We start from the raw sequence: 59,410 nt of genomic DNA, 5'->3' as shown, positions 1-59,410 counted from the left end.
CGCTTGTGTTTTTGCTGTCTTCTTACGCTTACCACAGCCCTTTGCCCTCAAGGACAGACCGTCATCAGAATGGGCTATAACCCAGACTTCGAACGTAGCACTGTGTCGTGGTCCAACCTCCAAAGCCTGTTCATACTCCACAATATATCCTGTGGCGTCAGCGTACCGTTTCAACTCTCCACACCAGTCCATGGTGATTCTGTGTACAAATGTGCAAGGCTACGTTTATTGAAGTCTTTGCAGATACTTATTTTCCGTACATATATATATATAGGAAAGACAAGGCGCAACTTGAAAAGAAAAAAAAGAAAAAAAAGAAAGTAGGCTGCGGCTATTCGGTTTGTGTATTGTGTTTTATTCATCATTACCCATATGTTATACATTCAGTATTTTACATATTTACCATGAGAAAAAAAAGGCAGGTTACAAATCTGAAACAAAACAATGGGTCCTTGAAGCTTGGGTCCAGCAATGAAAAATGTCTGGTACCAAGAAAAAAAAAAACTCAACGCTACAAGGCCATGGTCAAGGCAAGGAAAAAGCGCCCTGCACCAAGAAAAAAACAACACTCCGAGTCTCCAAGAGTCAGCGCAAGAACAAGAAACCCTCTGCCAACAAAATACGAACAGCCCTTTCGGCCCCGAGCCAGAGCAAGGAGAAGAAGAAGAAACCCTCTGCCAAGAAAATACGAACAGCCCTTTCGGCCCCGAGCCAGAGCAAGAAGACAAAGAATAAACAATCATGTCCTCTGAGTAAGAGGTCCAAGAAATGAACAGGTCTCCCAGGCCACGGTCTGATCAAGAAGACACAGAAGAGGGAGAGGAATCTGACAGGTCTCCCAGGTCACGGTCTGATCAAGAAGACACAGAAGAAGGAGAGGAATATGCTAAGCACGAACAAGCCTTGTATCACTGAGATACAAACAGTTCTTTACAGGACCAAGTTTGAGCAAGACGCACGTACCTTCGATCGATGGGAAGTCACAAGTTTTGCCAGGCCAGAGTCTGAGAGAGCAGATCGGTGTTGCGTACATGAGAGAGCAGATCGGTGTTGCGTACATGAGAGAGCAAATCGGTGTTGCGTACATGAGATGCAAGGAAGTATGCCATTGCAGCATCTGAGCAAAACTCAAATTCCAAGGACCCCTGAGAACAGAGCAGATCTGTCACATCAGAGTCTGTATTCCGTTGCAGAATCTGAGCACAACTCAAATTCCAAGGACCTGTGAGAACAGAGCAGATCTTTCACATCACAGTCTGAGCAAGGGTGGGGGGGGGGGAATGTGTGTACCGGATGACAAGCGATCGTGTTTTCTCTTTATGACCACAGTGTGAGCGAAGAGACGGATACACCTATGAGGCCCTACTTGGGATCGTGTGTGTTTCCCTTATGTTAAGCTCTCTTGTATCAGTGCTTGGATCCACCTGGCTCTGCCATACCATCTAGCGCTGTGAGCTATGTGAGGTCTTCCTGTATTCATCAACCCTCGGTACATATTTGAAAAATGTGTATACCAATAAAGAACGTAAAACCATACTTCCAAACGTGGTGTTTAGGTGTTTTCTTTTTTGTTTTATGTGTGTCTATACGGTTCAGATACCGTTCATTGAAACAAGATATTAGACTGGGTCATGTGCCAAAACAAATAGAAATATTGCAACAAAGTTCCTTTTTCCAAAGTTATTTGTACTAAAAGCTGACAGAGAGAAAAATGAAATGACCAGTACTCGAGTGTTCAACACGGTTCTCTACGTGTATACATCTAGCTCTGTGTACAGCACAGGCCAACGGAGGTTTTTTTTTTCTTTTTTTTTTTAATTGTTTTCGTGTGTTGCAAACTCAGATTATGATTTTCGTGTGTCTTGCAGACGCAGATTACGAGCTCGCACCACGCGGGTAAGCAGCGTGGTGTTTTCCTACGTTTTGTGATACTTTTTCGGGCAGGTCTTACTCCACTTGTCCAGCAGATGTAGCTGTTGCTCCATTATCCCTTGCGCTCTCTTGACTCGCAACTGGGTCAAAACGCCCCTCGTTTCTCTTCTCCGCCTGGGTCAAAAACGTCCCACACACCACCAACCAAGCACCGGTCAAAACGTCCCCACCACCACCACCACCACCACCACCCACCAAGCACTACCATCATTCTCTTTCCCCCACCACCGGGGTCCACACACGTCCACGCCACTACTACCCGGGTCAAAACATCCCCACCACCAACCACCAACCAAGCACAACCGGGTCAAAACGTCCCCACCAAGCACTACCGGGTCAAAACGTCCCCACCACCACCACCACCACCACCAACAACCACTGGGTCAAAACGTCCCAGCCACCACCAAGAACCACCGGGTCAAAACGTCCCCATGGGTCAAAACGTCCCCACCAAGCACCACCAACCACCAAGCACTACCGGGTCAAAACGTCCCCACCGCCACCAACACCTATTTCATTTCAAAGTGTAATGTTATAATAATAATAATAATAATAATAATAATAATAATAATAATAATAATAATAATAATAATGCATGTCATTATAGAATGAGGACAAGTGAAAAATGTTACTTTTACAGTTTTCAAGGTAGATTTTTATTCGTCCCCACCACCACCAACAACTACCGGGTCAAAACGTCCCCACCACCACCACCAACCACCGGGTCAAAACGTCCCCACCACCACCAACAACCACCGGGTCAAAACGTCCCCATGGGTCAAAACGTCCCCACCACCAACCAACCAACCAACCAAGCACTGGGTCAAAACGTCCCCACCACCAACCACCAAGCACTGGGTCAAAACGTCCCCACCACCAACCACCAAGCAAGCACTACCGGGTCAAAACGTCCCCACCACCAACCAACCAACCAACCACTGGGTCAAAACGTCCCCACCACCAACCACCAAGCACTGGGTCAAAACGTCCCCATGGGTCAAAACGTCCCCACCACCAACCACTGGGTCAAAACGTCCCCACCAAACAACCACCAAGCAAGCACTACCGGGTCAAAACGTCCCCACCACCAACCAACCAAGCACTGGGTCAAAACGTCCCCATGGGTCAAAACGTCCCCACCACCAACCACTGGGTCAAAACGTCCCCACCACCAACCACCAAGCAAGCACTACCGGATCAAAACGTCCCCACCACCAACCAACCAACCACTGGGTCAAAACGTCCCCCACCACCAAACAACCACTACCGGGTCAAAACGTCCCCACCACCACCACCACCACCACCACCACCACCAACAACCACCTATTTCATTTCAAAGTGTAATGTTATTATAGAATGAGGACAAGTGAAAAAAATGCTACTTTTACAGTTTTCAAGGAAGGTAGATTTTTATTAATCTTTCCAGCACATACCTTCAATTTGGTGAGTACAGAGATCATTGTGCAGGACAGTTAGCTGAATAAGAAAAATGCATTGTACTATAAATTTAACCATCAAGCACTGGGTCAAAACGTCCCCACCACCAACCAACCAACCACCGGGTCAAAACGTCCCCACCACCACCACCAACAACAACCACCGGGTCAAAACGTCCCCACGGGTCAAAACATCCCCACCACCACCACCACCACCAACAACCACCGCGTCAAAACGTCCCCATGGGTCAAAACGTCCCCACCACCACCACCACCAACAACTACCGGGTCAAAACGTCCCCACCACCAACAACCAACCACTGGGTCAAAACGTCCCCACCAACAACCAACCACCGGGTCAAAACGTCCCCATGGGTCAAAACGTCCCCACCACCAAACAACCACCAAGCACTACCGGGTCAAAACGTCCCCACCACCAACCACCAAGCACTGGGTCAAAACGTCCCCATGGGTCCAAACGTCCCCACCACCAACCACTGGGTCAAAACGTCCCACCACCACCAACCAACCACTGGGTCAAAACGTCCCACCACCAACAACCAACCACTGGGTCAAAACGTCCCCACCACCAACAACAACAACCACCGGGTCATAACGTCCCCATGGGTCAAAACGTCCCCACCACCAAACAACCACCAAGCACTACCGGGTCAAAACGTCCCCACCACCAACCACCAAGCACTGGGTCAAAACGTCCCCATGGGTCAAAACGTCCCCACCACCAACCACTGGGTCAAAACGTCCCCACCACCAACCAACCAACCACCGTGTCAAAACGTCCCCACCACCAAACAACAAGCACTACCGGGTCAAAACGTCCCCACCACCACCACCACCAACCACCTATTTCATTTCACAGTGTAATGTTATTATAGAATGAGGACAAGTGAAAAAAATGCTACTTTTACAGTTTTCAAGGAAGGTAGATTTTTATTAATCTTTCCAGCACATACCTTCAATTTGGGAGTACAGAGATCATTGTGCAGGACAGTTAGCTGAATAAGAAAAAATGCATTGTACTATAAATTTAAATGCACATTTATACATACATACATACATACATACATACATACATACATACAAACATACATACATACATACAAACACACACACACACACACACACACACACACACACACACACACACACACATATATATATATATATATTCTTTTTACATTCACTTCAACCTATCACCCGCCCACCTGCGGTGGGTCGCGTGATTGCTATGAAAGAGGCAACGGGCCTGTTGGTAAAAGCACATAATCAAGTTTTCCACGGTACTCTGCCTACCCTCCCTTAGGAGGTCGTACTGCAACATGGGACGCGGAACGTAACGCTTAAACCTCTTCCCGTATTTGTAACCGACCACGACCATACAGTTCTCGCCCATCATATATTCGGTAGCCTGTTCCAGCATCTCACGTCCCAAAGAATCCACGATTCCGTTGCTGAGCTTACACAGCCTCTTTACTTTGGTGTCCTGGACGAGAACAAACGTCAGCAAGCCTTCGGGGGAGATCCACTCCTTGGGCGGCCTGTAAAACGTAATGTCCATGTCCACGTACATCAGAGCGTTGCCGGTCAGAACCGAAGCACGCTCGGGGGTACACATGCCTCTCACGACCTCTTTGAATCGGGCAGCCTCGTACATAGCCATTTGCCTCAGGTAGTCCATGAAGTATACCTCGTTGTATTCGGCAGGTATCCGCTCGTACGTCTCCGGAGGATAAAGTTCAGGTAGGTCTTCCAGGCATACGGCGACCAGATTTTCTCCTCGGACCTGCCGGAGCATTTCACGCTCGTTGGTCATGCGCCATCGGGAGTAGAACAACACGTGTACGTAGTCGAGCATCGTCTTGGATTGGTGCGTTATTTTAGAAACATAGTTATGTTTCTCTCCCGCTCTGCCCGCTGGCAGAGGACGTCCAAACACACTGGCCCACGTGTACATTATTATGTCGGGTGTTAGAGTTACGTAGTCATCGGGAATGGTATACTGAAAGTTTTCCAGCATATACCTTTTTACGCTCTCCTGGCCTCCGACAATGCATGATGAGGAAGACGAAGAAGAAGAAGAAGAAGAAGAACAAGAAGCCATTATGTGTACTACTGGGACAAAAACTCAACTGTGGGGGCCTTCTATGTAAGCTGTGTCCTTTAAGTATCTACATGTAAGCCCGCCCTCCCCCTTCTGTTATGTGGGCAGGTTTTTTGTGGTAAGATGACAGCAGGTTGATGTTCATGGTGCTGAAAGGAAACAACGGATCTGAAAGACAGAAAAAAAATAAATAAATAAAAAATAAAACTTGAAATGTTGTTGTTGTTGTTGTTGTTGTGAAAGATTTTTGTTTTTGGGGTATTTCAAATAAAGTTAACGTGCCCACAACCACCACCACCACCACCACCAATAACAACACCACCACCAAGTCTTTGTTGTTTTCGTGCTCGTACTAATTGCACCTGGATTCCCAAACTACTACTACTACTACTACTACTACTAGAGCTATGAGCAGAACTAGAGGACCAAAGACGGTCCTGGACCCTAACAAAGAGGATAAGGTTGAGCATCAAAGCAAGGAAGAAGAAGAAGAAGAAGAAGAAGAAGAAGAAGAAGAGGATGAGGAGGATGAAGAGGATGATGAGGATGAGGAGGATGAGGAGGAGGAAGAGGAGGAACAACAACAACAACAACAACAACAACAACAACAACAACAAACGCTCGTCTCGAGAAATGGACAAATAACATGGTACACGTCTCCGTTGCAGGCCGACCGGTACAGTGGCTGCGAGGAGAGTCACGGTGGTCTCCGTGACGATAGTGATGATGATGATGCTGCTGCTGCTGCTGCTGCTGCTGCTGCTGATGGTGATGGTGATGGTGATGACCACCAAAGACAAAGGAAAAAACAGCACCACCAACAACAAGAACAACAGGGACCCACAGAGTACGCAAGAGCTCGCATTCGGGACAGGGTTTCGGCCTTTCGCCTCTTTCTAACGTATGACATGGAACAGCTTATACTAGACAGCACAAACGCCGCGGGTCTGCGAAAATACGGCATACAAAGACAAAACGGGAGGACCGTGAAGAGACCGAGACTCCTCGCGGGCGCAGCGGCAGTAGACCAGGACAAAGAACAAGACAAACGACACGAACAACATCAAGAAGAAGAAGAAGAAGAAGAAGAAGAAGAAGAAGAAGTTGATGATGAAGAAGAAGTTGAACAAGACAAACAAGAACAAGAAGATGATGATGATGATGATGATGATGATGATGATGATGATGATGGAAACCAAGAAGAACATGAAAAAGAAAAGCGAGGTCCGCGTGGTGGTGGCGGCGGAGGTGGCAGTAGCAGCGGCAGAAGCAGCAGCAGCGGCAGAAGCAGCAGCAGCAGCAGCTGGAGAGAGATGGACGCGGTGGATCTGCGAGCGTACGTGGGCCTGCTCATTCTGGCGGGTGTGTATCGCTCTCGAGGAGAGGCCACGGCCAGCCTGTGGCACGCAAAGAGCGGACGCCCTGTCTTTCGCGCAACCATGCCGCTCAAAGTGTTCTACTCATACTCGGCGGCGCTGCGTTTTGACGATCAAAGTACCAGAGCGGAGAGACGCGCCACGGACAAGCTCGCGCCCGTCAGGGAACTGTGGGACATGTGGACGGAGCGACTCTCTCTCCTCTACGAGCCCGGCTCCGAAGTAACGGTGGACGAGCAGCTGGTTCCGTTCCGAGGTGAGTGAGTGGAGTGGAGTGGAGTGGAGTGGAGTGGAGTGAGTGAATGAATGAATGAATGAATGAATGAGTGTTATGATGATGATGATGATGATGATGATGATGATAATAACTATTTTTTTTTATCGTCTGTGTCCTTTTCTTTTTTTTTTCTTTCTTTTTTTTTGTTGTTGTTCTTGGACATCGTTTTTTTCCCCCTTTTTCTCTTCAATGACCACCATCACCATCACCACCACCACCATCACCACCACCATCACCACCATCATCACCATCACCATCACCACCATCACCACCATCACCACCAACGCCACCTCTCACAACACCAGGTCGTTGTCCATTCCGCCAGTACATGCCCAACAAACCAGCCAAATATGGAATCAAATCGTGGGTAGCGTGCGACGCCAGGTCCAGCTACGCGTGGAAGATGCAATCTACACAGGGAAAAGACAAAAACAAAAACAAACAACGGAGGCAACAACAACAACAACAACAACAACTGTGGCTGCTGCTCCTGTGACTGTTGCCGCTGCCGCTGCTGCTGCTGCTGAGAAAAACCTGGGCACCAGAGTCGTGCTCGAAGTGACCGAGGGACTCAGGGACCGCAACATCACGTGTGATAATTTCTTCACGTCCTACGATCTCGCTATGAAACTCCTCTCTCCGGCGGACCGCAACAACACCTTGGTCGGTACGCTTCGAAAGAACAGACCGGAGATCCCGGCCGCCTTGCTCGCGGTCAAGGGCAGGCAAATCTTTTCTTCCCTGCACGCGTTCACGAGCCGAGCCGCGCTCGTTTCTCACGTAGCTAAAAAGAACAGAGCGGTGGTGCTGCTCAGCACGCGCCCCGAACACCGCCGCAGCAGCAGCAGCAGCAGCAGCAGCAGCCGCCGCTGGAGCGCAGGTGGTGGGCGTGATTCTTCTTCTGAGGAGGAGGAGGAGGAGGAGGATGAGGAGGATGCAGCAGCAGCAGCAGCAGCATCATCATCATCAGCAGCAGCAGCAGCAGCAGCAGCAGCAGCAAGAGGCAAAGAGGGAAGCGCAAGAAGAAAAAGAAGAGGAGGAAAGCAACAACAACAACAACAACAACAACAACAACAACAACAACGAGTCCAAAAGCCCGAGATCATCCTTAGCTACAATCGCAACAAGGGCGGCGTAGACAACCTTGACAAATGTGTAGCCACGTACAGCTGCCGGAGGATGACCTCTCGCTGGCCCGTGGCCGTTTTCCACAACATCATCGACGTGTCTTGCTACAACGCCTTCGTGCTGTGGCGAGAAATCAATCCGGATTGGTTACCTCGCAAGCGCAACAAGAGAAGGCTGTTTCTGGAGCAGCTGGGACTAGCGCTCGTGGACCCTTTGATCCGACGCAGGACCCACATGCCCCGCGGGGCTCCAGCTTCAGCTTCCATCGTCGTCGTTGCCTCTGCCTCCGACAACAACAAAAACAACAACTCTGCCTCCGCCTCAACCAAGAAAACCAGAACGCTTGTCGAGCCTAGGAGGGCATCGGCAGCAGCGTCGGCAGCCACAGGAGCAGCCACAGGAGCAGCCACAGGAGCAGCCACAGGAGCAGCAGCATCAGCATCGGCATCATCAGCAGCAGCAGCAGCAGCAGCAGCATCACAACAAGAACAAGAACAAGAACAAGAACGAGAACGAGAACGAGAACGAGAACGAGAACAAGAAAGAGGACAAGGACGAGGAGGACGAATACCAGGACGAGGACGAGGAGGAATACGAGGACGAGGACGAGCGTCTTGTGTGGGGGAGACTACGAGAGACCCGGAAGAGTATCCGAACAACATCGCACCTACTACAACATCCTCATCCTTGTGCTCAGATGCCAACGTTGTTCACGTCGAGGAGGAGCAGGAGGAGCAGGAGGAGCAGGAGCAGGAGGAGGAGGAGGACGCCGCTGTCTCCGCCGATGATGATGCAAACACGTCCCCCGCCACAGCGTTGCCAGCGGCAAAAAAACAAAAAAGCAAAAGGAAACGAAGTCAGATATGTCCCTGGAAAAAAGATTGTAAAACGGTAAATGTGTGCTACGCGTGTAAGAGATATGTGTGCAGAACCCGAGCGGTCATGTACTGTCCGTCTTGCTGTAACGCAGATGCGGAAACTTCAGCGGGAGCGGTCGTAGCGGGAGACCAGAGAAAAAAAAAATAAATGTAAAAAAAAATAAAAAGAAAAGAGAAACACAATAAATCATTGCAACAAAATCATGGTCCTTGTGTTCTTTTGGGTTTCCTGACTGACAGCAAAAAAAAAATAAATAAATAAATAAATAAAAGTACAGAAAAAAAATAAAACAGGGAAGAACTCCAAAAAAAAAAAAAAAAAAAAAAAAAAAAAAAAAAAAGAGGTCAGAGAGCTAACACGATCCCAAAGGCAAGAAAAAGAAAAAGAAAAAAGAAACAAAATCAAACCAAATAAAGTATGAGATAAACCAAAAGCCTGTGGTATACACAGGTAGCGAAGAGAGCACAAGGGTTAAAGATCCTGAGTTTATCAGCTACTTTAAAAGAGAATGGTCCTTATATCTAGAAAATAACGACTTGCCAGAAACTTCAGCGTGTGTTCTTTGGGAAGCAGGAAAAGCAGTAATGAGAGGGAAAATAATTTCCTTCTCTACTCAGAAGAAAAAGAAGGAAACTTTGAGAATCTCAGAGTTAGAACTCGGAATTAAATCCTTAGAGGAGCTTACCATGCTTCCCCAGAAGAACACACACTAAATGCTATAAGGAAAGCTAAACTTGAACTTAATGAAATAATAGATAAAAAGACACAGTTCTTGGTGCAAAGACTTCGCTTGGAGAATTTTGAGCATGGCAACAAATCTGGAAGGTTCCTGGCTAATTAGTTAAAAACAAATAAGGAGAAAACAACCATCTCCTCTGTCAGAGATCCAGAAGGAAACATCAGCCACGACCCTGACAAGATAAATAACACTTTCAAAGAATTCTATAAAACATTATATACATCACAACTAACTACAACAGATGACAATATTGATAAATTTCTTCAATCTTCCACAATTAAAACAGGAAAATAAAATTGTCTTGGATTCCCCCCTTTCAGTCGGCGAACTCCAAGAAGCTCTCCAGCATATGCCCAACAATAAAGCTCCAGGTCCAGATGGTTACCCAGCAGAATTCTACAAAGAATTCTGGACAATGCTGACACCCACTTTCTACAATATGATATTAGAAATAAGGGAAAAACAAAAAATACCTTCAAATATGAACCTAGCCAATATTACTCTACTATTAAAACCAGGTAAAGACCCGACACTTCCATCCAGTTACCGTCCAATTTCATTAATAAATGTAGATCTCAAAATAATTAGCAAAGCTTTGGCCAGAAGAATAGAAAAAAATAACCCCTCTAATAATACATCCTGACCAAACAGGCTTTATTAAAGGTAGACATTCCTGTACTAACATGCGTAGATTAATAACCATCATAGATTATTCTACTCTACATAATCTGGAATCCACAGTCATTTCTTTAGACGCAGAAAAAACATTTGACCGAGTAAACTGGAAATTTTTATTTGCAACGTTAAACAAATTTGGGTTTGGGTCATCTTTCATAGATTGGATAAAAATATTATATAACAACCCAAATGCATGTGTGAAGACCAATGATCAAACCTCTCCAAGCTTCTGTTTGCAGAGAGGCACCAGACAGGGCTGCCCGCTTTCTCCATCACTCTTTGCTATTTTTATTGAACCCCTAGCTGCTGCCATGACACAAAATAAAGAGATTAAAGGAATCCATGCTAAAAATATAGAACACAAAATAAGTCTTTATGCTGATGAAGTATTACTTTTTCTCCAGAACTCACCGACGTCTCTCCCCCAGACAATCACACTTATTAACACATTCTCATCAATATCTGACTACTCTATTAACTGGTCTAAGACTATTATTATGGCCATCAACTGTGACCTACAAAACACACCCAATACTACAATACAGTCTGGAAACATTAGATATCTAGACATAAACATTTCCCCCAGGTTATCAGAACTAACAAAGCTAAATTATGTCCAGCTACTTAAAGCAAAAGAGGATGATCTCTCACGGTGGAGGTGCTTACCCATATCACTCATGGGGAGGGTTGCCACAGTTAAAATGATGGTTCTATCTAAAGTAAACTACCTGTTTTCAATGATACCCACTAAACCATCCTCCAGCTGGTTTAAGTCACTGGACTTACATATATCGAAATTTTTATGGAAAAAATAAGCCATCACGTATCAGTCTCAAAACTCGCCTCTCAGTTTTAATTGCACCAAGACACCAAAACACAAGAAACACAACACACAAACAACACCTGGGGGGCATGGCATGCGGTGCATGTCGGGCTGGGCCACTTCGGTGGCCCGGCTCCCTGCTCATTGGGGTCACTGCCCCTCAATTTTAATTGCACACAACACACACTACATAAACAGTCAGGAGTGGGGAGGGAGAGGGTATTGGGGACCTCTCACACCCCTGTTCCCCCTGTGTGTGTCTGGTGGCGGGTGGAGGGGGAGGGGGTGGTTGCCCCGGGGCCGGGTCCCAGGGTGGCTGTGCTGGTGGGCTGCTGGTTCTGTGGGTGTAGGGTCAAGGGGGGGTGCTTGGGGCTCGCTGTCCTCTGGTCCGCCTGGGGTGTCCCCCACGGGGCACGGTGGGTGGGTTGTGTGTGGCGTGACTGTGTGGTGGTGAGTGATTGTGGGTGCGGCACGGGGGAGGGTGTGAGTGTGGGGTTATATTGGGTGCAGATTTTAGTAGGTGGGGAGTGGGGGGAGGGGGCCGATAGCACCCTGGTTCCCGGGGTGTGCGGCTGGAACATCGGGGTGTGTGCTGGCCTACGCCGGGTGGTTGTCTGGGGCGGCCTGGTCCTCCTAGGCATGTCTGCCTTTGGGGGGTGGGGCGGCCGCCTCTGGGCTCCTGGGGCCCTGGGCCCTTTGCTTGGGTTGCCCTGGGTGGCCGGTCCCTGCGGGGCCGGCGGCTGCTGATCTTGGCCCACTGGGACCTGTGCCCCGGAACCGTGGGGGGCTCTTGCTGGGGCTCTCCTCTGCCGCTCTTCAGGTGGGGCTGGAGTCATCTTCATGGTGGGGTAGCTTGGGTTGGTGCTCCGGGTCTGCTGCTGAGGGCCCGGGCCTCTGGCCCTGGTCTGCCTCTTGCCTCCGTGGAGGCGTGGTCGCATTTGCATGATCTCACTCACCGCTCTTCATCACTGACCACTCCTCTTCCTCATGCTCTGCATGCTGACACAGTCACTGAGTTGTCCAGTGGGTTTTAATACTAAGCGATAATTATTTTTGTATTTTTCCTGTGAGTTAGTATCTGGTCGCTGTTATGTCTTTTTAATTTGGTTATTATTTAAAAACTCTTAATGACTAGTTTTTTTCTGTGTGTTTTTCTGTTTTTGTAAAAGTTGTAGGAAATTTTCTGGTGTGTTCATGTACAGGTGTAACAGTTTGTTGTCTGGTGATGGTGTGGATTGAAGGGTCATTGCCTTCTGTCTGTGATCTTTCTGTCTCCTTTCTTCTTTCCCTTTTGCTCTTTTTGCTATTTTCCATCTTTTTCTGTCCCCTCCGGTCAGGTCCAGCAAGATTACATAGATTCCGTGATTCAAAGTAAATAAATAAATAAATTAATCACATTATCAAGAGGAGCCTTACCCATAGGCCTCCCCTTGGCAGAGCAAATTTGTTCAGCATGATACAGCAACCAGATTGTCATTTTGCTGCTATGATGCTGGACAGGACAAGTAAAAAAAAAAAAAAAAAAAAAAAAAAAAAAATATATATATATATATATATATACATACATATATATATATATATATATATATATATATATAAAACACATGTAAGACATGTGACACATTTAACACATGTAACACATATAATATAAGAATATAAGTTAATTCAACAAATGACTGCAGGACTTTTACAGTTTATTATGTTTTTATAATTGTTAAACAATCTGCAGCAAGCAGGTCTAAGAGAACACTAAATGCATAATGCAGAAATGTTATCAAGATGATTAAATACAGACAGTCACTGAGTTGTGGGCCTGGTGGATGGAAGGGCATGAGGGAGTTATCTTAATAACTTAACCACTTTTTTCTTACATGAAACATGCTTCTCTCACAGTGGAGGCACTTACCCATATCACTCATGGGGAGGATTGCCACCATTAAAATGATAGTTCTACCTAAAGTCAACTACCTGTTTTCAGTGATTCCCACTAAACCATCCTCCAGCTGGTTTAAGTCACTGGACTCACATATATCTAGATTTCTATGGAAAAACAAGCCATCACGTATCAGTCTAAAAACTTTACAACAGACTAAAGACAGAGGTGGATTGGACCTACCCAACTTTAATCACTATTTCTTAGCTAACAAGCTGCAGTATGTCAAACTTCAATCAATCAAACTTTCTTTATAAAGCCCTTTTCATACCTTCTCCTTGGAGGTTTCCTGTGATGTAGATCTAAGCTGACCCACTGTGAGACACGTGGGGGGTCTGCGGTTGGGGTCGCCTTGTGGTGGTGGGGCGTGGCCACTGGTGGGGCCTGGGTCAGTGGGCATCGGCCCTGGGCTGGGTGGCCAGGCTGTTTTGGGATGGGCTGGGTGGGGGTTCTGGGCTCTGGTGCATAGCGGTGACACCATCCCTTTTGGGTTGAGGGGTTGGTTTGTGCAGGGGGTTCTAGGCTTTCCCGGGTGTGTTGACACGGGGTGGGTTGGTGGAGGCCCTTGTGTCTGGTTGCCACTCCAGGACCCAGGGTATGGCTGGGGTGTAGGGGTTTGAAGGGGGGCTGAGTGGGGGTTGGGGGATGCTTGGGTAGGTTTAGGGGTGAGACTGGGAAGTTTGTGTGTGTGTGTGTGTGTGTGTGTGTGTGTGTGTGTGTGTGTGTGTGTGTGTGTGTGTGTGTGTGTAAATGCGTGAGTAAATGGTATTTATATAGTGCTTTACTATAACTGGAATGATGCCTAATGATATCTAAAGTAAACACACACTGATGGCAGAACCCACCATGCAGCACAAACCATCAAGAGCAATTTGGGGTTAGATATCTTGCTCAGGGACACCTCGACATGAGCTAGACAGGCCGAGGATCGAACCAGCAACCCTCAGGCTACAAGACGTCCGCTCTACTCACTGAGCCACATCACCCCACGAGTAATTATATGTGTCAGGATGAGTGGGAGTAAGCGAAGATATAGGCATTGTTGCAAATATTTTTATAAACATTCTCATTCATTTACTCATTTATTATTCATTTACTCATTTAAACACTCTTATTCATTCATTCATTTACATTTTATCCTTAGATTTTAGTAACATTCATTAGGCTCTGCTTTTAATTAATAGAGCTACATTATTATAACAGCTTAATTATTATCATTCCTTCACAGCTTACAGACAGTGCATTCACAAACAGAACACAAACTCATACAGGGTTACTGAGTTCAATACTGAGAAAAGACCAAAGGACCTTGAAACAGTTCTGGGTGTCCAGCAAGGGAGTTGTTGTGAATATTGTCATATGCCCTTACTTATCTACTCACTCCAAGCAGAGCGGAATTTCCCAGTAACTCAGAAAAATTATTAAAGAACAGCCTTTGTGTAAAAGCTGTGGCAACAGGTAGAAGGAGGTCAGCACAGAGACAGACAGATAACAGGACAGGGAGAAGTGTTTCTTTTCCCCTCAGCTCTGACGCACCCCAGAAGGAGGACCTGGAGGAATCAAATTCCCGCAAGGAGGAGGGACCACCTTTCAAAAATACACATTCACATGAATGCGCACCACATGCACGCACATAGTCACAATGCATTGTTCCAGTATAAATGAGGAGGATAACTTAGTTAGGCGGGTCTTTTGGCTGAACCGAAGGGTCCCGACACTTCATGTATTAGTGGACCAGAAGCTAAGCTAACAGGCCTCCTTCTCGAGAAGATATGTATTGTTTTCTTATTACTGGCTTAACAAAGAATTGTCAATTCTACTCAATCTCTGGTGTTTTTGCCTTCTTTTAAAAATGTGGATTTTTGAACACTCTTCCTTCTGATGATTTATTTACAAGTGGTGAAAAAATATTTTAAAAACATCAGCGTGTATGTGGGCAGGGATCACATTTTTAGGAACTCCTAAAGATTGTCAGCTTAGTTTACTGTAAAAGTTGTAGGAAATTCTCTGTTGTGTTTATGTACAGGAGTAGCAGCTGCTACTCCTGTGATAGGTTGTGATAGGTTGGATTGAAGCTTGTTGCAAGAAGCACTAAATGAGCACTAAAATACAAGGCAGTCAATTTTATGACTTTTCAAAGAATGTCTTTACCTAGCTATGCCGGCCATCTGCTTGCTGTGAACATGAAAAATATGCTCTTACCTTTCAAACAATCTACAAGATCTGTCAGCTGCCACTGGGTCAGTTTGTCTACAACAAAGCTGTCCATTGACCTACAACAATAACAGATAAATAACTTAAAAGACTAAATGTGGCTTAAAAATAACTTATAATTAATTTTTAACAAACGTGGTTATATAATATCAATATTAGCTTCAGTGTGGAGAAAAGTTTTAGCTAGGCTATTATTAGGAATGTTAAGTTATCCAGTGTTTGCAATTAAGGATGAACAAAATGTTGGTCTGAATTGGACGAACATAAAACTATGAAACTATGAGTTTGGTTTTGCAGGGAACCAAATAAACTAAGCTTAGACTGTGATTTAGGTTCGATTAGCTCGAGTTTCACTGACGTTTTGATTTTAATGCATTGTGGCAACATTAATTTTGTTACTATATACTATTATTCTATTTAAATATGCTTGATAACTTTTGCTGTGGGCAGTGATACTTTCAAAATCCAGGTCCAAACGGACACTTCTCATTAGGGTTACTGTGCAGTGCATGGTTTCAATAGCAGTCTAGCAAAGCAACTACCAGTGAACTAGCCTGGGCTGGCAAGAAAATCAGCAGGATAGTTAGCCTGCCAGCGGCCAAGCTAGCAAACCAGCGAGCTAGCTGGCTAACTCAGTAAAAAACATTACCAAAAGCCTGAGGTCTTTGTAGATGTTTCATTATTTATGTGGCATGGCATGCGTGGCAACTGCATCAGCTTGTGCTTTCAATATAAAGATACTACTTTACTAGGTAATGCAAGACAGACAGCGTGGATTAGATATGTAATATTCACAAACCTTTCCACTTCGTTCGTCAAAGATGATTGGTCGGATTGCCACCCAGAGCTTTGTGACAGTTGAGGGGAGAAGTCGATATGATGACATCTGATGTGTTGACAAAAAATAAACAACCCAGGTGCTGGGTTAACTGATGCTTGTTGGGTTGATGGATTTAACCAAAGACTGTATATAACTCAACTGTGTTAAAATGCATGGGCTCACAAAAATAAACCAAAAAGCATATAATAACCCAAAATGGGTAACACATTTCATAACTGTAGTGGAATTTTATTTATCAAAGATCACGCACTAAGTGAGAATCAAACAAAGTATTTAATTAAGAGCTGATCAGCAATGAGAATCCCACAGTCAAAGACGTTTTGGCTGCACGAGTCTGAACAGATGCATTTGGGTTTGGTTTATATAGGCCAGCATGAGCTGATCACATCAAGGTAAATCATTAGTACTCTGTTTCAAAGGAATGTTTAGAAGATTGGAAGGGGAAGTGGAGAGCTCACTCAATTCTTATCTGGGTACAAGTCATCCTCCTTCCTCAGTAAAACACAAGACAAGGTTTCGTAACAATACAAAGTGCAGACATGTGTATAAAATTTTCCATTACATAACCCAACAGCTGGGTTGATGAAGTAACCCAGCAATTTTTAAGGGTGCAGCAGTCAGACCATCATTCTGCCACCACCACCTTGGACAGGACAAGGAAAAAAGAAGAAAAAAAAGAAAAACTAGTTCAGATCCCCTCCAGTTGTAATGTTATTCTTACTGGCATCTGGGCAGATGTTGAATAGAGCTGGTAGCAAAAGAAAAGCATTGTTTAAAAACAGATAAAGAGACTGTCATACCGCAGTAGTGTAATTACTATTATAACTAAACAGAAACAAGCCACATTTGCAGCTCAGGCTGTGTACACATGGCAGCCTCTCATAACAGGTGTGTATAAAACACTTTTGTGCCGGTGCCTTTTAACTGGTTTAATCAAGTAATGGTCTCACCTCAACACAACCAGGAACTAGATGAAGAATGACAGTGGTTCTTCTCTCTTTCATGTCCTTGATTTCTTCCCAGGAACCCAGGATTTCCTTTGGGTATACAAAGGTGATGGACGCCTGCCATCCCGGGGGTAAACATGAAGCCTGGCTGGGCAACATAGAGTGTGTTTGGCTCCTTCATCAGGCAGAACCCGTAGCACTTCTCGGAAAGCAGCGCTGAGCCATGACCCGCTGGTGTAATCCAGGTAGATCAGGACCTTGCTTCCCTTATATTCCATGGACTTTTGCCTGCCGAGGCGAAGAATCCGTTCCTTCTCCTGAAAATGGTGGATGTGCCTAAGATGGTGCACTGTGTGGTGCCGTTGCCCAACTTTGGCTGAAGGGAACGGTGCACCCAATCAACTTTAACTGGATGTGGGAGGTGCTCATCACCAAGCAATTTGGGGATCAATGTAGAGAAAAATTCAGTAGGTCTGTCTTTTTCGTTTCCCTCTTGTATCCCCAGAATTTTAATGTTATGCCTCCGGAAACAGGCCTCCAAGTAAAGGATCTTAGCCTGAAGCTGAGTGTTGTGTCCTGTGAGCTCAGTATATTTAGCCCGCAGCGCTTGCACATGAGTATCAAGGTTGTTAGCATCTTGTTCCTGGTCAGCTACACAGGCCTGTAGCTTGGCCTTTCAGTCGATCAGTGATTGAAATTTAGCCTCAAATGCATAGAAAAATGCATAGTTCATTTATGCAGTGTAAAATGGACTCTGACACCTCTTTACACAGTCTCTTTTTGTAAGTTTTATTTGTATGCATGTCCAACTTGGTGGGAGAATAACTGCTGTAGCTAGTCATAGCGTTAGCTTTAGCTGAGTTAGTTTGGTTATTGGTGATTCTAGCTTTACTAACCCTAACCCTAACCCTAGAATAGTTTAGTAGAGTCCTTAGGGAGATGTATGTACATACAGAGTTGCGGTCTATGAGCAGAAAAGATGTGGTAAAAAGATGATTTTGTAGGCCGCAGAGAGGGGTCAAAGATTAATACATTTTATTGCCTAGTATTGACAAAATTAGGGATCTCCTCGTGAGCTACTGTCCTGCAGGTTTTGATTTTTTCGTAATGCAACACACCTGACTAAAATCACTGGGCCATTAACAGGTTTGTACAGAGGTGTGTTGTAGTAGGAGATATCAAAAACCTGGACAGTAGCTCAAGAGGACCAGAGCTGGAGACCCCTGGCCTAGATGGTACCAGGATTCAATTAATGATTACTGTGTTAGTGGTTATGTTGTGGAGTACTTTCTGACTCTTGATGCCATTGTGTGGTTTATTTTGTGGAAGCAGGTGTTGTGGAGAAATAATCTGTGATTGCATTTTGTAGTTTACTGTCCTTGATAACATTTTATTGTTTTATGAAGCCATCGTCTGGTTGATAACCTCTTCTCTCTTCTCGGTGCCATACTGTTTTTTCCTCTTTGGTGTCCTTGGTGTCTTCATAGCCGCTTCTGTGATAAGACTTCATCATATGAAGATCTTAATATAGTAAATTGCTTTAAGCTTATGATGTGACAAAAAATACTTTCAGGTAAAAGAAGAGCCGCAGACATCAGCTGTGACAGCCTGATTGTCTGCCATCACATGTCATGGTGATCACATCGACGTGTCACAGCAATGGCCGATTGGCATTACCCCTAACCCTAACCCCCCTATGGATGAACCCATAAAAGCTAGCGGTTAGCATCGCAGTTACAAATTAAGTTACTGCAGTTTCACGGACATGGGTATAACAGTAAGTTTGTCTGGGAAGCTAAACTTAAGTAACTCAGTATCTACAACAAAAACAATTTAAAGGCCTAAACAAACAAGTATCAACTTCCACATGATGTCCAATATGAGTGGACGGCAGGCTCTGCTACTGGCTCCAGTTGGCCCCCAAATATGAGAATTAAAGTTTTAATCGTCCGTTATCTCGGTGTCCTCTGAGTCTGAAAAAAGGGAGAGGAAGAGTCGTGTGCTTTGCCTGAAGTATCTTTTACAATTTATTGACGTAAACTGTACTAGAAAACACGACAATAAAGAGAAGCACAGCACAGGACTACAATGGCGCTGATTGATGACGTCACACGATGTGCGACAGTTGAGGAGTAGGACCCCACAGGAGAGTGAGTGGTGGCCTGCTGTTAGCAGTTGCTTAGGGAAATTTCACATTCATAAAAGGAAATGGGCAGACGGCAAGCCGAACTTTACAATGTTTCTACAAGATCTTTTTCAATACAGCTCCAACCTAAGTGGTCTTGAGAACTCAAAAGCCTTAAAAACTAAGTTTACTTTGGAAAAATTCTTATTTCATTGAGATGACCTCTTTCCTCACTATTACTTTAACTGATGGTTAAATGTATAAATGTATATGCACACCTGGATTTTTCATATATGTTTATGTATATCTCCTAAATTTAATTTACTCACTGATCTCATTGAATATCACTTAATACTTGATCCCCTGGCTATACAGTTTATGTTCTGTATGTTTTATGTTCAATTGTTTAAGCAGGAGATTATTATCTTCTAACAAACACAGCTGATTACTTGGTCGTTGACTGGATACTTATTTTTATTCAGCATCTCAGCAAAATAAACAGTTTCAGAATAAGAATGTGTCTTTATTGCCAAACAAGTTTGCACATAAAATGAATTTGTTTTGGTGTGATGGTGTAAAAACAATGAATTAAAAAAAAACATAAACAGAACATAAACAACACTATGGGTTAAGCGCAGAGAAGAAACTTCCCAGCTACGACTAATAACTTAACATACCTCCCACTGAAAAGAATAATTGGCCGTTGTGATACCAAGACTAAGGTTAGGTTTTCAAGAATTAGGGAGAAAGCTGTAAGAATTGTTGTTCCACTGTCATCACTGAGATCCATTAAAGGTCAAGGATATGCTTAGACTAAAACATCATTTACCACTTAAAGATCACCCTTTTTGCCCTTTTTTAATTATTTTGGAATAAGATTAGTTGTTTATCCAAAAATATGTAACAAACCATAATTTCAATATTCATTTTTCCTAAAATTTTTACAAAGAAAAAAGAGCTGCTAGTCATTAAGAGTTCTTAAATAATAACCAAATCAAAAAAAATATATCATGAAAGTAGGACAACAATGACCAGATACTAACTCACAGGGGGGAAAAAAAAATTACCTCTTAGTATAAAAACTCACTGGACAACTCAGTGACTGTGTCAGCATGCATGTTGATGACTGAAGTTGACTGCATGTCTTTTTTTTTTACTCAGCAACTCTGACAATAAACAATTTCAAAATCAGAATAGGTTTTTATTGCCAAGTAAGTTTGCACATACAATGAATTTGTCTTGGGGTTAGCAAAAACAACAAAAGTTAAAAAAGAACGCGCACACACACACACACACACACACAAAACACAAAAAAGAATACAAACAGTATTTACAGGGCATGGAACTTTTGAAAGCCGACATCTCTGTCTGGTGAGGCAGGCACATTTTACATTGCATGATGAACTTACTGCCTTAGTTGCATTTGAACACAAAGAGCTGGCTGAGATATGGCCAAGGATTTCCTTCTCTTTCCGATTCGTCTCTTCCCCAGGCATTCATTGTCTTGGCAATCCTCAGCATCGGTGTCCTCCATCTCCATCTCTTGCTCAGCACAAGCCATCATCAGTGAGAATTCTGCCTGCATGCACACGCATTTACCTTTCAGTGGGCGTGGAACGTGACCGAGGTAGATTAGGAGCAGAGATGGACAATTCTTGACGTTAGGCATAATTGCTGTTCAGGCTGATGTTTTTTTCTCCGGCATTTTTTCCTCAGTGACAGGGGAGGTGTCCAATGTAGTGAGGAAAAATACTTGGGTCAAAATGCACTTGAGTAAAAGTAAAATGACCCATTTCAAAAACTACTTGAAAAAATTACAGATTACTCACAAAAACTACTCAATTACAGTAATTTGAGTAAATATAATTTGTTACTTTCCACCTCTGTTTTAATAGATGCTTCATCTTGACCTTCTCGTGGAGAGTTATATTATGGAGCTTTAAGGCCACATGGGAACACCAAGATTTTTTTTTCTGTATATGTGTGAAACAAGTTTGTAATTAACATCTAAATCAACATGTTGACAATCAGAACTAATACAATAACACAAGCAAAGAAATCAATATTAACACCCCCTGGTGGGTCCATGATGCCATAACATCACTGTGGAAAATACCAGGTTTTCCTACATCTGTCTACAATGTAAAAACAGCTGAATTTGACGTTTACGTCAGACCATTTCTGATATTGGACATCTTGAAGGGCATTATCCCGCTTATACCATGGCCATGGTGTTTTTTATCGTTAAAATCGTAAGTTTTTCACAATAGGCAGCTGAGTGGACTATTTAATATTGCTCGTTGTCACATGTTGCCAAGGTAACCGGCACTGACACGTAACGTGCAGCTCAATCGGCCGCAGTTGCATGACTCAAACATTTCAGAGAGCGGGCGAAGCTCTTACAGCTCGTGTGTGTCCAGAGGATGATGCCACAATCTGTTTCAGTCACAGATAGTTTCCTAAATCGTTTTTATTTCAAGAAATATTATTCACAATTCACTCTGATCATTAAATGTGTATCAAGCTAGTAAGTCTATCCTAAATTGTTTTTTTAATGTTATCCACCATTCACTCTGTATCAAGTATGTAAGTAAGGTAATCAAGACAAAACAGGCGACGACCTATTTAAAATTAAATACAACATTGCCGTTGATCGCGACGTTTCATAAAGATACTGGCATGTTGCGTTGGAAGTACAGAGATTTAACATTTGTGGACCCTGACTGCTGCTGGTTGGGACATTGCGGGATGACAAAATGTTGCTCCATTCTCATCTCTCCTGGACTGACGGAGCCCTGCACCTGCTTTTCACAGCAATGCATCACAGACCAGATCTGGCATGTCTGCAGCCCGGTGTCTGAGTTTCTGTTGCCACGGTTATAGTGAATAATTAAGTAATTCAAACAAACTGTCATTTAAAGGGGTAAAAATGGACGAGGGTCACCAGAGAGGGCAACATTAAGTTGTGTACTGTACGAGTTGGGTTATGGAATTTGTTCCAGACGTATGTATGGATGATATCTCATAGGATCTTTCACAGATAAGAATGCGGAGAATGTGTCGTAGGATCTGCGACAGATGTGTACACAGAGAACATCATACACTAGGATTTCTTAAAGTTGTGTATATGGAGGGTATCCAATGCTAGGACTTATCACAGATGTGTATCCGCGGCATATCCTATACTAGGATTTGCTATAGATGTGTATACGGAGGGTATCTTATAATAGGATATGTTACAGACCAATCTTCCCGTATATCCCCGGAAACAGTCAGGACATGCCGCAGAAACTGAGACTTGTCTCCTCTTGGATCTCTCCGGATCTTAGGTCTTTTTGTCCAGTATAACTCCTCCATTTCCTTGTTTTGGTGCCACATCACGGGAGTGTTCAGAAAACTCGTAGTTGAGTTTTGAGTAGTTAAACTTTTGGATAAAATAAAACCGGAATGAACTAGCCCTTACCCTTACTAAAAGGTGGAGCAGATTTATTCTGGGACCGGACTGAAGTGGTCTTTTTCTTTTTCTTTTCTTTTTTCTGAATGCCTGAATATAACTGAACTGAAGTATTATTTGGAGTTTGTTTCCTTATGAATTAACTAATGAAACATTTTTGAATTAACTAATAAAACTATTTGTGGCAGAGTGATTGACATAACGTTTTTATTTTGCTTGTTATTTTACAGTTATGTATATATGAATAGTTTCCTTATGAAATGGTGTTGGGTTTACCTTTTTCATTTGCTAATTAGTGTGAATAAGCTGTTGCTTGCATCCTTTGTGAGGTATTGAGACTCAGGGAAAATGCTTATGTCAGGAGAAAGACCTGGCTGGCACCCCAGATAAATAAATAAATACATAACATACCTGAGCTAAACCGTCACACAGCTTTATGTAAAAAATTATGATGGTTTATTACAAAAAGTGACACTGTAAACAGATATGCATCTCTGTGAGGTCTCTGAAGCCAATCATAGAAAACCCCCCAGACCAGATGTGTAAGTCTCTCTTATATTGCCTAACATTCCTCAGTCCTGAATTGGCCAATCATAGATCAGACACAAGTTTACATATTGATACATTGCAGCAGAAGTCACAGACTCGTTCCACTGCATTCGAATGCTTGCTGCCGCCATATTGAGTACCTGAACCACACAGGTAGTCGGAGATGCCGTGAAAATGCTGTGCAGTTGGGTGTGACAAAAAGAAAGGAGAGGGAGATATAGCTTTTTATCGATTACCAAAGGAAGAAGAACGTCGTCAGAGATGGCTTTCAGCGATCAGGAGGGTTAACTGGACGCCGACTGCAAGTAGCCGTCTGTGCAGTGTACATTTCATATCAGGTGAGTTTCAATGCAAGCTAGGAGAGCTAGCTTTAGCTAGCGGGGTTTGATGAACAAACTTTTTAGAGAAGTGATTAGATTAAATCCGATTAGACCCTTTGTGCAACAAATGCATTTGATTAGCATTTCATATGAAGATCTTTCAACAGAGATAGTAGTTGTTAGCTTAGCTTACATATCGGTCTACAGCAACAAAAGTTAGCTTACACCACAACAAGCTAAGCTGCCAAAGGACGCTCCTCTGCAGTCTGTGCTGTCTTAATAATAACTGACGATCAGTAAAACAGCAGCTGATATTTTAATCGTTTCCCTGTTGTTTTATTTATGGCCACTTCTGTGCACTAGCAGCATTTACAGTTTTCAGTTTCTGTTAACTTCCGGTGGACCCTTACGAAAGAAAAATATATTGGAATATATGGGAAAATATACTGCATTATATCAAATCATATATTTCTATATATGGGAAATCAGGGCATATATTTTTAAATATATTTCAATATATTTGTGGATCATGTATCATCTATTGATACATATATGATCATATGCATCATCATGCAACAACAACAAAAGTGATGCACATTTTTACATGTTAATTTTTTATTAAAATTTCTGTAAGTCAACTGGTTTAAACAAGCTGATCAAACATTCAGTCATCTCAGTTCATGAACACTTATTTACATTTCATATGACAAGTATGGTGGCATATTTAAATATTTTATACAAGTCAGCGAGCCCCACAATACATCTTCAGAACCAACAACTTTTTTTACATGAGTCATTGTATCCATTTGTCACCAATGGACCACCATTGCTTGTGCTTCAGTTGATCAGAGTTATAGTTCAAAAACTAAGTCCCCCAAAAGTTGATGTTCTCAGAGAAATTTACATACCTCTTCATCATACAATAATACAAATCCATCTTATAAGTAGTGTTTTAGCTCACAAATGTTCTAAGCTTGGATGCATTACAGCCAAAGTTAACACATACTTTGTCCTACACCTTTCAGTCTTCTACACTGGACCTTGGAGGTAGATACGCATAAAGGCTGGAGTATTGTGGCAAATCAATAAGTAAACATTTTTTTTTGAAAGTCATAACATCAAATACCTGTTTCCTGCCCCGCAATTCTCTTTTCAGAGGAACAACATATTCTGCATTGATCACTGTACTGTGTGATCTCTCATACTCCCTTCCAAGTGCAAAGCACTGTCGATGGCTTTGTTGGTCTACTACAATATAATAGTAAACCATGACTACGTGTCCATTCTGTAATAAAACTGTGAAGCTGTTCCTTTTTACTACTCGAGTAAATTCTTGTGAGTAAAACAGATGTCCATTGACCAGAATTCTGCTAAATATTTTTACTACTGTATCTGCAGTAACTGTAAGTTTCTCTCTCACAGGCAACATTTCCTCACTTGTAAGTTTTCGTGACCAATGCAAACCAAGTGACAGAACCTGATCTGTTATTCTTTCATACTGCTTCAGTCGCTTTTGACCAGTTAAGTGGTTGTATAACTGGATACATTCTGGAAGAGCATTTCTTAACAAATCCTTCCTGATAAGAGGCAATACTTGTCTGTATGAAAATTCTTTCATTATCTGTAAAGGAACAAACTGAGTGCCATGGAACATTTTTAGTATTTTCCCATTAAATGATTCAAAAATATATCCTGAATGTGCCCATAGAGGTCCCCAGTTCCTTACAGAATCAGGTAAATGAAGACACAAATGCACATTAAATGACACATTTTGCTTTCCATACAGAATTTCAAACTGTTTGACAAACTCCACAACCAGTTTTTCACATTTTTTTAAATCTTCGGTTGTAATAATGTCCTTGCATAACAAAAACATAAATGTGACAAGGATTAACCAGTGCTGGTAAAAAACCAGAGGGAGGATTCCTTTTAGCACAAACATACTGTAAAACAGCAACCAATTCCTCCACTCACTTGCTTTCCAAAACTTCCTTTGCTGAAGAGATCGAGGAACTCTTGTAATATTACAAGGAGGCTTAATTTCTAAAAGTTGTTGATCAAGTTCAGACACTCTACTTCCAATGTAATATGGTTTTTCATGGTTTTCACTGTCCAGCCACATGCTTGCCATTTGCCTTACAACACCAAGATGTACATTGTGCATATGATCTGGAGGCATGCAAGATATAATGTCAAAATATGGAATGTTCATGAGACATGTGGGTCCTTTAACACCTCTCACAGATTTAGAGGTGTGCAGAGCCTCTCTTGCATCATCAATGGTAGAGGCATGGTTTCTTTTTGGCACATCTTTGTATGGGTATACTCTGACACAGCCATTACCCTTTTGGACTTGTTCACCGGGGTGCAGACAGAGGCTGCATCCATACTGGCCATTAAACTGTGTCATGTTTTGCAGTATTGGCCTGGCAACTGAATCACACATCATAAGAGCTGCAACAACTCTACACTGTTCCAAAGTGCCGTTTCTTTTTGACTTGAAGCCCACAGTTGCCAACTTCTGACACTCCTGGGTGAATGGCTTTAAAAATGTATTAACATTTGGCTTTCTGCTTCCAAACCACAAGCCAAACAGCAAAACATTTTCTTTACGCACGGGGTAAGGGAGCTCATTTACAATCCCTTGCAATGGCCAAATGTTGTATAATGAAGATTTAAATACAGGAACTCCATCACAGTTAAGAGTTAAGGAGTACCCATGAGAGCAACCAAGGGGCCCTCCATTTTTTATCAGCTTATGGTACATTTCACCATTCCATATATCATTATAAATCTCAGAATTACATGTGCCATTTCCTGACTTGACACAAGCAGCAATATCTTCTCTTTGAAGAAGATGTTCAAGTTGTTTTTGGATTGGTAGGTATATAAAAAAGTTTCCATTTTTAAGGGAGTTATTTTTGTCCCATGCTGTGTTACACACAGTACACCGCCCTTCATCAAGCCCGCCACCGATGTAATACTCACATTTTGGACAGTATATATGACATTGAAGGTTATCCTGTATTGGTCTTAGCTCTTTTAAGAACAGATACTTTGAAGCTGATAGTGTGTTTTCTGGACAGTGAATATTGATCAAATCCAGAAGATCAGTAAGGGCAACACCTGTGAGTGCATGCTTTAAGACACATGACAGTATTAGTAAAAAACTCTGACCTTTGGTTAGCCGTGAGCCATTGTATAGTGGCTTTTCATTCATTTGAGTCAAAGTTGCATTACCATCATCTTCCACATCCAAGTCTTCACTTTGGAGCTCATCAGTAGTAGCTTCATAACCAACAGAATTATTTTCTTCACTTACAATAATGGATTCACAATCAGAGTCAATATCTGATTGTCTCCCCTGAAATGCGTCCACACTTTCGTTGTCATCCAAGTCTTCAGGAAGAAAATCAATTGATGAATTTGAATCTTGGATCAAATTTGGCAGATCACAGAAGTGATGATCATCTTCATCCTCAAACAAGAGTGGCGATGTAGGACATTTGGAAAGTACATCTGAATCTGGTAATGGGTTCTGTAAAAGAAGAAAAAAGAAAGAAAAAGAAAAACAATTATGCACATGCTACAAAAGTATAAAAAAGCACTTTATTACTTTCATTGACATATCTTGACTTGTCTTTTACGTACATTGTAAACTGTAAAATTTACATACAACCAATATCTGGGCAGGCTGTGGCTCAGGAGGAAGAGCAGTCATCTACCAACCAGAAAGCCGGTGGATTGATTCCACGCTTCCCCTGACTACACGCCAAAGTGTCCTTGGGCAAGACACTGAACCCCAAGTTGCCTCCTGTCTGTACAGGTATGAATGTGTTAAGCACTTAGCATGTACGCATAGAAGTGGTGTGTGTGTGTGAATGGGTGAATTTGACATGTACTGGTTAAGTGCTTTGAGTACAGGCAACATGTGACTAGAAAGCAGCTATATAAGTGCAGTCCATTTTCACCTCGAAAGATAGGCATAGATATCATGAATAAATGACATGATAGAGTGTATTTATTAATGTGTAATCCCAAGCGAACTCGTATATATAAACCCAACAAAATTCAACAGAAAGCGCACAATTCAATTTTTATCTTTTGTTAGAAATATAATCCCACTTACATCATTTTCTGTAACAACATGGTCATCCTCAGAATCCCAGCCAGCATTGTAAGTATGACAATCCTCATCTGGGTTCTGTTATGTAAACATAAAAGGTATTGATCAAATGTTTTAAAGTAGCTTTGATGATGTTGTAAAATTATCATGCCAAACTTTATACCCATACCCAACTAGCTATTTTCTGTATATATGTATATATATATACATATATACAGTATGTCAAATGATTAAAAGTTTTAATCAGATTAATCACAGCTTACAAATTAATCATGATTAATCACGTCTATACCTGCCCGTTTTTACTGCATCATCGGCAGAACAAGACGATGCTGCTAATATTTACTGTTAACTGACCTTTTCTTGGTAAACATCAGATGTCCAATGGTCAGTAAATGTAGCATGAAATGTACTTCTATATGTTGTTCTAAATCATCTCCACCATGTTCTAGATCATAATTCATACATCATCATCTCACCAAGCGTCTCCATGGTGATGATTTCTGTCCTTAAAGCAGCAGATGTGACGACTGAAGTTAAACAGCCGACACTGATGAAGAAACTCTGATAAAACTGATGATCTGGATAAAAACACGTTTTTTTTTTCCTTTTTATCATTGAAGTGTGAGTGTTTGTGCAGCAGTGATAAAAGTCCTGCAGCAGCATCACACAAAGTAAACACCTGCTGGTAAAATACACCACTGCTGCTTGTTTTACGCCGTTTTCTTCCCTTTTATTTACATCAGATGATCACTTTAGTTGTAATAATCAGTTCAATATTTAATAAAATCTAGACCTAAGTTCATTTCATTTTTCATTTTTTTTATACATTTTTGGAATCCAACCAAATTTCAACATTTTACTTTAATTGTAGAATAGATTCTTGTTCTTCAAGAATACACTCAGTAATTTCAACATATACCATACAGTGTAACTCACCGAACTTTTTTCTTCTGGCACAATTCGTCGTTCACTGAGAGGTGTCCACTCGTTGAAATCTTCATCACTTGTCTGTTCTTCTGTTATTCTCAATTGACTTGATAGGGAAGGCCCACTGAGAGAGCTTCTGACATGTGAACTGCAATGGGCTCTTGGCTGGGGAATTAGTAAAATTAATCACACCAATAATCAATCACTACACCAACAAAATCTTGACAATGACATTTTAAATAAAAAAACATTTTGGTGTAAAAAGCATACTATTTTTTTTCAGACACAAGTGAACCACACTTGGAAGCATGAAAAAAGATATTACTATGATCACCCTCTTCAAAAATGTATGTATTATACACACTAGATACAGATTAAGAAGAAGAAATTATTTATTTTTCTCTTTTCATTTTGAGCATAACATACCTACAATAGATGTTACTTTTCTTTATTGTAAAAGTTCATGACTTACCAGATCCTCATCTGATTTATGTCTCTCACTTTGGCTGGCCTCTGTCAGTGCTTTCCTGTGACAGAAGTGACATGACAACATTTTATTGTATTAATTGTGTAAATAAAGGCAATTTTTTCAGTAAATCCTCTCATGCAGACATTTAAATGATATGGCCAAGGTTTGAACACTTATTTTCTTTTGGGTACACCATCCATTTATCTAATAAAAATAAATCGAAGGCTTCAGAGCAAAATGCACCACATAGATTATTTCCTGTCTTAAAGAGAGAAAAAAAGGACAGAGATAATGTTATCCCTTCACCTGACAAGAAAGACAACACATTACAAAATTACTATACACTAATATGCTTTGAGAAAAGATCTACCATGTTGCTACCTGGAGAATTAGCTGAATTGATCTGTAAACTTTAACTATACTAGCTTTACAAGCTGCCCCCCACCAAAAAAAGGCTATAATGTCATACCTACTGAACTGTAAAGAAACGTAGCTGAACTTCTGATAAACTTACCATTTTTTCCATCGTTTTATTCTTGCTGGAACTTCAGAGTTTTCACAGCCAGAGAAAATGTATTTTCTTTTCAATCGATCCATTTTCTACTCAGCAACAGAGTGTAGTAGCGAGCGCAAGTCTACTCTTGACTGTTGGACTTCGATTGGTTCTCCCCTGAAAAAAATCTTAACAGACCGCATTAGCCAATCATCGAACAATAATGTCAACCAATCAAACCGCAGTAGGGCGGGTCAACGTTCGTCCACGAAACAGACGGTAGAGGAGTAAAAAAAAAAAAAAAGCGGTAAAACATTTTTAGCAGAAGTAGCTAGCTACCAGAAAAAACTTTGCGAAAATGCACAAGTATGCCCTTATTTCTTGGACCCAGGGCCCTGACAGAGATGCGGTTAGTATAGTCCCTTCCAGCTGGATTATTGACTTCGATCCAGAGGATATGTCTAAAACATACTTGGTGGAATGTCGCATAGCTAACACCAAGAAACCGACTAATGGATGGCAAGTGGAGCAGGCAGTCGTGCTTCAGCTAGCAGGTAAGCTAATGCCTTAAAAAAAATCTGGTAGTGATAGTTTTGCTGAAATTGGTTTCAAATATGTAAAAAAAAATACAGCTAATTTTTAAAGCAATATAGGCCCTTGGTGTTTAAAAGTTTAAAAGTTTTGATGGTGCTTGACCCATATGAACAAGAAAAGCTAATTGACAGTTGGATGTATTTTAACTGCTGCAGTTCAGGTGTGATTGGTGCAAGTATCCTCCAGAAGATCAGCAGTAGCATAGAGGCTGAGAGCAACACAGAATTTCCAAAAGATTTACAACGTTATGCAATTAAATAGAAAAAAAAATTGTTTTCAATTTTTTTTTAATGTTATCTTTAATGGTTTGGCATTCTTTCTTTTATTATAAAAGATCTCAGTATGTAATACAGCAGTGCTAATAAGTTTCATCCATTTAAGAAAAGGGTTTTATTTTAATGTTATGATTTTGTCATGGCAAATTTTGATTTCTCTCATTGGTGCAGATAAAGAGTCAACATTAAAGTCTGCTGAACGAGCGCTTTTAAAAGTGGACTCGCCCAAAGGCCAAAAAAGAATCAGGAGACCAAAACGCCTGTTGTTTGAGGATGAGGAGGATTCAACCACCACTGCAGGAGGTGGAAACATCGGGATTTCCAAAAAGGTATTTAAATCAATGAACACATGATGGGGACATTGTTTTTCAGAAAGCAACACCATGATTAACAGCTATAACAAGGATCAGGAACTCTGGATTTCTTGGATTGCTGTTCTGCAGTTATTAGATGTGTCGCTGCTGCAAAATACCTGATTCAAATTAAATGGTTGTCATCTAAAACGTGCTGGACAGTGTCCCAAGACATCAAAAGTTACTGATCCCCGAGCTATAACAGCCTTCTCCAGCCATTAAGGTGCATTCATTTGTACTATTCATGTTTTTGTGTTTCATTTTCTGTCAGATTTATACTGACAGAAAATGAATACTGTACTTGCACCAGAAAAAAAAATCCTTGTAATAATCAAAGGAAAATGATGTGGATTTTGTATTATATTTTAAAAGAATTTTTGATTTCTCTGTTTTATTTAAAAAGAATTATTGATTTGAATAGCAATCCTATGGTATTTATGTTGTAGTTTTTTTGTTTATATATTTTTATGATTTTGTTTTTTTTTTACAAGAATTAGAATTACAAACTCAAATATAACGGAAATTTAACTGTGAAAATTTTACTTTTTGTACAGAAACAAAAGAAAGATAAACTTGCAGCTCAGAAGTGTGCTGAGAGGGAAAGCTTTCACTAGGGCTGCAGAGTCCAGAAGAATCTTCGAGCAATGAGTATTCTTTCCAAATCAGAGACCTTCAGAACAGTGGCGGTTCTAGACCACCTTTACAGGGGGGGCCAGGCTGGGGCCAGTGGGTTTTTCAGAGGGGCACATTCAGCCCAGAGCAAAAAAGAGGCTGATGCAAAATATATGATTCCTTTTTTCATTATTTTCTAAAAACAAGTTACAAGTGAATTGTTACCGTCACGAAACTAGGATTTTTCAACATATCACATTTGCAACACAAGTGTAATTAAAGCCACAAGCGGCATCCATCGGGTCCGAGCTGCTTGGACCCCACCACCCGATGTTGCCATGACAACAGGTGCTGTTATGTGTTAAGGACCCAACCTGTATGAATCCTGTCAAGTTAGGTGCAGATCCGACATATTCCTATGGAGATATAAGCAAACCGTGTTTCATGGCGAGAAGGCATTTTTCCGTCGGTTGCCACGGTTACACGCTTTCTCCTATTAGAAAGATTTGAGGAGCGTTTGGTCCCCAACTTGTCAGGAAGCTTCCCACCAAGTTTGCAATCAGTCGCACGAATCCCCTCAGACTAGTTCGTTCAAATACGATGTGTGTAAAGTGCAAAAAATGGCAAAGAAATGGCCTTACACGCCAAGATGGCGGGCACCCCGTTGCCATGGCAACAGGTGTTAGATTGACTTTTTTGCTCGACTCGGGGTGTTACACGAGTGTGCCGAGTTTCATCTTCCTACGTCGAAGTAGACTTTTGGGACCCCATTCATTTGGGGATTTTTGGTATCTCTAGGTGGCGCTGCTGAGCCAATTTTGCATTGAAGTCAATGCGGACTTTAAAATATCAAATTTTTCACCGGGCTTGATGTGTGTGCCAAGTTTCACAACTTTTCATGGGTGTTTAGGGGGTGATATTTAGGCTCAAAATGCTTAGAAGGAGAAGGAGAAGATTTACTGTATTTAATGTGTATGGTTTGAGCATTCTGACTTCAATGACTCCGAGAAGAATAAAAACATTTTCTTCAAAAACTAAATTTCATACCATTACAACGATTTGAAAAATACTATACTTGCATAAAAAATTCAAACAAGCATAACTGTGAGGACACACACAGCCTTTGACCTCAGTCAGATTTACTCCCTTAATATTACATTTGTAGATCTGAACTACATGTGGAACAAAAATGACAACATACATTTCTGAAAAAAAAATAAGACACAAACCAACAGGATTCATTCAACATCATCAACAGTTTGTAGACTGTACTGACTGGATGAAATAATCTGTGATAATGAACTGATAATGAGAATGACTGAAGTGCAACCTTGGTTCAGTTTCTCAGCCCTAAGTTACACTAATACATTAGCTGTCCCCCACTTCTACAGCAACTGTATTCTGCGGTTTTGGTGATTTCTGGCAAACCGATCAACAAATAAGTCAAGATTCAATGCCTTTGCCCTCCTCGACTCAATGCTCAGGACACCCAGATTGCTTAATCTCTCGTCATTCATGGTGGATCTGAGGTATGTTTTCACCAGCTTTAATGTAGAAAAACTCCTTTCACAAGAAGCAGTGCTTACTGGGATTGCTACTGCTATTTTACATAGTCTGTAGAGCTCAAAAAACACTTCTTTATATGGCTCAATGAACTGTACAAGTTCTACAGTACTGAATGGTTTCTGCATTCCAGACTCTATTTTCCTGTCTAAGATCCTTCTGAACTGATGTAGTTCATGTCCCAAATCATCAATATTTGTTTCATACAATTCAGCAAATGAAAACAGACCTGTCTCTTCCAAGAATGCATCTTTTTGCGGGTTTAAAGCCTGGATGCTATTCATTATGTCACAGTTTCTGCTGGAAAATCGACGTTTAAGCTCACTCAGAGTTACATCAATGACAGGGTAGAAAAAATCTGTACGGAACCTGTCTTTATCTCGTTCCAACTCTCTCTGGCCAACAGTGGTCAGTACATGGTGGTCGTGGAATCTAGAGCTTAGCATTTTTTGACGTTTTCCAGCAGGCAGTGTTTGATCACACTGCTCAAAAATGTCCAACACTTCGTCCCACACATCATTGAAAAATGACTCTTGCCTGAAGTCATTCAGTGTCTGAACCAAAGCTTCAATGAGATCTACAGCTTTTGCAATGTCAAGTGATGAAGACTGTAGCAAATCGGAGAGAAGTTTTGTTTCTCCAAATACTTTGCGGAGTGTAACAAGATGCACCATGAATTCAAGATCTATCTGTGCCAGCAGACCGCGAGCCTCAACAGATCTTTCACCATGACGCTCTTGGGCTATTTCTTGTAAGAGTCGCTTAAGGGCAGGCAGTCTATCCATGATGTTACATATAGCTACAAACCGACAAGCCCAACGAGTGTCGCTTAAGCGCTGGAGTTCTCTTGGTGCACCTTCATACATCTCTCTTTGTATGGCTAGCCATTTCGGATGAACAGCTGATCCAGATGTGAACACATATAGTTTTTCTAGTAAGTAGAAGAACTCCTCTGCCTCTGGGACCGCTTTGACTGCATCTACTAAAACTAAGTTTAGACAGTGGGCAGTGCAGTGGATGTAAAAGGCATATTTTGCCCCCTCTTTGATTCTCGCTTGCACCCCAGAATGTTTTCCGCTCATGACAGAAGCCCCATCATAAGCTTGGCCTACAAGGTTCTTTTTGTATTCTAGACCGTGGTTTTCCAATATGCTGATTATTTTCTCACTAAGCCCTGCTGCATCTAGCTTTTCTGTAGATTCAAAATGGAGAAAGCTTTCCTGGATAGCTCCATTATAGTAATACCTTAGTATGAGAGAGATCTGTTCCTTTTTCTTTACATCTTTTGTTTCATCTGCTATGATACTGAAGACTTCACTGTTTTTCACTTCCTGGGTAATTTCAGTACGAACCATGTCTGCCAAACAATCCAGAACCTCATTCTGAATTATTTTGCTTGTGTACTTTGCATTATGAATGTAAGTCAACCTTTTTTTAACAGCTTTGTCATGATTAGCAACTGTCTCTAAAATTGCCTTAAAGTTTCCTTTATTATCAGAGTTTGCAGACTCATCATGGCCTCTTTGAGCCATGTTTTGAGTGGCAGTAAGTAGCAGCACTTCCCCTATTGTTTTAATATATTCCCTATTTTCTTTGATCTGTCTGTTGTGCTCTTTGTTTAAGACATTGACCAGTGTTGCATTTGCTACTGCAGCTTTCTGATAGTCCTTCCAAGTTACCATGGCTTGTTTGTGCCGCTCAGACCGTGCATGCATTGCAAATCCCCCCTCTCTGTAAGATGCTTTCTTCCAGTTTTTGAATCCGGATGGTGAGTCAAAGACTGTGTCCAAACTATTAGGAGGACTAAAATGTCTGCAAGCATAACAGTATGCAGAGTCCATTTGTTTTGAATATTCAAGCCAGGGGTGGATGTGGTACCATGCTGCCTTAAAGCTCCTCGTCCTGTCCCCCATCGAGGTCCTTGGAAATAACTTCATGTCCGGCTGCATCGGTGGATCCTCTTTACAATGGCTTATATCTGGAGAGAAAGAGAAACCAAATATTTGTAAACATATATGTATAGACACACCATATAAACTGATATTACACTGACACTGCTTGAGCACACACACGCACAACCTAATACAATTTAAATTGCTTCATTGTATTTATTCTAAGTGCTTATAGTTTTTGTATTTATCATTGTATTCAGTATATTATTTCATGGTATTCTAAAGCCTGACCAGGAACATGGACTGCAAATTAGCTGAAAATAGATATTTTAAAAGGGGTGGTTTTATGCACGTTTCTCCCCATCTGAAGCTGTTCTTTGATGTCTTAATGTATTGTAAGAGTCATAGTTTGATCATATCGGGCCTTAGATAAAGTGCTTTGGCTCCATTCAAACCTGCTGGCCCAGTACTTGTGGCTGCAGATATATTCCCTGTCTGTGCCTCTGCTTGGATCACACCCTCAGCCTCCTCACTCTCAGGATCATCTTCGTTGGTCTGTCTTTCCTGTTCAGTGTCCTCAGTCTCTTTCAGATCTTCTGTCTCTCTCTCTGTGACACTCTCACTGTGCTTCTCCTCAGCTCTCTCACCTTCATCATCAACTCGCTCTGTCACAATGTCTGCTTCATTGTCTTTCTTCTTTTGGGCACAGAAATAGGATTTAATGTCTTTTTTTCTCTTCATTTTGAGCTATAAATGAAAAAACAATGGAGAGGCACACACAACATTTCAGCAACCCAGTATATAAATAGCGTTAATTTAAATAAGATACTGCTTGCTTGGTTTTGTGTGGTAATGTAGCTTTAGCTACCAAGAGGGCTATCAACTCAAGCTAAGATTAACGACTGGCTAGCTCCTATTATTAATAAGTCCACGACATTTCTGACAAAAAAAGACTTACCTTGTAATCTTGAAACCTTGTACCTTGTGATAGTTTCCTCCTTCTTACTGCCTCTTGATAGTTTAGACTTATTTTAGGTGGCTTGCGCTTCTTACTGGGGTAAAACAAAACTTACCGCCGTATTCAGGGGTGCAACGCTCTAAAAGATCCTACTAAATGTTTAGATACGCTAAAAGGTCCGCCTGAGTGGTGCTGTTTTCTGATTGGCCCTGGGCTTGGCCCGCCCAGAGAAAGCTGATCGATTGGTCCTGGGGATGGGTGTACTGAAATATTTCCCAGCATGCTTTGGGGCTCCGCTTGTGCTGTCCTTGCTGCACCATGAGTTAAGTGTATATGTGATCTCATGACCGCCAATGGGATGGCACGAGTGCTGCTGATGGGTCTTTTCAACACTGACATTCTGCTGAGGTCCAACTTGACTGGCGGAAAGAACAAAGTTGATCCCACTGCAGACAGACGACAAGCTCTTGATGGGAAAAAGCTGCAAGCTTTACAAGGTAAAGAATAAACAAAGCTTACAGATCTAGTGGTATACTTATCATTTCTGTTTGTGTTGTCATTCACCTATTTAATAGAATAAATAACTGACAAATTTTCTGTAAAAATGACAAATTTAGTCAAGATTTAAGTGAGGTTTACTTTGGTTGGCACACTGAGCCAGTACTTCAGAGTAATTGTCAGCCACTGCTGGTTCTATAAAATATTCTATAAAATAACACCAATTATTGTTATACAGTAATTAGTCTATCATCATATGTCAGTTTAAATGTAATGACCTTGTAATATGACCTTGTAATACCCATTAGTTGCACCACCAACTAAGTTGAACATCCTATTCTAGCACTATTTCAGTCTTACAATTTACACTTATCTAGCTGATTCATTTATTTAGGGATTGTGGTTGAATTCCTCATTTAAAATTTTTATTGTGTTTTTGTGATTATAGATGCTGTCCTAAATCACCATCCTGGGACCAAGATATCAGACATAAGGAAGTCCCTCAACACAAGAATTTGTGAATTAAGACACCAGTCAAAGCAAAGACGCAGTGAACCTGATTAGAGCAAGATCTCGTCATCAACACGCCTCCATTCGTTCACTTGTTCTACACATCACTGTCAAAAACCTTTTTTTCCAGGTGATTCATGTGTGGTTTAATAAACATTTGTTTTTCAGGCTATTCCGTTAAAAGCATAAACATGAGCAGTTCATTGGTCTCATAATTTTGTATGTTAACCTGTTAATAATAAACATATAGCAAATGTTTGCAAGTCTACCATAACTCGTTCATGTCTTTTTATATGGATTTTACAAAAAGATTACTTAGTATTTAATAAATGTATATTATTCTGTATATATATTCTATTTGCTCACTGAAACAATTACTCATATTTACAATAGAATGTATGTGGGGAACCAATAATAATAAGCCACTGGGGGGGCAGGGTTATGTCATGTGTTAATTCATTTATTTAGATATATAACAATATATTTTTACTCAGAAATAATCATATTTTTTATATATATGTAAATATATGTAACAATGTATTGATCATATATTAATCTATATATATATATATATATATATATATATATATATATATATATATATATATATATAGCGTATATATATGTCCTCAGAATAAATCATATATGTTTCAATATATGTGTACATATATGTCACAATGTATTGATCATATATTAATATATATAGTTTATATATATATGTCCTCAGAATAAATCATATATGTTTCCATATATGTGTAAATATATGTCACAATGTATTGCTTAACATTTTGCCTAATACAAGTAAATATATTTTTACATATATTTTCCAATATATGAAAAGCGGCAATTACTTATATATTTTACAATATATTTTCATATATTATCTCAATATATTTTTCAATATATTCCCATATATATTTACCATTACAAAATTTACTAACTTTTGCAGTTAATTATTAATTATTATTAGTTCATAAAGCCAGAAAAAATGAAAATTGTATTAAATTATATCAAATATCCATCAAATCAGAAAACAAAAAAAGTTAATATATTGATTCCACATATATGGAGAAATACATTTTTCTTCCGTAAGGGGAAGGTCAATGTTGATAGTTTATTGTGCTTAGATCAACTTAAGATATTTCATTCATCTGGTTACTTGGTTGTAGCTGCCTGGAAAACAGGTGGAGTAATATTAACTGAAACCTCTGTCTCATCAGGAGCAGAAAGCCAGAACCCACTAAGTCCAGACTATGTCCCAACAATATGTCCTCATCTAAGTTCTCCCAACAAGCAGAAGAGGACCGAGGAGAGGACAGACAGGAGGAGGACAACAGCGACCGGGAGGACCGAGGAGAGGACCGACAGGAGGAGGACAACATCGACCGGTAGGACCGAGGAGAGGACAGACAGGAGGAGGACAACAGCGACCGGGAGGACCGAGGAGAGGACAGACAGGAGGAGGACAACAGCGACCGGGAGGATCGAGGAGAGGACAGACAGGAGGAGGACAACAGCGACCGGGAGGACCGAGGAGAGGACAGACAGGAGGAGGACAACAGCGACCGGGAGGACCGAGGAGAGGACAGACAGGAGGAGGACAACAGCGACCGGGAGGACCGAGGAGAGGACAGACAGGAGGAGGACAACAGCGACCGGGAGGACCGAGGAGAGGACAGACAGGAGGAGGACAACAGCGACCGGGAGGACCGAGGAGAGGACAGACAGGAGGAGGACAACAGCGACCAGCTGGATCGAGGAGAGGACAGACAGGAGGAGGACAACAGCGACCAGCAGGGGGAAGGGGATGCGCAGCAGAGGAATGACAGGAGGAGGCTGGATTGGAAATAGATGGTTCCTGTAGTAATGCAGCTTGTCAACTCACAATTAAAAGATTAAATGAGGAATATATGAGATTAAACACTGAAATCTGTAAGATTAAAGGTCAATTAAATTTATTATCTTTCAATCAAGAAAGTTTCCAAAGCAAAGATGAGAAAGTCCATGAGTTAACCGGTCTGCCTTCTTATTGTAAACTGATTGTTTTCTCTTTTATATCATCTTTCCTTAAAGTTAAGTCACTTCTATCACCTTTTCAGCAGCTGTTACTAACATTAATGCGTTTGATATTTATATTTATACCCACATCACTTTGTTATTCAGCCCCAGATGGACTCAGTCCACTAGACAACATGGTGAAAGTGTGTTTTCTGTAATCTTTGTCCTCCTGTTGTTCCACCAGAGTGACATGCAGAATGAATCATCCCAACCCACAAAGAACGCATATTTAAATAAATCTGAATTTTGTTTAACAATATGCTTGTTTCATTTTTACAATATTTTATCATTTTTAAAGGTTTTACCACAGAAGAGAAACAGAAGAGAAACATGAAGCCATTTGTCAATGATGATTTTAATACCATGACACAGACAAAATCTAAAACAAGAAATCTTCTCCTCTTCCTACCTCATCCTTTCATGTCTTTTCCTCTAGCTCTCCTCTCACCTTCCCTCTCCTTTCATTTCCTCCTCTGCCTCTCTCACCATCCTTCCTCATCCTTTTATCTCCTCCTCTCCCTATCTCTTCTTCCCTCCTCCCCTCACTTATACTGTCCTCTCAGTCTAGATTTCATGTAAAGTAGGTTCAGTAAATCAGAATACAATCATTAGAATGATTTCATTCATTCAGGAAGCTACTGTCGTGAACCGGAGTAACCACCAGAGGATGTCGTTATCTGTAAATCATAACAGTGCAGACGACACTTCCACAGGTCCTGCTTGAATATGACAAAGGTTCCAAAAGTGTGGAGATGTTATGAATGCAGGAAGGTACAGAACAAATGAGACCTTCAGCTGTTATGCATCAGAAATAGTAAAAAAACATTTGAGAATCTTTATTTTTTATTATACAGAGGGTTAGGGTTAGGGTTACGTCTGCTGTGATGTCTGCTGAAATGTATCAATAGGATGTTCGTGTGTTCTTCTCCGAATTTCACGTTTATATCCTGTGCTGGGAACTTCTCTAAGTTCTAGAGTACAGTCCTTTAAGACAGACCGTTATAAGGAAACAATCTACTGTAAGTGTGTCTTACATGAAATGTTAAGAATAAGATACTTCTGTTACTTAAGTTTACTGTGTATGAGTAACCTATACAGGGAGTAGGGAAGCCATTTTGTTGCAGGACTCAAGCTTAAATAAGGCTGGCCTTATGTCTGTGTGGGTGGGGGCAGGTTAGTGTAGCAGGGTGTAGTTGTCCGTATAACTGCAGTGAGAAATGCTGCTCTCTATGAGATGCAGAAGTCAACTTTAGCCCACAAACTCTCGTTAAGAGACAACCTTCATCAGTGGAATTATTTCTGCAGTGGAGCCTGTATGAAAAGGATCCAGATGGAAAGAGATCAGGGATGCAATTGTGTTGCAAACTTCTATGTAAGATATGAAGTCGTTTATATGGTGGAAAAGTTATGACATTATATACTTTATCTTTGCTGGCATTCATCTAGCTGAACAAATACATGTTTGTAATAAGTTTATTTCTGTTTTGTAAAAGAAAACAAAAAATCTATTAAAATTGGAAATCAGATATGGTTATAAATCTGAGATTTTATTTTTAGGCCTTATCGCCCAGCCCTACATTTTAGCTTGACCCCTTCTTTGCTTTTGCACCTTGGTGTCATCTGACCTCTTTTATTTGCACAGTGGAGGGCTTCGATTCTACATAATGGTCCCTGTTCCCATTTTTACGCACTGTAATACTAATGAACTTCCCAACCCTAGCTTACACATTGTTCCTGGTCATAACATACAATTGTTATTATCCCCTTTATCCTGGCTCAGAATCAGGTTCAGGGTGAGACTCGTCCTTTGAGTGTTGATATTCCCCCACTATCGCCACTTCATCTAGCTCATCTTCAGACAGCTCTAGGTCTGAATCTCCCTCCGCAATTCTTTGTGAAATCCTCTCCACCTCACTTAGCCCTCTGCTCCCTAATGTAACAGAAATAGTTAGCAAGTCCTGATGTCCACCACAAAGGACATCACATAAAAGTTGTGTTTTTAAAGAATTAAAATTGCTGTGTCAAAAAATCTTAGTAAAGGATAAATCTTTTGTTGCAACATGCGCCTTGTAAAGTAAATTGTTGTTATATTCGAAGTCCTCTGCTAGCTGCCGTCTTTTAGCTCTCTGGACCCTCCACTCACCACAGGTGGAAGAGGGACTCCCATAGCATGATTTCTCAGATTAATTTCCACTCGCTGTTAACGTCATGTAATAAAATCATATGAAAGTCATTTAAAATCTGGTAATTGCATTTTCATTGTTTCTAAATAAATAAAGACCTTAATAATGGAAGAGTAATACAATTTATCCCATCAGTGCAAACACCCATTTCAGAAAACAAGGCTGGGTGAAGACATTGGCTGAAGAAACACCTGGAAGTAAAGTAGTGGACTCTCTCTTTTCCATATTTCCCAGGGCAGCTGGGGGCATCATACCTGAAACACCCATGTTTCTGGTATGAAACAAACCACCATCCCACCTCGCGGCTTCTGTGTTGGTGGAAAAATGTTTCTGTTCTTTGTCCAGCTCCGTCAGCTGAGTTTGACCTGCTGATGAGACGAACGATGGTCTGATTTTAATTTTAGTCTTGTTCGTTTCACTAAGTAAGACTGTGGAAGTCTGTCTGGAACCAGTCTGGATTAAATCAGGCTGAACTGGTTCCTGCAACAACTGGGGGCTTAATGAGGAGGTGAAGCTGGTTGAGTCAGACTTTGCCAGGTGAGTTTCTCTGTGTTGAGCGATTTTCATGGAAAAACCCCAGAACTTGATTAGCTGAAAATATCAAATGTTAAAGTCTTTTTGTTGAACAAAAATCCTTAGTTTCAGTTTGGGAAGGAAACTTTTTAATGAATTACTGAGAATTTAACTTCTGTTATCCACTGAACAGGAAAAGATTTAAATTAATTTTCACTCCATCATTTTCACCTGTACAAAGTTTCTCTAAAGTTTAGACATAAAACTTAGTCACTGAAAAGTCCAGAAAAATTATCTCAGTCAAGCTTTTGTATCAAAAACTGAATTTGGTTTTTGCACTTCCTGCCACTCTTTCTGTTACCGTGACAACTGCTTTACAAAACAAAAAGAAGAGCAAAATGTTTGCATGTTCACAAAATTTCATCAGCAAATCTGCCAATACTTAAGTTGTGTTGAAAACAGGAAGTCTGACCAGAGACACTTTCTGTTCAATACCTGAGACACCACTCATCTCTTTACAGTTAAAGACCAGATAAATCCAGAAACTAGAACCACCAAACCCAGTCAGAACCTCAGAAATGTAAACCAGAACCAGAGCTCATTCTCTGAACTTACACATCTATCCATTACTTTAATAATTATATCCAGGTCCAGACTAGTTTAAACTGGGAAAATCCAGTGTAGGACCAGTTCCCACCCATTTAAAATCATCCTGAGTGGATTACAACTGCTATGAGACATTTAGAAAATTACCTAAACCTGTCCAAACTAGTTCTAGTAAACAGGAGATTTGTCAGTTATGGTTTTAAATCATGTTTAAACCAGTGGATTAAACTAGTCTAGACTGGACTGGAACAGGTTTGGTCTACTACTGTGACCCAGGCACGGACTGTGGCTAAGACAAACCCAGTGTAGATCTGGTCAAAATACACTATTTGAAGCTAGTTTAGATGGGTCAAAACCAGTTAAACTTAGCACCGTTAACCCGGCGGAACTATTCCAGAAAGGTCCACACCAATCTATATCAGTCTATATCAGTTGAGACCACTCAGAACCAGTTCCACCTAGTTTAGACCAGTAGAATCAAGAGTAGAATGCTGGTGGTGAAAAGGGGCCAATCTAACAGTATTAGTGAAAACCATTCCAAACTGGAGCAGCCCAAGTCTGTAGCAGTCTTACTGCTACCTGAATCAGTTTGCTCCAGTCCTGAACCAGTCTGACCTAGTTCTAAACCAGTGGAGTCCAGCGCAGTGTACCAATGGAGATGAGGGTCTGGCAGGTAGCAGAATCCAGCCAAACAGACTCCACCAAACTGAAGTGCAAGAAGCCCAGAGCGAATCCACAGCCCACGTCCGACAGGTGATGTTTACCCAGCAGCACCCGGGACACGCCCACCAGGAAGGTCCACAGGTAGAGCAGGATCCTGAGTGGCACCTGTGGGACAGATGTTGTGTTATAACCCCATCAGACACACCTGGATCAGGTTTATTCATCCACATCTTTACTAATACGATGTATTCACACCAGTATAGTCTGGGATTCAATAGGGTGGACAGAAATGTTACCTTCCGTTGGTTTGGTTTGCTTTCTGCACCTGTACAATCTCAAGCAATTACAGTAACTGTTCACTAGGGGCTCTATTCCCCAAAATCTACCACTGACCAAAAAGAAAATCCAGCTCATTGATTGGCCACGATGAAAAAACTGCAACTAAACAATGAAGCAACAATGAATGTCTGTAGTGTTGGGCAGGGCTCGGCTTGCATGGGGTTTCTGGGGAGCCTTATTTTAGGACACGCATTGCAGGTTTGAAAGTCATGTACACATCTATTATTGCACGGCAGCATGGTAAAATGCAGTGTTGCTCCCACACCTGCTCTGCTGCAGGAGGCCGGTAAGGCCAGAGACATCTCTGTAGAGACGGAAAGTTCTACCGCCTGGGTGGACGTCACAGTGATGAGACGTTGCCAACATTGATAAAACGCTGTCCACAACGATGAGATGCTGTCCACGTTGATGTAATGCTGTCCACACTGATTGGACGTTGTCCACGCTGATGAGACGCTGTCCATGGTGAGGAGACGCTGTTCATGTTGATGAGACATGGTCCACAGTGAGGAAACGCTGTCCACGCTGATGAGCCACTGTCCATGGTGATGAGACGCGTTCCACACAGAATAGATACTGTCAACGGGGATTTGACACTGTCCACAATGATGAGACGCTGTCCATGCAGATGAGACGCTGTCCACACCGATGAGACACTGTCCACACCGATGACACACTGTCCATGTTAATGAGATGCTGTCCACCCCGATGAGACGCTTTCCACATCGATGAGAGATTTTCTACAATGATGAGACGTTTTCCACATTGATGACACACTGTCCACGGTGATGAGATGTTGTCCATACCAATGATGATATACTGTCCATGCTGATGAGACACTGTCCACGCTGAGGAGGTGCTGTTCACACCAATGAGACACTGACCACGTTGATGAGACGCCATCCACACTGACAAAACACTGTCCACGCTGATGAGACGCTGTCCAAGTTGATGTGACACTGTCCACGTTGATGAGATGCTATCCACACTGACAAAACACTGTCCACGCTGATGAGACGCTGTCCACGTTGATGAAATGCTGTCCATGTTGATTAGACACTGTCCACGTTGATGAGACCTATCCACACCAATAAGAAGCTATCCGCGTTGATGAGACGTTGTCCAAGATTATATGCAGTCCACGCTGATGAGACACTGTCCATATTGATAAGATGCTGTCCATGATGATTAGATGCTGTCCACACTGATAAAACACTGTCCACAATGATGCGATGCTGTCCGCATTGATGTGACACTGTCCACGCTGATTAGACGCTGTCCACACCGATAAAACACTGTCCACTTCTATGAGAAACTGTCCACGTCAATGAGAAGCTGTCCAACGTGATGAGACGCTATCCACACTGATGGGACGTTGTCCACGATGATGATATGCTGTCCACGCTGATGACACGCTGTCCACATAGATGAGATGCTATCAATGCTGATTGGACGCTGTCCACCTTTATGTGACCCTGTCTACGCTAATAAGATGCTGTCCACACCGATGAAACACTTTCCACGTTGATGAGACGCTTTCCAAGTTGATGAGACAATTTCCACGCATACAAGACGCTTTCCACATGGAAAAGACGCTGTCCACGCAGATGACATGCTGTCCACAGTGATGAGATGTGTCTGTGCTCATGAGAGTATAATGGATAACCTGCATCGTTAGGAAAATTCAAAGTCTCATTCTTTTTCTATCAGAAACAGCAACTTATGGAAAATAAAATTAAATATAACTTGATACTTTAGTCTTTACTGATACTGGGTCTTTACCCATTTATCCTCTAGGCTACCGAAATTAACGGAGCCTCCTGAGTCAGCTCTGTGATTAATGTGGCAGTTTTCCGTGCTCTTTTGGATGCATACCCTGAGACAGGAAATGGACCAGTACTACTGAAAACCACAGGGGACAGTGTTGAGCAGTATAGCTGACGTGACAAAAGGAAGAAATAAGAAGAAAAAGCTGCAACGTACAGACCACCACCTTCTACTGCACTGACCTTTTTTATGTCTCATTCTGAGAACAAACATCATCTCAATGTTCGTTATTGTCTGAAATGGTTGTCAGAACTTGGACCTGAACTCTGAACCCTGCAGTGCCCTCTGATGGACGTACTACCTAAATACTATAACAGAGTAGAGGAGGATGCTAAAGGGGACCTCAGCTGAAGGAAGCCTTGTTCCTCTTAGCTCCCCGATAATTATAACCAGTCTTGGAGTGTCAAACATGATCCAGTATTTTACCAGAATCTGTCCACCCTGAGCAGCAGGAGGCAGCCAGATATCCTCCATGTTGATCTACATCACTTCCTTTCTTTGCTTCACTGGAGGCTCCATTTACTTTCACACTGGAAAAGAACCAGACCAAAGTTCACTTTCAAGAGAACCTCTAGTTTTCAAGTGGATGTGTTCACTTCATTGATCCACACTAGGGTGTGAATGCTTGTTCACTCTACTCCAAATGAACCCTACAATCTGAGGAAGTGGACCAGGGTTAGTTTAAAGCTGGTTAAACAGTGCGGGTGTGAATCCGCCCTAAAGTAGATTTTTAAATAATTTTCTGTATGACCATGAGAAACTGACCGCCAGCACCAGGTGGTTCAGTAGGAACTTGCACACCATGACAGCTCGGCTGGCGTGGGCTGCTGGGAAAGAATACATATCCATGGCGACGTAGTCCAGAAACCCTAAAGGTAAATCCCATGGTCCTTTGCGTTTCACCAACTTCTGCATCCCGGCAACCGTCATCAGGTCTAGGATCAGGGCTGCAGAAAAACAGGCAGAGAACAGGTTAGTCCATATCTCACTCAGGTCTCAATGGTGTGCTACGGGAGCATGGCATGTGCCCAATACTATGGTTTTCATTTCAGCTTCCATGGTAACAGATCAGAGCATCCTTTATTTGAGGGAAGCTGAACAGCTTTCATGTCCTTCTCCAGTCAACCATGGATCACAAAAAGATTTAGTTAAGAATCATCCTGTCTGTGTGTCAGGTGTCTCACCCAGCAGCAGGTTAATGAGGACTTCCTGTCCAGCCAGAGTGCTGCTCCTCCACAGGCAGAACAGAGTCCCACAGATCCAGGGGAGGGCGTGTCCTGTGAGGGCCAGCAGACTCACAATGGAGCGCAGAGGGGCCCCGGCACTGTGGGCCCCAACGCACATGCCCAAACGCTTGGACAGGCTGATGTCAATGGCGAGCAAGGAGCTGAGGGCTATGCCTCTGAACGTCGGGTTCAGCTGCATGCAGTCCTGCTCTGGCCAGCGGGACACATCTTTCATCCCCCCATCTGCTGCATCTGCCCTGTCAGAGGACTCTCTGGACCCCCTGAGATAAAGAGACATGTTCAACCAGACAACATTTAAAAGACCAAATTACGGCAGCTGTTAAATATTAAAACAGAGTTGTTTATTTTATACTGAAAAATGTTTCTGAACAGTTCTGGCTCACTACAAGCTGCAGCACAGATAACATTGCAGGTCTGGATGAAAACGTGGATTTAGATGTTTGATGTGAAGTGGAATTAAATGTGTAAGAGGAGCAGGATGCAGTCTGGCTGCAGTTCACCACCTGCATCGTCTCCAGAATGACCATACACATGGGTCAGAGTTTAGTACAGGTGCACATTTTCCCATCATGTTGGGTTTCATAGACACAACTTTTGCATGAGGAGTGACATACGCCACTTTCAGGCCCCGTTTTGTGCATACGAAATATTATAAATAAAACCCCTGACAATATGATATGTTAAGGTCCAGGTTGGTACAGTACGGTATGGGTCGGTACAGTATGGTTCAGGATGGTACGGTACATTACGTTACGGGTCAGAACGGTAGGGGTTAGTATGGTATGGTACAGTTCAGGAGGATACGAAAGGTACAGGTCAGCACAGGTTGGCTTAGTACAGTTCAGGTTGGTACAGTAAGGTATAGGTCAGTACTGTACAGTATGGTTCAGGATGGTACACTAAGGTACGAGTCAGTATAGTACAGTACAGTATGGTTCAGGATGGTATGGTAAGGTACGGGTGGGTATGGTTATGGTAGGGTACAGTATGGTTCAGGATGGTACGGGTACATTAAGGGTATGGTACGTGAAGGTACGGGTTGGTACGGTAAGATACGGGTCGGTGCAGTCAAATACGGTATTGTTAATCATGGTAAGGTAGGGGTTAATACGGTATGGTTCAGGATGGTGCGGTAAGGTACGGGTCGCTGCAGTAAGGTACAGGATGGTTCAGGATGGTAAGGTAAGGTACGAGTTGGTAGAGTAAGGTACAGTATGGTTCAGGATGGTACGGGTCGGTACGGGTTGGTAAAGTAAGGTACAGTATGGTTCAGGATGGTATGGTAAGGTACGGTACAGTACGGTTAAGGATTCTACATTAAGCTACAGGTCGGTACGGTAAGGTACGGTATGCTTGAGGATGGTAAGGTACGGTACGGTAAGGTACGGTAAGGTATGGTAAGGTACGGTAAGGTATGGTAAGGTACGGTGCGGAATGGTTCCGAATGGTACAGTAAGATACAGATCACTATGGTAAAGTACGGTAAATTAATGTGCTTGGACACAGAGCTCTGAACAGCCAGCCTCTTTAGCAATAACCTTTTGTGTCTTGTCCTCCTTGTGCAAGGTGTCAATGGTCATCTTTTGGACAACTGTTAGGTCAGCAATCTTCCCTAAGATTGTGTAGCCAACTGAACTTGACTGAGAGACAATTTAAAGTCCTTTGCAGGTGTTTTGAGTTAATTAACTGATTAGAGTGAGGCACCAGGTGTCCTAAGTATTGAACCTTTCCACAATATTCAAATTTTCTGTCATACTGAATTTGGGGTTTTCATTATTTGTCCGTTATAATCATCAGTATTAAAAGAAATAAACATTTGAAATATGTCACTCTGTGAGGAATGAATGTATACATTATACAAGTTTCACTTTTTGAATAGAATTACTGAAATGAACCAACTTTTTCATGACTTTTTCATGTCATGTTATGACGAGCACCTGTATAGAATCTCTTTGAGAATCTCAGAGTTAGAATTTAGAATTAAATCTTTAGAGGACGCTTACCATGTCTCCCCAGAAGAACACATACTAAATGCTATAAGGAAAGCTAAACTTGAACTTAATGAAATAATAGATAAAAAGACGCAATTCCTGGTGCAAATACTTCGCTTGGAGAACTTTGAGCATGGCAACAAATCTGGAAGGTTCCTGGCTAATTAGTTAAAAACAAACAAGGAGAAAACAACCATCTCCTCTGTCAGAGATCCAGAAGGAAACATCAGCCACGACCCTGACAAGATAAAAGACACTTTCAAAGAATTCTATAAAACATTATATACATCCCAGCTAACTACAACAGATGACAATATTGATAAATTTCTTAGTAACATCAATCTTCCTAAATTAAAACATGAAAATAAAATGGTCTTGGATTCCCCCCTTTCAGTCGGCGAACTCAAAGAAGCTCTCCAGCATATGCCCAACAATAAAGCTCCAGGTCCTAATGGTTACCCAGCAGAATTCTACAAAGAATTCTGGACAATGCTGACACCCACTTTCTACAATATGATATTAGAAATAAGGGAAAAACAAAAAATACCTTCAAATATGAACCTAGCCAATATTACTCTGCTATTAAAACCATATTAAAACCAGGTAAAGACCCGACACTTCCATCCAGTTACCATCCAATTTCATTAATAAATGTAGATCTCAAAATAATTAGCAAAGCTTTGGCCAGAAGAATAGAAAAAATAACCCCTCTAATAATACATCCTGACCAAACAGGCTTTATTAATGGTAGACATTCCTCTACTAACATGCGTAGATTAATTAACATCATAGATTATTCTACTCTACATAATCTGGAATCTACAGTCATTTCTTTAGACGCAGAAAAAGCATTTGACCGAGTAAACTGGAAATCTTTATTTGCAACGTTAAACAAATTTGGGTTTGGGTCATCTTTCATAGATTGGATAAAAATATTGTATAACAACCCAAATGCATGTGTGATGACCAATGATCAAACCTCTCCAAGCTTCTGTTTGCAGAGAGGCACCAGACAGGGCTGCCCGCTTTCTCCATCACTCTTTGCTATTTTTATTGAACCCCTAGCTTCTGCCATAAGACAAAATAAAGAGATTAAAGGAATCCATGCCAAAAATATAGAACATAAGATAAGTCTTTATGCTGATGACGTATTACTTTTCCTCCAGAACTCACCGACATCTCTCCCCCAGACAATCACACTTCTTAACACATTCTCATCAATATCTGACTACTCTATTAACTGGTCTAAGACTATTATTATGGCCATCAACTGTGACCTACAAAACACACCCAATACTACAATACAGTCTGGAAACATTAGATATCTAGGCATAAACATTTTCCCCAGGTTATCAGAACTAACAAAGCTAAATTATGTCCAGCTACTTAAAGCAATAGAGGATGATCTCTCAACCCTCCCCATGAGGCGCTTACCCATATCACTCATGGGGAGGGTTGCCACAGTTAAAATGATGGTTCTATCTAAAGTAAACTACCTGTTTTCAATGATACCCACTAAACCATCCTCCAGCTGGTTTAAGTCATTGGACTCACATATATCTAAATTTTTATGGAAAAACAAACCATCACGTATCAGTCTAAAAACTTTACAACAGACTAAAGATAGAGGCGGATTGGAGCTACCCAACTTTATTCATGTTTTCTTAGCTAACAAGCTGCCGTATATCGCCAATATATTCCATTTAAATTTGCACCCCTCTGGAACAACCCTGACATCCTGCAAAACAAAAACCTTATCAATTTTACTCAATGGAAAAATAAAGGAATAAAACAGGTAGAACATATGATAGAAAATGGAAACTTCTTGTCATTTAATATTCTCACTTCACAATAAGGAATCAATAGCAAAAAAAATTTAAATATCACCAGCTTAAATCTATTATATGTAAAAAAAATATACCATTAATCAATTAAACTTACAGCTACCTATTAGGGTGGCAGAATTCATGAATCTCAATGCCCCAAAACTATTAACAAAAACATATAGACTATTATTCAAACTAGAAGACTCAATCTGTCTTCCAACTTCAAAATGGGATGGTGACTTATCCAGTAACTTTAATAAAGATAAATGGTCACAAATATGTTTAAACACATTTAAAATGACTAAGAATTCAAATATACAACTAATACAATTCAAAATTCTGCATAGAACTCATTATACAGGACAAAGGATGTTCAGGATGGGTCTGTCACAATCAAACATCTTCCCACACTGCAATGAAAACACACCTGACAACTATCTCCCAAATTTCCCTGAGGGCTCTCTGAAGGGATTAATAAAGTATTTCTATTCTATTCTATTCTATCTCCATGCCTTGTGGTCCTGCACACCTGTCCGTAGGTTCTGACTTCAGGTATGTGTGGACATGTCAACATGGTTTAAATGTAATATTCCTACAATCCCTGCACTATTTCTACTAGGTGACTTGGGTGACATTAATATGGCAATTAACTCTGCACACATGATACGCACAGCATTATGCATCACAAAGAAAACTATCCTTGTGAACTGGAATAACAAAAATAATCTGTGTATTCAGCAGTTTAGGAATCTCTTAGTTGACCACATTAGTAGTGAGACAATGTCTGCCTCCTCAAAGAACTATTGAGCTGAATCTCATTCCCTCTGGTCCCCTCTGCTTAGTTCCATCACTTAGTGTAGGTGGAGGACTGTGACCTCGTTGCTATGGGGGTTGGGAAATGGCCGGGAGTGACTGGTGGTTGCGGGTTCTTGGTGGTTTCCCGTGGTGTGGGGCCGGGATGCTCTGCGGTGGGGATGGCTCTGGGTCTGGCCCTGTTGGGGGCTGTGGGGGCCAGTGGTTGGAGTGAGGTCACTGGTGACACCTGGGCTGGTGGGCGTCGGTCCTGGGCCGGGTGGCCGGGCTATTCCGGGGCGGCCTGGGAGGGGGTTCTGGTGCCCGGGGGTGGTCCTCCTCCCTCCGGGGTGGTGGGGTCCGTATGTGCCGGGGGTCTGGGCATGCCCGGATGTGCTGCCATGGTGTGGGTTGACACCCTGGGACCCAGGGTATGGCCCGGGGGCAGGAGGGGTGTAGGGGTTTGAAGGAGGGCTGAGTGGGATTCGAGGGATTATAGGGGGAGGTGCTGGGGTGTGAGACAGGGATGCTTGGATGTTGTGTGTGTGTCTATACTTTGGATGATGTTTGTGTGGGTGTGGGGGTATGTTTGTGTGCGTGCGTATGCATGTGTTAGGATGAGTGGGGGTGTGTCTGGGGAGTGAAAGTGGGAGGGTTGTATGCTGTGTGAGTGTTTATATTGTGTGGGTGGGACTGGGAGGGCATGTACGAGTTAGGATGAGCGGGAGTGTGCAAGGAAATAGGTGTGTGCATGTGGGAGCTGGGGTGGTGTGCCATGGGTCTGCCACTGTCCCCATCCTCTCATTCCCTGTTAGGGATGTGGGAGGATGGGTACTTTCTAGGGTCGCTGACGGCTCACTGACTGCGGTCCCTGAATGGTCATGGAGGGCAGCCTCTTCTGGCCTGTCTTGCCCTGGGGGGCCTCCTGGGGAGCGGGGGTGCCTAATGCCACTAGAGGCTCATCATCCAGAGGGAAGTTTGCTTCCCCGGACATACATCCCCGGACCCCTCTTACTTCCCGCTCTCTGTCTCTCTCACACACACACTCACGTAGGGAGTTGGGAGGCGTGGAGCCATGCGGGGTGGAGCAGAGGGGGCCATTCAGTGGTCTCCTTGGATGCACCCCGTGGCAACTCGCCTCTCAGTTTTAATTGCACCGAGACACCCAAACACAAGAAACGCAACACACAAACAAAACCTGGGGGGCATGGCATGGCTCCCGGCTCATTGTGGTCACTGCCCCTGAATTTTAATTTCAATTTAACACACACTACATAAACAGTCAGGAGCTGGGAGGGAGAGGGTAGTGGGCTGCTGGCTCTGTGGGTGTTGGGTCTAGGGGGGGTTGCTTGGGGCTCGCTGTCCTCTGGTCCGCCTGGGGTGTCCCAGGGGCATGGTGGGTGGGTTATGTGTGACGTGACTGTGTGATGGTGAGTGCTTGTGGGTACGGCACAGGGGAGGATGTGAGTGTGGGGTTATATGGGGTGCAGATTGGAGTATGTGGGGAGTGGGTCGATGGCACCCTGGTTCCCGGGGTGTGTGGCTGGAACATCGGGGTGTGTGCTGGCCTATGCTGGGTGGCTGTCTGGGGGGGCCTGGTCCTCCTAGGCATGTTGCAGGCCCTCTGCCTTTGGGGGGTGGGGCAGCTGCCTCTGGGCTCCTGGGGCCCTGGGCCCTTCGCTTGGGCTGCCCTGGGTGGTCGGTCCCTGGGGGGCCAGCTACTGCTGATCTTGGCCCACTGGGACCTGTGCCCCAAGACCGTGGAGGGCTCTTGCTGGGGCTCTCCTCTGCCGCCCTTCGGGTGGGGCTGGAGTCGTCTTCGTGGTGGGGTAGCTTGGGTTGGTGCTCCGGGGCTGCTGCTGAGGGCCCTGGTCTGCCTCTGACCTCCATAGAGGCGTGGTCGCATTTGCATGATCTCACTCACCACTCTTCATCACTGATCACTCCTTATTCCTCATGCTCTGCATGCTGACACAGTCACTGAGTTTTCCAGTGGGTTTTTATACTAAGCGATAATTCTTTTTTTTTATTTTTTTATTTTTCCTGTGAGTTAGTATCTGGTCGCTGTTATGTCTCGTTGACTTGGTTATTATTTAAAAACTCTTAATGACTAGCAGCACTGTTTTTTTCTGTGTGTGTGTTTCTGTTTTTGTTTTTGTAAAAGTTGTATGGTCCAGGATGGTATGGTATGGTGCGGATTGGTACGGGTCAGTAATTTAAGATACAGTATGGTTGAGGATGCTACGGTAAAGTACGGGTCAGTACGGTCAAGTATGGTATGGTTCAGGACGGTACGGTAAGGTACAGGATGGTAAGATATGGTATGTTTCAGGATGGCACAGTAAGGTACGGGTCAGTACAGTAAGGTATGGTATGGTTCAGGATGATACGGTAAGGTACATTATGGTTAGGATTGAAAGTAAGATACGGATCAGTACGGTATTGTTGCTGTGGAACTTAATCAGAGATCAGGGTTTACCACACTGGCCTCCCCTGCTCTGTCCTGAACCGGACCATTCTGTAAAATAGGGGCAAAAGACACACTTGAGACTAGCAACCCCTGTCTTCCATAAGAAATCTTCTTTCCAATAGCTTCATTTTATTTTATATTAACAAATTATCTGTTCAACTAAACTCTAGATTAATAAGGAAAATAAGGGCGTGGGAATTTTCCTTCTGCAGTAGACCTGCATGTTCACTTAATCCTTTTTAAGGCCTTTGCTAGAAAACTGTATACTATTGAGGATGAGGGAATGATGGTGGTCTTGGAAATATTGTTACCAGGAAAAGCCAGAACTGAAAAAAATAACAGACTGGAGACGGCATGAACACGGACTGTATTTACTTCCTTGTTCCCCAGCCACCTCACTCTCTGATTGGCTACATTCCGTACCACATCACCATCCACACAGTTACAATAAGCGACTCGTCTGCGTTCTTCAGATATCGTCTCTGAAATATTGAACATGTTCAATATTTTTGTTCGTTGGCTACAACCTGTTTTCGGAGCAGATTATCAGGACAAATCTGCTCTTAACACACCTCAGACCACACAATTATTGTACAGAAAAATCTTATGAGTCAGGATAATCGGGTGTTTGCCATCTGTGGTCGGGAACAGACAAAAAATCTTTATGTGTGTACCAGGCTTAACTGGGTAACTCCATGTCTCTGAGTAGCTGTAGCTGAGCTTCATTCTGCCCAAATCACTGCTCAGCCTAGAGTTAGTGGCTGAGCAGTAATTTAACCCTGTTCTGAGTTCAGGTCCAAGACTGGGTCCAGGATCGAGTTTGTTTGCAGGTTAAATGTCAGTAGGGTGTAAGTTGGAGGAGCCTCTGGGTCTTACCTCCCTCCTGCATCTTCCTGCTGACTCTGCTGTCTGAAAACGGGTTTCCTCGGACCACCCCCTCCTCCCCGGCCCTCCCCCGCCACCTGCTCTCTGCGAGATGGCTGGTTTAGGGACATAAACTCTGGTCGGTTCAGGACATTGCTCCGGTCTCTGGCCCGACTGCGGGCCTGGCTACCAGGCATGACGGACTGAGGACAGACTGAGGAGGGTCCACCAGCAGAGGAGGGTTGCAGGACTGTGACAGGGCTGGTCTGACACTCTGAAGGACTCTGCTATTAATAGATCAGCTGGCCTTCTTCTTCTACTGTCAGCTGTTCAGTATGTGTGTGTGGGTGGGTGGGTGGTGGTGGTGGTGGTGGTGGTGGTGGGGGACGACAGATTGAGTGTTACATTAAAGCAGCATTTCTTAAAGTGTGGTCCCTGGAGTCCCTTAGTGATCTGCAATGTGAACAACATAAACAAAATTGGCTGTTTGGAAGCATCATTTAGGATTTAATGGATTTAAGGAAGGATTTAATGTTAGCAACCTTGTCAGTGTCAGCGTTGTGAACTTTGCCATGACCATGGAAAATCTGCCACTAAAGTTAAAAGAAAAAAAAAAAAGGGCAGGCGCCCCATAGGTCCAAGGGCCACCCATTTCCCCATCAGAGCCCCGCCCAGGAACCCGACGGGGCCCAACCACCCCAGGCAAAACCACCGCAGGCCATGCCAACCCAACACCAAGGCTAGGCACCCCAGGGACAAGAACATTACCCACCCTCCCACTGCTGCCAGGCAGCAGGACCCCCTCAGGGCTCCCTCAGTGTGTGTGTGTTATGTGTGTAGTGCAGAACTGGTAAATGTCGTAGTGTCTAACATGTAAATAAAATCGGGGGTGAGGGGTCACAAAGGGAGGGGATGGAGGAAGGGGCACCTTACTAGGTTGTGATTAAAATCTAGTGGAGCAGGAATTTGCAGGGGTCCACCGGGGGTTCACGCAATGTGGACCCCTCAGATATCTGTGTGATTAAGACCCATCTTGAACATCCTTTGTCCTGTGTAATGCATTGTATGGAGGACTTTGTATTGTATGAGTTGTAAATTTGGGCTGTCTGTCATATTAAAGGCATTAAGACATATTTGTAGCTAAAATGGTTGACTAGGATTGATGGATAAATCTATCTCCCATTTTGATGTAGGGAGGGAATTTGAATCATCTATTTTTAACATTAATCTGTATATTTTTTAAAGTAATTTTGGGGTACAGAGGTTCATAAAATCTGCTACTATTGGAGGAAGTTCCAGGTCTGTTTGGTGAAGGGGGAATTTTGTGTGTATTATGGTTTTGAGTTGTTGATATTCTAAGAATCTGTTGCCGTTAATCCCATATTGTGATGAGAGTGTATTAAAAGATAAAATGTTTCTGTTATGGATAATATGTTGAAAGTATTTCATTCCTTTGCTAATCCATTGGTTAAAATTTAGCATATTTTTGTTTAGTAGAATATCAGGATTGTTCCAGATGGGTGTGAGTTTACATGGTATTATTGAAGAGCTGTTTTTTTTTTTTTTTAATTCCCACCAGGCTGTCAGAGAAGTGCTGATGTTGACACTTTTGAAGTACTTTAGCTTTTTTTATACTGAAAAAAATTTCCAAATTGTCACAAAATGTTTGTTCTATGTCTATCCACAGGTCATCTAGGGGACTAGGTTTAAGCCATTTTAGGACATACTGCACCCTATTAGCTAAGAAGTAATGTTGAAAGTTAGGGAGGTCTTATCCTCCCCTATCTTTAGGCTTCTATAAAGTTTTTAAACTGATCCGGGGTGATTTATTTTTCCAGATAGATATTTTTTCCAGGGTAGAGATTTCCAGCAAGTGAGATCATCTTTTATAGTCTTAAAAAGGTGAATGTGATTAAGCTTTATTAGTTCTGAGAGCCTGGAGGAAATATTTACACCCAGGTATCTAATATTACCTGATTGTAAGGTGATGTTGGGTAGATTCTGAAAGCTACAGTTAATGTGTAGAACTGTACTCTTAGACCAGTTAACGGAGTAATCCGAGAGTGATGAGAATTTATTAATTAGTGAGATTGTTTCAGATAGAGAGGTTTGTGAGTTCTGGAGGAATAGCAAACTGTCATCAGCATAAAGACTTATTATATGAAATATATTTTTAGACTGAATGCCTTTAATAGCTTGATTTTGTCTAATTGCAGCGGCAAGCGGTTCAATAAATATAGCAAAAAGTGAGGATAGTGGACAACCTTGTCTGGTGCCCCTTTGTAAATTAAAACTTGGAGAGGTTTGGTCATTTGTTCTAACAGTCGCATTAGGAGAACTGTATAAGATTTTAATCCAGTTAATGAAAGATGATCCAAAGCCGAATCTGTTTAAAGTAGCTAGTAAATATTTCCAGTTTCCAGCTGCAGGGAAACTGGGACCATCTTTGATATCCGATACAAAATAAAAGCCGCACGCCTAAAGATGGAATTGTGGTGTAACCGTCTGAATGGCAGAGAATTTGACAACCTTCTGACACTCATTTTCTCCTCACTGTGGGAGAGAATGTGGATGAGAGCATTGTTGCATCCACACAAACAGTTTCCTGCTCCAGAACATCTATGAAACTGCAACATGGAGATTAGCTCATCCATCTCCTCCTCCATCATTCAGGTTTGTGGTCTCCTATTCCATCCTGCAGGTTTGTGGTCTTCTCCTCCATCATGCTGATATGTGGTCTCCTCCTACATCATGCAGGTTTGTGGTCTCCTCCATCCTGGTGGTTTATGGTCTCCTCCTCCATCCTGCAGGTTTGTAGTTTTCTTCTCTGTCCTGTGGTTTGTGGTCTCTTCCATCCTGTAGGTTTGTGGTCTCCTCCTCCAACCTGTGGTTTTCAGGTCTGCACTTCCATCCTGCAGGATTGTGGTCTCCTCCATCCTGGTGGTTTATGGTCTCCTCCTCCATCCTGCAGGTTAGCGGTGTTCTCCTCGATCCTGCAGGTTTGTGGTCTCCTCCTCCATCCTGCGTGGTTGTGATCTCCTCCATCATGCAGGTTTGTGGTCTCCTCCATCCTGCATTTTTTAGATCTGCTTCTCCATCCTGCAGATTTGAGGTCATCCTGGTGGTTTCTGGTCTCCTCCTCCATCTTGTGGTTTTTCAGGTCTGCTCCTCCATCCTGTAGGTTTGTGGTTTCCTCCTTCATCCTGCAAGTTTGTGGTCTCCTCCTCCATCCTACAGGTTTGTAGTTTTGTTCTCTGTTCTGTGGTTTACAGGTCTGCACTTCCATCCTGCATGTTTGTGGTCTCCTCCTCCATCCTGCAGGATTGTGGTCTCCTCCTACATCATGCAGGTTTGTGGTCTCCTCCATCCTGGTGGTTGATGGTCTCCTCCTCCATCTTGTGGTTCTTCAGATCTGCTCCTCCGTCCTGCAGATTTGAGGTCTTCTCCTCCATCCTGGTTGTTTCTGGTTTCTGGGACTAGGTTTCAGGGACTGGGTTTCTGGGAGAGGATATGTGGGACTGGGTTTGTGGGACTGGTTTCTGAGACTGGTTATCTGGGACTGGGTTTGTGGGACTGGTTTCTGGGACTGGTTATCTGGGACTGGGTTTCTGGGACTGGTTTCTGTGATTAGATTTCTGGGATTGGGTTTGCGGGACTGGATGTGTGGGACTGGGTTTCTGGGACTGGTTTCTGGGATTGGACATCTGGGACTGGGTTTCTGGAACTTCATTTCTGGGGGTGGGTTTCTCCTCCATCCTGCAGGTTTGTGGTCTTCTTCTCCATCCTACGGTTTTTAGGTCTCCTCTTCCATCCTGCAGGTTTTTCGTCTTCTTATCCATCCTACGGTTTTTAGGTCTTCTCCTCCATCCTGCGTGTTTGTGGTCTTCTTCTACATCATGCAGGTTTGTGGTCTCCTCCATCCGGGTAGTTTATGATCTCCTCCTCCATCCTGTGGTTTTTAGGTCTTATCCTCCATCTTGCTGGTTTCTGGTCTCCTCCATCCTTCAGATTTGTGGTCTCCTCCTCCATCCTACACGTTTGTTGTTTTCTTCTCCATCCTGCATGTTTGTGGTCTCCTCCATCCTGCAGGTTGGCGTTCTTCTCCTTGATCCTGAAGGTTTGTGGTCTCCTCCTCCATCCTGCGTGGTTGTGATCTCCTCCTCCATCATGCAGGTTTGTGGTCTCCTCCGTCTGGTGGTTTCTGGTCTCCTCCTCCATTCTGCGTTTTTTAGGTCTGCTCCTCCATCCTACAGGTTTGTGGTCTCCTCCTCCATCCTGGAGGTTTGTTGTCTTCTCCTCCATCCTGCAGGTTTATGGTCTTCTATTCCATCCTTCAGGTTTGTGGTCTTCTTCTCCATTCTGGGGTTTTTAGGTCTTATCCTCCATCCTGTGGGTTTGTGGTCTCCTCCTCCATCCTGGTGGTTTCTTGTCTCCTCCACCTTGCAGTTTTTACATCTCATCCACCGTCCTGCTGGTTTCTGGTCTCCTCCATCCTGCAGGTTTGCGGTTTTTTCCTCCATCCTGAGTGATTGTGATCTCCTCCTCCATCATGCAGGTTTGTGGTCTCCCCCATCCTGCGTTTTTTAGGTCTGCTCCTCCATCCTGCAGATTTGAGGTTTTCTCCTCCATCCTGGTGGTTTCTGGTCTCCTCCTCCATCGTGCAGTTTTTAGGTCACCTCCATCCTTCAGGTTCATAGTCTCCTCCATCCTGCAGGTTTATGGTCTCCTCCATCCTGGAGGGTTGCGGTCTTTTCCTTGATCCTGCAGGTTTGTGTCGTCTCCTTCTCCATCCTGCGTGGTTGTGATCTGCTCCTCCATCCTGCAGATTTGAGGTTTTCTCCTCCATCCTGGTGGTTTCTGGTCTCCTCCTCCATCGTGCAGTTTTTAGGTCACCTCCATCCTTCAGGTTCATAGTCTCCTCCATCCTGCAGGTTTATGGTCTCCTCCATCCTGGAGGGTTGCGGTCTTTTCCTTGATCCTGCAGG

General features: G+C 42.6%; 1 protein-coding gene across 2 annotated transcripts; it reads right to left on the bottom strand.

Annotated features, from left to right (window-relative positions):
* Positions 1-24,414: 24,414 nt before the first annotated feature.
* On the bottom strand, positions 24,415-54,686 carry LOC121649713 (inactive phospholipid phosphatase 7-like). 2 transcript variants are annotated; one of them, XR_006012148.1, is made up of 5 exons: positions 54,438-54,686; positions 46,420-46,742; positions 46,001-46,182; positions 42,457-43,234; positions 24,415-24,425 (listed from the first exon to the last, which is right to left on the bottom strand). XR_006012148.1 is itself a non-coding variant. In XM_042000724.1 (4 exons), the coding sequence occupies exons 1-4, from the start codon at positions 54,620-54,622 to the stop codon at positions 43,028-43,030; spliced, it is 897 nt and encodes a 298-aa protein (XP_041856658.1). In that variant the 5' UTR covers positions 54,623-54,686; the 3' UTR covers positions 41,940-43,027. The 2 variants fall into 2 exon arrangements, 1 of the variants encoding a protein (XP_041856658.1); XM_042000724.1 differs by lacking the exon at positions 24,415-24,425 and having other exon boundaries at positions 41,940-43,234.
* Positions 54,687-59,410: the final 4,724 nt, after the last annotated feature.

Source organism: Melanotaenia boesemani, chromosome 11, assembly GCF_017639745.1.
Source record: "Melanotaenia boesemani isolate fMelBoe1 chromosome 11, fMelBoe1.pri, whole genome shotgun sequence".
Classification (NCBI taxonomy): Eukaryota; Metazoa; Chordata; class Actinopteri; order Atheriniformes; family Melanotaeniidae; genus Melanotaenia; species Melanotaenia boesemani.
The sequence above is the reverse complement of the archived record's forward strand: the minus strand, read 5'-3'. Positions and strand labels throughout refer to the sequence as shown.

What these genes read in the sequence shown, in the direction of transcription:
- LOC121649713 (XM_042000724.1), bottom strand. Translation starts at nt 54,622, where the DNA reads ATGCCTGGTAGCCAGGCCCGCAGTCGGGCCAGAGACCGGAGCAATGTC. An exon ending in CAGGAAGATGCAGGAGGGAG is followed by an intron (nt 46,743 to 54,437) that starts GTAAGACCCAGA and finishes TCTTTATCTCAG; the next exon opens with GGGGTCCAGAGAGTCCTCTG. An exon ending in CCTCATTAACCTGCTGCTGG is followed by an intron (nt 46,183 to 46,419) that starts GTGAGACACCTG and finishes GTTTTTCTGCAG; the next exon opens with CCCTGATCCTAGACCTGATG.